The sequence below is a fragment of the Vigna angularis genome, chromosome 3 (assembly GCF_016808095.1).
Source record: "Vigna angularis cultivar LongXiaoDou No.4 chromosome 3, ASM1680809v1, whole genome shotgun sequence".
NCBI classification, from domain to species: Eukaryota; Viridiplantae; Streptophyta; class Magnoliopsida; order Fabales; family Fabaceae; genus Vigna; species Vigna angularis.
In genome coordinates, this window is record NC_068972.1 from 33,836,010 (window position 1) to 33,889,499 (window position 53,490).

The following is a 53,490-nucleotide window of genomic DNA, read 5'->3' on the forward strand; positions in this document are numbered from 1 at the left end:
TACTTTATACCCCGACTCGTCCGGACTAGAATGATAGTCGAGCTATGGCGGGTCTTGCACTCGTGGTGGCTTATGAAACTTGGGCTCCCCCACCCTACCACACTCACGAGGTTAATCTGTTATCACTCACCTTGGATCATACTGGAAGCACCCAAGACTAGGACCTCCTACTACTCCTCACCACATGGTTCAATCTTCTCTACATGAGAAGAAAGACCATTGGAGTTTTAGGATGACCCCCAAGACTAAGCTCCTACTTTCATTCTAAACACTACTAGGGCACCACCATGTATCCTCTCCTTGAGGATCATGGAATTACGTCCATGAACCATACTGTCACTTTGAAACTTAACCCAAGACATGAATAACCAGATACCATCATATTATCACATACCTCATACATTCACCTTCTTCCCACAATAATCACATCATGTTCAGACGCATAAATTCAAATCAACATCATAAAATACATTCATTACATAAATCATACAAGATAAATATATTTCAAACAAAATAACAATATTAAAATATTAATATAAATGGTCATCAGAGAAGAATCAAATGTTTGACAATCATTAAAATAATCTTAATACATAAAAATTCTTGGGGAAACAAGAAGTTGAATCTGGCAGAGCCGGTTAGACAACTTCTAATTCTTCCAAGAAGATGCAATAAAAATTAAATAGAACAATAAAAGTTCTGGGGAAACAAGAAGTTGAATCTGGCATTACCGGTTAGACAACTTCTCATCCTTCCAGGAATACAATGTAATTAAATAATAAGAATAATAACAGGTTTGGGGAAATAAGAAGTTGAATCTGGCAGAGCCGGTTAGACAACTTCTAATCCTTCCAAAAATAAAAACGAATAAGGAAAACAATATACAGTATGGGGAAACAAGAAGTTGAATCTGGCAGAGCCGGTTAGACAACTTCTAATCCATCCAAAAATAAAAACGAATAAGGAAAACAATATAAAGTATGGGGAAACAATAAGTTGAATCTGGCAGAGCCGGTTAGACAACTTCTAATCCATCCAAAAATAAAAACGAATAAGGAAAACAATATAAAGTATGGGGAAACAAGAAGTTGAATCTGGTAGAGCCGGTTAGACAACTTCTAATCCATCCAAAAATACAGAAATAAACAATTAATAGCATACATATGGCATAACATAATCAACATCACATTTAAAACTATCACACTTGAATCTAAACACAGAAGCATTTCTCATCCAAAAATTTAAAATCATACAGAAACAAAATACTTCACATTCAAGATTTAAGATCAACCAAAAGCAACATATACAAGACTCAAAATAATACCAAACAAAATGTAACTCCCCTTACCTCTATTCCAGACTTAATTTCCTTCTCTGAAACCGTTCTCCGAAAACTTCCAGAATTCCCCATTTGCAACTAAAAATTTCTCCAACTCTCTTCTTTCAAAAAATTTTCTATAATTTTGGTGTAAGTTTCAGCCTTCCATCCCTTGCTATTTATAGCCCAAAAAAATTACTATTCATTTTTACTATTCATTTTTTTACTATTTATTTTTACTATTCATTTACTATTACAAAAATATTATTTTAATTCAAATTCTATCTGATCCACTTTGCACCAACGTGGCTTACTTATCACTTTGGCACTATTCATTTTTTTTTACTATTCACTATTTACTATTCACTATTCACTTTTTACTATTTAATTTTCTTAAAAAAAATCCTAAATAAGTTATCAAAAATTTGAACCTCTCATTCTAGAATTACTATAATTTTATATCCAAAATTTACATTTTTCTATCCATTAAAATTATTATTACTAATAAAATGCTAAAATTTACTATTATAAATATTTTTCATGAGTCTTACAGTAAACAAATATCAAGTTCTCAATCGCAACTCACAGATGTAGCGGACCAGCCATTCGCTCACCATAAGAGTGAACTGCTCACTACTTCTAGAGTCTTACAGACGGAGTTTACTTTCTACTACTCTCTCGAAGAAACTTATGGGCGAAGTTCACTAGTTGTACCACCACACAAAGTTTACCAGTCATTCATTCATTCCTTTGGATCTAAAGCCCCTCTTGCTCACTAAGAGTTTTATGGACGAAGTTCACTCCCCACCTTATTCCTAGGTAGAGTCCTCAAGTTTCACTTTCATAGCTCTCTCAAATAGTCTTACGGCGAAGTCCCCTACTTTTTGTTAAGTCTCCACACACAAACATATATTTTTGTTTCCAAACAAGCACATATTAATATATCATTACAATCATACTAAATAACATTTACTCTAATATTTATAATCATAATATATCTTTTTAATTATTATATATTTTACTAGTTTTACTATAACTTAAATTAGGAGTGTTTATGGATTGGGTTAAGTAGGATTTAAGAAAGTTGGTTATGTAACTCACAAAGAGAAATGTTGACTTTGAGTTTTTATATATTTTTTATGTTAAACTCAAGTTAATTCAATCCACTATTGCACTAGTAAAAAAATTGCTTTCTAACTCGCCTTATAGGCTTCGGTTTAGAAAAAACTGAAGTCTATCAAAACGCGATGACATTTTTGTAGTTTAGGCGAACTTATACGCCTCGGTTCAAGGAAACCCGAAACATATAAGTAATATTACATCGGTTCATAGCAAAACCGATGCCTAAAAGTTGCCTGACACGTCTGAATTTTGAAATCTGCAGAGAGCCTATGGTTTCGGTTCTTTAACAACCGGTGCAAACCCATGTTTATGCCTCGGTTTAGGCGGGAACCGAGGCGTATAGCTATTTCATTTTTTTTAGGACTATATGCCTCGGTGGAGAGTGAACGGGTTCAAAAAAAATTACCCTAGATATGATGTTTCATTTCCCATTTCCCTACGTTTCAATTTCCCTCATCCCCTCCCTCCTCTCCTGCAACCCCTCCCATTCTCCACTCCCCTCTCCCTCAACTCCATCATTCTCTCACCAGATGGCTTCTCCCTCTGCATCCCCAGGACGGTGCACATGGCCATGACGAGGAGAGATCTCGCGATGGTGCGGCGAGGCAAGACGGCTCGCGACGGTGTGGCGAGGCGAGACGGCTCGCGACGGTGCGACGAGGCGAGACGGCTCGCGAAGGCGCGGCGAGGCGAGACGGCTCGCGACAGCGCGGCGAGGCGAGACGGCTCGCGACAGCGCGGCGAGGCGAGACGGCTCGCGACAGCGCGGCGAGGCGAGACGGCTCGCGACAGCGCGGCGAGGCGAGACGGCTCGCGACAGCGCAGCGAGGCGAGACGGCTCGCGACAGCGCGGCGAGACGAGACGGCTTGCGACGGCGCGGCGAGGCGAGACGAGACGAGACGGCTCGCGAAGGCGCGGCGAGGCGAGACGGCTCGCGACAGCGCGGCGAGGCGAGACGGCTCGCGACAGCGCGGCGAGGCGAGACGGCTCGCGACAGCGCGGCGAGGCGAGACGGCTCGCGACAGCGCGGCGAGACGAGACGGCTTGCGACGGCGCGGCGAGGGAATTGTGCTAAAATTAGTCAGGGAATTGTGCTTAATTGTCCAGTATTTTCCCGTTTTTCATAATTGTGCTTAATTTGACCGGTAATTCTTATTTTGATTAATTTGAATTATCTATGGTTAATTATTTACGTTATTAATTCTAGGAAAATTATTGGGTAATAATTTGTCATATTTAGAGGGCATTATGGTCATTTTACTTTTTGAAAGGGGTGCTTCATTATTGGAAAAGGGTGACATCTAGCAAAGTAAAAAATGCTTGAAGCATGCAAGGTGCACACGTGAAAGGGCAGCAATTTGACGTCCACCATGTGAAGGAGAAGAGGTGTCACGGTCTTTGGCTTGGATTCACGCATCCGGTAGACACAGGTCTCGCTATCTTCACGTCCAGCAGCGTACAAGAAGGTTGGTCCAGCAAAAGCATCATCCATAAACAGCAGCGTCCCAACAGGCTTTGGAGCAGCTCGTTTTTTTTGCCAAAAACAAGACGCTGCAGCTGCTGATTTCACGTAGAGTTGGAAATTGTATGTGCATGGAACGAGAAGGGGAGCTTCAAGGGCACGGTCCAGCCTTCACTGGACACGCTGGCAGCAAGGAGGTGCAGCAGCGGGCTTCGTCCTCCCAGCTACCTTCACGCGTCCAGAACGGCAGCTCACGGTCCAGCAGCAGACGTCTACATTCCAGCAACTTGATAAGCAGCGTCCAGCAAGCAAAAGAGTTGGGACGTGATTGGAACAACCACCTTGAGCGAAGCAACGTTGGGAAGAGGCAGCTGGTCCAACAGAAGAAGCATCCAGCTGGCTGGAAACGGAGGGCTTCAAGCATACAGCAGCTCACATCATCATTCAGCAAGCTTCACGATGGGCAGAGGCACTCACGATCTTCACGTCCAAGAGCAGAAGCATCTTGATCCAGCAGCTTGGAGAGGAACTCTCAGCAGCGTCGAATGAAATGGAAGCAAGCCCACGGCTGCTATAGTAAAGAAGCAGCACGGTGGTGGTGTGGAGTTCTTCTTTCATTTGGTGAACACAATGATGATGCTGGAAGGAGACAAGCCTTTGTGGGATTATTTTATTCATTGGCAATGAAGTGGTGAAGAGAAATGGAGGGCCTTTTCACGTTGTTGGAACGTCCACAAGAAAAGAATTGATTGATGAAGAAAGTTGCTAAAAGACAAAACTAAGAAGTGGTGCTGGATGGCAAAGTCAAGTTAGTGCCCATGATTTGTTATTATTTCTATTAAGAATGGTGCACTTGGACGGCTGGAAGAAGCTCTCACATAGAGACAAAGAAGTGAATAATTATTTTTGCATTGAAGTGGTGTGCACACGTGAAAGAAGGGGGGACTTAGCACTTACTGCCAACAATAAAAGGAGTCGGTGTAGTGTAGAGTAGAGGGGGCCGTGAGGGGCTGTTGCAGGGAATAAGTCCAGAACTGGACAATAGCAGCTGGACAGTAGGGGCTGGAACGGACAAGGGCTGGACAGTAGAAGAGGAGCACAGCACACAGAGAGAATGGAGGTTTATGGTTGAATTCATCTTCCTTGCTGTAATGTTGAATTTCTAATCTAGTTTTACTCTTCTTTTGTTGTAATAAACTCTTCTACAATTTTAATCCAATACACTAATTTAATTTCCTGTTGTTAAATTTCCAGAACTGTTTTACTGTTTCTATTTACTGCTGTAATTTTATTTCTGCTGTACTTGAATTCCTGTATCCAGTTTTCTACAATTAAATCTTTGTTGTTGTTTTTATTTCTTTTGCATGTTGATTATTTTACTGTAATTTTATTTTCTCTGTATTTTACTACAGTAATTTTGATTCTGTTTTTACTGTAATTATGTGTTGCTGTAATTTCATTTTTTAAAATTTACTGTTTTCTGTATTTACTGTTTTCTGTATTTTATGTTTTTCTGTATTTTCGTTTTTACTGTTCCAGATTTATTTTCACTGTTTTATGTTACTGTATTTTCATTTTTACTGTATCAATTTCGTTTTTACTGTTTTAAATTTGTTTTACTGTTTTAAATTCGTTTTTACCATTTTAGTTTTATTTTTTACGGTATGTTTTTACTGATGCTTTTATTTTTGCGTTTAATGTTTTACGTTTTGTTCACGTTTAATGTTCCCGCGTTTATTTTATTTTGATGTTTTTTACCATTGGATTTTTACTGTCGTTAAAATTTATTTCAACGTTTTTAATTCAGTCGTGTTTAATTTTCATCGCAACCAAAAACTTTCAAAACACCCCCACTTCGTGTTTGATCCAAAACTGAACCACATTTGGTCCTTGAGAGACGACCTAGGAGTCACATCCTAGCTATACTGCATTCTTATATGCAATCAAATTTGTATGCGGTGCGACCCGCGTATCAGCGAGAGTCCGCAACGGTGCGGCGAGACAGCTCGTGACGGCGGCTGCGATGGCGGAAACCCTTTTCTGCGTTTTTTAGTTTTTGATTTGTGGTTTTCGGTTCTGTTTCTTTGTAGGTGGATGGCGAAATGGATCTCTGATTTTTGGTTTTTGGTTTGGATCTTTGATTTTGGTTTTTGGTTTGGATCTCCCGCCTGCTCTCTCTACTTCCTATTTCCCCCTTCTTAGACATCTGAGTTTGTTTGTCAAAGTAATTTTGTCCAAAGACATGGATGAAAAAAATTGCAGAAAGAGAAAGAAGTTTAACCACAAAGAGAGTAAACAAACATAACAACACTGATCTCGGTTGAAAATTAAAAAATTAAAAAATTCTACTGCATCGGTTGTCTGTGAACCGAGTCAGAATCTGAATCCTTTTGATTCGGTTCAGGACCGAGCCAAAAAATCTATTCTTTTTACCTTGTCTGAATATGCACCGGTCGCAGAACCGGTGTCTATAAGTGAAAATAACTGAGGCGGTATACCTTGATTGCACTAGTGTTGGTTAAAATGAAATGAGTTAATAAGGTAAATATGTTTAAAAATTCTCTTTTTTTTTGTTAAACATTGTTATAAAAATTAATTGAAGGATTTAAGCATGACAAATCTGTCTAAATTAGTTTAAAACATGAATATATATATATATATATATATATATATATATATATATATATATATATATATATATATATATATATATATATATATATATATATATATATATATATATATATATATATATATAACAGTTTGTCCATAACGCACATATCATCTCATTGGATCTTGAATAATCACATTAAACCAATCGCTGAATTTATATAAGAGTGAATTAGCTTGAATTGAGTAAAATTTGACCTAATTACAAATTAAACTCAATTAAATCTTATTAGAATAAAGTTTATCTATCAAGTTAAGTTATCGAATAACCCGATCCAATAAACACTCATAATCTAAAGTCGTCCCATGATTTAATGATTCACCATTTGATCTAATAAAATTAAAGTTTATAGATAAACATGTTCAAAAGTAAAATATTATGATTAGGGTTTTAAGACCATTAAATTGGCTTCTGAGCCAAAACTTAAATTACTAGTTTATCATTGCCGAAAGAGACCGTTGTTAAATGAGGTGCTAGTTTTCAAAGGCGCTCCTTTCATTTAATAGAAGACTTTAAAAAGCACCAATCGTACCTAACAAACGTGATCTTTTTAAAGGGTAAGTCAACTTATGAATCATGTACTTTTTTCTGAAGATACATTTCTTTCCTGTGCTTTAAAAGCCCAACCATATTCCGTGTAGGGTATGAAGATATGAATGCAGGGAACAATCAAAAACCCATTACAATGATAAGATTATATATACTACACACTATGGTTAAAAATTAAAATAGAAGATACAAGACACAACAACAAATACCATATGAATCGATGGAAATATTGATTATATATATATATATATATATATATATATATATATATATATATATATATATATATATATATATATATATATATATATATATATATATATATATATGGGTTTGCTAATGCGCGTATGCCTGTTTTTCAGTTGGTACATTTTAGCAATGTGTACCAGGTTTTAGTAGACAAAAATACTCTTATATATCATGGATTCTAAGTTTTAAGGTTAAGGGTATTTTAATAATTTTCATTCTCTTTTATCCAATTTTCACCAGCATAAAGGAATTGGTAATTGACCTGAAGAAAATCAGAAATACTCGCTGTTAAACAATTTCTTACAAAAAATGATTTTATAATGAGTTTTCATTTTATAATTTTTGTCTTATCTAATTTTATCTAATTTTCACAAGCATAATGACATCAAAGGAATTGGTAATTGGCCTTGAAAAAATCAGAAACATTCGTTGTTAAACAAGTTCTTACAAAAAATGATTTTATAATGAGTTTTCATTTTATAATTTTTGTCGTATATAATTTTATCTAATTTTCACAAGCATAATGACATCCGAAGGAATTGGTAATGAAATTAGAGAGGTTAGTGAAGATGGTGAAATTGAAGAGATCTTGAATGAACCTTTGACTGAAAGTGAATATGTCAATGACTCAACTCTTTACAAAGACAAATTGTTTAACGGCAAGTGTTTCTAATTTTTTCAATTGGGACTACAGTAGAGATGACAGAGAAAAGGTTGAAGTGAGAGAGATGAAAAAGAGAGGGTTGAGAGGAATGAAAGAGGTGAGTAAGGGTTTGGGGGGTTTCTTTTTTTTTTTTTTAGTTTTGAGAATGAAAATTATTAAAATACCCTTAACCTTAAGGCCTTGTTCTTTTGAGTGGATTTAAGGGAGTGGATTTGAGAGAATTTGAAGATAAATTTTTTTAATTTGTCACATCAATACAATTTTATACTAATTCTCACAAATTTTATTTCCAAATTCACTCTCATTTGACTCCAAATTCACTCAAATAAACGACAAAAAAAAATTATCTTCAAATCCTCTCAAATCTCCACAAATCCACTCCTTCAAATCCATTCAAAAGAACAAGGCCTAAAACTTAGAATCCATGATATATAAGGGTATTTTTGTCTACTAAAACTCGGTACACATTACTAAAATGTACCAACTGAAAAATAGGCGTACGCGCATTAGCAAACCCTATAGGGGAAATGATTTGCTTATATACGAAAATCATGAGCAAATTATGTTTGTCATTTTTAAAGTTTTGTAAATGAACGCAACTATACTATTTTTTTTTTCTGTCCTATACTTATCACTATTAATTTTTGAAAATATTATATTAACTTCTTTAAGTGTTTGAAAAACGTTATGATCATATTGTTGAAATGTATGTTTTCTTTTATTATTATTTTCATGTTCCAGTTCTCATATTAGGGTTTAAGGTAAGTGTTTTGTTTTTCTTTGTATCTTATAAATACATTTGCAAAGAGTGTAATAATTATAAAGAGTGGGAAGATTCGGGAGAGTCAAGATGATGCACAACTCTAAATGTAAGAGTTGGAAAAATAAAGTTTAGGAATTTTTTTCTGAATGGTGTATTTTATTCTATTACAATAACACTTGATGTAAATAGTGTGATTTTTGTTATCTATAAAATTTGAAAAAGTTTAATAAATGATGAATTTTTTTTATGTGAATTGTGGTTAGAAGTATATACGTTTTTTTTTACACTGAAATTTTAGGGTCTTACAATTCCCTTCAAGACTAGTGTTTTTCCTTTCCTTCAAAGCTAGGGTTATTTCCCTCCTCAAATATTTGGAATGGCTTCCCCTTTCCATGCTACATTGACTATTACCATGTTAAAGCTTAATTGGAAAAATTATTTATCCTGACTCACTTTTATGGAGTTATAGTTTCTAGGTTAAGGATACCATGATCATTTAGATATCTCTACTATTTCGAAGGAAGACAAACCTTAGTGACATAAATTGGATAGTTATGTGTTGTTTTATGGCAATCAGTTGAATAAAACGTTTTAGAAATTTTCAGACCATTTAAGACATGTTCTTCCTTTTGGAAAAGGATGCAAGATACTTTTGCTAATCACATTCAATGTTTCTTTGGTGCAACTCAAAGAGTATCCTCTCTCACACAAACCAATCATGAAAATTGTCTCACACGTAGCAAAGGCTCGTACTATAGTAGAAGAATTAAAGATATTTTTTATGGTTGACTCATTGGAGGATATCAATAAAAAACTTATATGTTATACATGGTTCTAATTTTGAAAAGCCTACACTAAGATTTTGATCATATTTGGGACAAATTTTAGTTGGTGGTCAAATCCCTTTAATGGACAACTTAGTCACTAGACTTCTTTATGTGCCTATCCTGTTGAAAGATGAAAATTTAACTGATATTATTGAAAACATCAACAATGCTAACACCCGAGGAAAAGGAGGTCAAGCAACCAAGCAGGATGTGGTGGCCGAAGTGGGCATCCTTAATGCTCATATAGTAAAATAATGGGTTATATCCAAGAAAAATATTATTCCTTGCATTATTTTCCAAAAAAAGGCTACTCATATGTTTAAATATGATAATTTAGAATCTACAATTTCTTATGAAGAGCACCAAGAATTTTTTAGGTACAAGTTTGGAAAATCTATCAATCTTGATCAATCCTCTTCAATTTCAGATGCGTCGACTGCATGCATTTTTTAATCTATGGAAGATCATAGTCTATAGATCCTTGATTTAGGTGCCTCAGACCATGACTCTGTAACATTTCTTCATTTTTCTCCATTTCCTCTCCAAAAATTCCTCATTTCATTATTGTTTCCAATGGATCATAAGTGGTATCATGGAATTGACAAATTTTCCTTATCTCCATCACTAAATTTAAATTTTATTTTGTACATTACTCATTGTGCTTACAATTTAATCTGAGTCAATTGACTCGTTGTTTAAATTTTTTTGTAACCTTTATTGTTAATTCATTTTCTATACAACAACATTGGTGTATCATCTGATTGGAGAATGACTTGAGTCACGGGGTCTTTATTTCCTAAAGCCAAGTTCCTTAGTATCCTATTTTACAACTTCTGCCTCAAAACTTTTGCATGATTGTTTGGGCCACCCAAGTTTGTCAAGTTGAAGATGATGGTTTCAAGTCTCAAACACATTCAAGCTATAGATTGTGAATCTTGTTGGTTCAGAAAACATGTTAGATCTTTCTTTCCTAAAAAGTTAGAAACACGATGTAATTTTATTTTTCTACTGCTCGTTATGATACATGGGGACCAATTCATGTCACTTATTTTGTAACATTCATTGATGAATTTTCTTGATGTACTTGAGTTTATTAATGAAAGACAATGAACTTTTATCCATATTTATATTTGTCTTTACTGAAATTAATAACTAATTTATAGTTCTAGATTATTTTTTTCAGGTGAGGTGATTCCAATAGTTGTTGACATACATATTGATGTTCTTATACTTCCATTAGTATCCATTCAACAATCACCTTCATTAGAGTTGAAGCTTTTACCTAACATCTAAAGTACGCATTTTTATGTTGGTAATTCTGTCGGTAAATCCGTTAAAAAAATGGACATCAACTTTCCTAATAAATTTGATGAACTATTTATTATAAATTAAATAAAGAAGAAAAATAAGAAGAGAAGAAAAAGGAAACGATCGTGGTGGCGGCAGCGACAATGGTGGAAACAAAACCAACTACAATAGAGAAATTGCTCTACAAATATAAGAAACATGTGAGAGTTTAAACTAAAATCAAATGAAAAAGAAAAAAAAATCAAATTACAATATTTATTATTGAATTTTACTAACAAAATAATTCATCAATAATTACTAACAAATATTTTTCAATAAATAATTATTAATAAATTTACACATCGATAATTAAAAACAAATAATAACCTATAGATTTTTAGTAATTGGTAATTATTGATAAACATTTTTATCCAACGATAAAATTTATCAAGAAATATTTTACTAACAAATTTTCAATTATTGATAAATCATGATACTTTTGTTTTATCACTAAACTTTTGTGATTATCAACTAATTTTCTCTATCAATAATTTTCTTTTATTTCTTTTATAGTGATATAATATCATACTTATATCAGATAAAAGATTTTACACACTAAATAAATAATAAAATGTTACAATAAATTTAAATCAAATAAGAGTGTCCAGTAACAAAAGTCGAATCATTATGTCGATTACATTACTAAATTAAATAATAGTTTTTGACTTGTAAATTTACGCTAAACAATTAAACTAATAGAAAAATTAAATAATAAAAACATAATTAAAATATTAAATATTCAATATATCAAAATAGTTTATCAGAGAATCAATTAAGAAAATAATTAAGTTTATGGAAAAAATAAAAGTTAATTGAAACTAAATTAAATAGACATGGTAGCATAAGTTGATTTAGTGCCAGTGCCACTGGTACTGATGGGATCTTGAAACGATTGTATCACGTGAAGTAAATCTTACTTTATTTGTGTTTGTGTTGGGAAGAGTGTGCTAGATACTGCTTTACAACATTGATGTTTCATTTTTCTACTGATAAAAAATGGTCATGTTATTTAAATGTAGTATATATATTATATTGTTTACTTATTTATGTATTTATTTTCTTCCTAAGTTTCTTTTCTCTGTTATCAATTTCTCTCTCTAAATGGTTCTCTAGTCGTGTACGTGTTTTAATAATGGGTTAACCCACGTGCTTTGTTATCCCTCTTCGGTTTCATAAGTATTTCTAACTATTTTATTGGTGTGTAAGCGGTTGATATTTTTAGTAAAATTTATATTTCTATTACTTTTATGTATGAAATTCAAATTCGATATCTTATTTATAGATGCTAACTGAATATGACTAGTTTATACTAGTGGTGTTTCACTATCAACTATTTTTTTTGTGTGATAAAAGTGACCTAATGGTAATAAATGGCCATTGATCCATTAACCGTTTTCATTTTAAATTCTTAGACGAAGAATTGCTGCTTCTTTGTTTTCCCTTCCACCAAAATTGTACTACATTTTGGGCTTAATTATATTTGTAAAATAATTATTCAATTTTTATTTATCTTCTTCCAACTCTAGTAATTGAATTTTCTCTTATAATATATATATATATATATATATATATATATATATATATATATATATATATATATATATATATAAATATGGTTTTATATTCATTATCAAGTATTAAGTTTTTTGAAAGTATATTCATGATACAATCAAAAATAAATGTATTATCTCGACAAGTAGAAGAATACGTTAATCAATGAGTGGACGAATTATCGCTTTAAAATGATATTATTTGGCCTAAAAAAAATAAGAACTACCTATAAGCACCTAATGGATAAGATATTTAAAGCTCGAATTGACAACAGCATGGAGGTATACATTGATAACATGGTGGCTAAATCTCAGTCGATCGACAACCACGCAAAGGATCTTATAGAAATTTTTTACCATATTTGAAAATACAACATGCGTCTAAACCCAGCCAAGTGCAAGTTCAGTGTGGGGGAGGGGAAGATTCTTGGATTCATGTTGACCAATCAGTTCATAGGAGTCAACCTAGACAAGTGTTCGATAATCCTCAATATGAGAAACACTCATAATCTCCAAGAAGTTCAGAGGCTATTTGATCTACTAACCTCACTCTTCAGATTTCTGCCTCGACTAGTGAAAAGAAAATTTTGATTTTGAATGTCATGAAAATGAAGACGACAACAAATTGGGACAAGTGATGCAGGACTACATTTGACAAAATCAAAGCGATCATTACCAGCCCGCCTATAACCAAACCAGCAGCTAATAAAGAAGTGTAGTTATACATGTCGATGTCAAACGAGGTCATCCACGCCACACTCATGCAAGGAAACCCCAAATAAAGGCTTATATATTTCATTAGTTGGGAGCTACAAGATGTTGAGACCCGGTATAAACTAATTTTACTTCTATTAGTTCATATGTAAGTACTGAACGATATAATTTTTTCTACCACTAGCATTTTTCCTTAAGGAAGGTTTTAGCCAAGGAGGCTTTAATGAGGCAACTGAATTAATAAAATCAAGATTTTCACTACAAGTACTTGTCTCAATTTTTCTTCTCGTATGAAACAACTATCAATGGTCGGATAAGGGAGAGTTCATGCAATGAACCCCTATCGCACCAATTGACCCATTAGTTAAGGTAGAGTTCTAAGAACCCCTCTTGTTGGAGCGTACGCTATTGTTAAGGAAAAGTTCTACACAAATCCCTACCACTCAAAGCATATACAATCGGTTGAGGAAGAGTTCTAAATGCACACCTATCAAACGATCACCATTAAAAATTGTTTAAAGTTCATCTAATGAACCCTTATTGAACGCACTATCGGTTAAGGATGAATTCTAACAAATCTTATCACACTTTTCAATGGATCGGTTAGAGACGAGTTCCAAACAAACCCCTTACAAATCCTTACCGATAAAATTCGTTGAGTAAAGATCACAATAAACGATTCCCTATCACATTAAGGTCAAGCTCATCTTAAATCAATCGAGGCAAACACAAACTAATGAATTAAAAAAGACAACAGTATGAAGTTAAGTAGACTTTATATTACTTTAAAAGAAAGTTGTGCAAAATATGAAGGTCGATCCGATGACGATCAGTTTACAAAAAACCTAGCTTTACCGATTGAGTCGGATCGACCAACAAAATTATTCAAACTACTAAGTAAAAACAACTCTTAACAAAAAGAATGAAAAGATAAATATTAACAATCTAGATGACAACCTTTTCTCGATCGATCGGATGCAAGAGACTTCACCTTTCATAACATCCACAACAACACCTTTGTCATCAGAGGTATTCAGAACGCACATGAGCCTCCCCTTGTGGAAGGCCATTTAATTGTCAATTATGCCCTCGTGTATGAGGATATCATAGAAATAGGTCGCTTAGTCCAAATCATTCTGAAACTGACCTCATGTTGAGCCATGATCTATTGCTCAATTCGTCAAGCTTTACGACTAAGGACTTGTATTTTTTGCCTAAGTCCCTTAAGGCCTTCTGGTCAACCTGTTGAGATAGAAGAAGGTTGTCAACATGTCATTGCAATCGATTAGACTTGGCCACCAAAATCTTTTCTTTCCCAAACAAGGTAGCAACCCTGGTGGCTGAATCATTTTCCTTTTGCATACACTAGGTATGAGCGGACCTGATCTCTTTCAATTGGGTCGTCAGGACCCTATTGCCCTTAAGAATTGTTGCGAGATCCACTTAGGAAGCTACAAAGTCATTCTCCAATCCGATTATCTTTGATCGATTGGTGTTGGGAGACACCCTCTTACATAAAGCAACCACAACAAAATTAAATTCAACTACAGCGGCCAACACATCAGATTCAAAGAGATCCTTAATCAATTCTTTCTCCTCAGAGTTAAGGTGAAAGAAGAATTTATTTCCCATTCGTAAGCTAGTACCAAAAACACCGCTAATAAGAGGGGCTGATGTCTCCCCACCTCGACGGTCGTGCTTAGGAAAACAAGTAGAAGTAAATTGCTTATTGTGCTTCCTCTTGCCCTTCCTCCTTTTAGCTTCATCCTACTAATCAGTAGAAGCAACGAAAACAATGGTAAGGGGAGGAATGTTTAGAATAGGTACAAGGGAGGTTATCGCCCCTGCCATAGTGTTGCATTGGAACTTCTGCTACTTTGGTCGTGGGGACCTTTTGTGCATATGGGTCGATCCCGGAATCAATTGCACTTATCGGGTGCTTGTCCAACAGTTTTTTTGAAGAAGTTAACGTTTCAGGGGTTGGTGTAGGCCATTACAGTTGTAACACCAAAAAAAATTAGCCAAGTTAAAAACCAACAACAAATAAACCGAACATGGAAAGATTATTTACTATAAACATCCCAATAAAGATTGTGACATCGAAAACATTTCAAAAGTTCTTTAGCTGGGAGTTTGGGGGAAGCTGCTCCAAAACTTCAAGAGCATAGCCTTCTTCATGGGTTATCATTGTTGATTCCCAAGGGTTTGATCGAGCGGGATTATGGGTCCATGACAAAGAAAAGTTTGGTTGATGGTTCCCTGAAGAAAAATTTACAACCCTTTACTGTAATAGCAACCTTGAAGAACCTCTTTAAAGCCCTTATAAAAGGTAGCAAAAAGTTGGAAGAGGTTCCTATCAATCTCACTTATTAGAGAAACTCATCCCTTTTGGACAATCGAACAGGTTCAATAGTGGTGGAGGAACAAGGTCGGGTAGGAATTAGGCCTAAAGCCTTGCACAATATCCCGAATGTTTGCATGGCCGCCCATGCATTTGGATAAAGTTGAGTGGGAGCAATGTTCAACTCCTGCAAGACCCCAACTTTGAAGTCTTTGAACGATACATGCACGAATAGGTCAGTAAAGAAGTAGGAGTACACAAAAAAAGAAGTTCAACTTCGAATTCTCTCGACCGTGGATACTCATTCGTTGCCTCAAAACACTTGGAGGTGTACGACATCATCATCAATGTTCTCCCTTAGAATGTACGTCCGACCATTAAGGTCCACTATATCATTACCCCATCGGAAGCGGGTAGCATACTTGTGGAATTCAGGCGCGACCCACTCATATTCGGGAACTTTTGGAAGATTCAACTTGTCCTCCTCAATTACTATATGTGTTGACCAATACATATTGACCTAAATAGTACGAACAATCATCCGAAGAGGGAGAAAATCGATCCATCACAATTAGAATTAGTTAAATATCTATATGATTGTTTGAAGTTTTATTACACATTTATTATAAGGTCAAACCCCTTTAGTAGACCCTATTTATGTTGGGTTTTCCAATTATATCCTCGTTTTATTAGATTCCCCAATTTAGTCCTAAAAAATGAAAATTTGAGTCAATTGAGCCCCTAGCGTTAAATTAACTTAACGGGGTTAAGTTTTTTATGACCTTGAACATTGACGTGGCCAGTTTTTGAAACGTGGCACGTGGAATTTGCAATCTGGCAGAGGTCGTGCAACACGCAACAGGCCACGATGGTTTAGGGGGCATGATGGACACTAGTGTTCAAATCCTGAAGAATCTTCCACCTCCCCTTTAGAAGCGTAATAGTCTCCATCACCACAGACCTTCCCTTCATGAGCATTCCATCGAACAGGTTCTGGGCGGGGGTGCCCATCCCGTTGGGGGAGAACGGGATGAGGAAAAAGGGCAGCAGAGGGAAGCACCAGTCTTTGACCATGCAAGGCCTCACGTGGTGGTCGCGAATGCTAATGACCTTGTCCTAGACGATGTCACCGAAGGTGAGGCGGTGGTAGAAGAGGTTGTCGCGGAAGTGGGTGGCGTCATCGGTGCCACCGGGGGCCTTGACGCAGACGTCATAGAAGATCTTCTTGTGGTCGAAGATGACTTGGAGGAGTAGAGAGGGGTAGCCGTAGCAGCAACGGTAGGGGTTGAGGTTACAATTGTTGTTGGGGGTGGATCGGAGGTGGACGGGAGTGGTGTCGATGGTGTCGCACATATTGGGGAGGGATGTGAGTTCCTCGAAGGCATGGGTGGTCTCGAGGAGGCGACGACGGTGACCAATGAGTATTTTGATGAACTTAGGGTAGAGCTTGGTAGCAAGGAGGCGCGTATGTTGGTGATTTTGGAGATGAGGTAGGGGTCAAGGGAGTAGTGGGCAGCGAGGGTTTTGGTAGAGAGGCCATGGGCGAGGTGGGAGAGGACCATGGCAACGGCGTAGTCAGAGGGTGGGGAGAGATTGGAGAGGGCGATGTGGGGCTTGAGCTTGTCGACGATGGTTGTGAAGACGGGGTAGGAGATGCCATAGAGAGAGCGCCAGGGCGTGTCAAATTCCACGTACAAGGTCTGATAATGCCACATTTCAAAAACTGGCCACGTCAACGTCCCACCTTGTCAAAAACTTAACCTCGTTAAGCCAATTTAACGGGGATCTAATTGAAAAAAATCCAACATAAATAGAATCTACTAAAAGGGTTTAACCTTGTTATAACATTATCTACTTTGAACTTAAACTAACTTTAACGTAAAAAAATATTCTAATAAGTTGATGAATAGATTATCCTAAAAACAACTACATTAAAGTAAAAAAAATATTTAAGTGAAGATTTCAATTGTCATCTTATGAAACAAATATAATTCTAATTTATCATCATGCAACGTAATTGATACAAATAAAATACGCAAATAAATACATTCAAGTAAAATTATCTGCTTGTAATAAGGTGTTGAACATAAGTCAAAATTAAATTGCATTATATATTAATAAGATAATTCATAAATATATAAAACATCACTTAGTTTAAAATACATTGTAAACATTAATCAAAATATTATATATAATAAAATAAAGTATAATGTCATGAGCTTTAAGTAATATCATTCGATCTAAATAACCATTTTGCATATGTTACTTAAATTTATAAAAATTATTGAGCAATTCTATTTAGAGTTTTTTTATCACACAAAATTGAACAACATCTTTTATCACACTAAGTTCAATAGCCAACGTTAAATGTAAAACTTCCCAGAAGGTCACCCATCCCAGAATTACTCCAGGCTAAGCACGCTTAACCATGGAGTTCTTATGAGACAAGCTACCGAAAAGTAAATGCATTTTGGTGATATGAGTAGTCAAATCAATTCCTTTAAGCTATCCTTCAACTGTATAGTCCCATACCTATACAGTCTCCAAATCCCTCTCATTCCGGTGTATGTTCGATTCATCCATGTACCCCTTCCACCCGAAGCTGCCAGGAGCCGCTCCTTGTCTGTGCCCCCTACACCATGCTTCTTGCACCGGCGTCACTCCCCGCCCTCGTCTCCGTGCCCGGGTGTCACATGCCCACCAGCTTCCGCTTGGTTCGTCCTCGAACCACACCGTACTGGGAGAGGCTAGGCTCTGATACCATCTGTAACGTCCCGGCAACTCACAGGGACCATCGACTGCCCCCACAGATCACCACCAGGCTTTCCAGTGTGCTTTGTCCTCACTCGCACACTTTCCGGGAAAACTTCCCAGAAGGTCACCCATCCCAGAATTACTCCAGGCTAAGCCCCCCACAGATCACCACCAGGCTTTCCAATGTGCTTTGTCCTCACTCGCACACTTTCCGGGAAAACTTCCCAGAAGGTCACCCATCCCAGAATTACTCCAGGCTAAGCACGCTTAACCATGGAGTTCTTATGAGACAAGCTACCGAAAAGTAAATGCATTTTGGTGATATGAGTAGTCAAATCAATTCCTTTAAGCTATCCTTCAACTGTATAGTCCCATACCTATACAGTCTCCAAATCCCTCTCATTCCGGTGTATGTTCGATTCATCCATGTACCCCTTCCACCCGAAGCTGCTAGGAGCCGCTCCTTGTCTGTGCCCCCTACACCATGCTTCTTGCACCGGCGTCACTCCCCGCCCTCGTCTCCGTGCCCGGGTGTCACATTAAAAATGACCGGTGATATTTTTGTAAATAAATACAATTATTAAATGTCGTTTAGAATTGTAATTCAACGTAAAATGATATAAAACGTCGAATGCCCCAACATTAGACGTCAAAATTAGTGAATTTAATAAAAATTTGAGTGGGAGATTGAAAATTCATTCATTTTATCTTAGCGCGCGAGACCCTCTTCTCTGCTCAAACTTTTCTCGAACGAAGTTTGACGACCATCACATGTAATATTTCTTTCATTTGATACAAATGCATGTTAATTTACAACTTTAGGTATGATTTTTGTTTGTTTTGATCGATTATTTTCGTGTTGTTGTCCATCATAGGCACATTCTACTTTCTCTCTCACATGTGGCAACACTTTATTCCGATGAACCCAGGTTAGTTTTCGTTTTCGTTTTGAAGAACTTATTTGTTGAACTTGTTTTTTGTTATTTTTTGTTGAACTTGTTTGTTGTTATTGTTTGGGTAAACTTGTTTGTTGTTGTTGTTTGATTGGACTTGTTTGTTGTTTGTCATTGTTTGTTGTTGATACTATATTACATGTTCATAGTTCATACTTTATAAAATACCAAAAACTGAAATTTGTTGATTAACGTCGTTTATTGATAAAATTCGACGTTAAATTTAACGTCGAATTTAAAAAATTCGACGTCAATTTAACGTCTCCCGATATGACGTCGTTCTCGAATTCGATGTGAAAGATCTAAAATATTCGACGTTGTATGTTGTTTTTGTACTAGGTTGTTTCTCTACTTTTCTTTCTTCCTGTATATGTATCTCCAAAATTATAAATATAATATTCAATCATTTATTAAATTAATTTTTTTTCTCTTTTCTCTCTTTATTATACACCTCTTTTATTTTTTTAATCGGCTTTCGAAAATTAGTTAAAAATTCAGTAATTTTCAAAAGCTACTTAAAATTTGAAATACGTTTTTTTTTTTAATAAAATTTACAAGCTCTTAACCTATTTTTAAAAATCGGAGTTAAGGAAATACATTTAAGGAATAAACATATTTCAGTATTGGTTTAATGTCTCGGTAGGTCCCTATTTTCGGCGTGAATTTCAAATAGGTCCCTTTTCTTTTCGGCGTCTCAATTGGGTTCTTTTTTGTGTAAAATTGGAGCAATTAGGGGTCTGCCGTCAAATTACACAAACGGCCGTTTAAGTTTGCCTACGTGTTATTAAAAATGATTTTGAATTAATTTTTGTATTAAAAAATGGATTTGTTCTTCAAGGGCAAAAAAGGCAAACTGGGGCAAACCCACTTCAGTAATTGTCTACCCCTCTCCTTCTCACACACAACCAGAGTGGCGGTGGTGCTTCAGGAGGCTGCAGGGAACGAACAACGCCGCCGTGGCACTCAAGTGCCTGATCGCCGTCCACTACATTATCCTACACGGCAGCTTCATCCTCCAGGATCAGCTCTCGGTCTACCCCAACTCCGGTGGCAGAAACTACCTCAACCTCTCCTCCTGGGTCCGCTGGTTCGCACAGCACATCGAGCAGCTTCTCTGCGCCTCCCGTGTCCTGGGATTCTTCCTCGGAACCGCCAGCGACAAAGAGAGTAGAGAAGACAGAGCGTCGAGTCTCTCCAACGCCGACTTGTTGAGCGAGTTTGACTCTCTGGTGGCTCTGGTCGAAGGGCTTTGCAAGAGGCCCGAGCCCAACGGAAACCTCTTGGTGGAGGAGATTATGAAGCTGGCGCGTGGGGATTGAGGCGTGGTGCAGGCTGAGGTGCGCGTGAGGTTGAACGAGTTTAAGGAGAGGTTCGGGGGTTTAAGTTTGGGGAAGCGGTTGAGTTAGTTTGCTATTTGAAGAGGTTGGAACAATGCGAAGAAAAGGTGTTGGCTATGATGGATGAGGCAAGAGAATTGAAATTGTGGGATACGGTGACCCTAGTGAAGGACATGGCTGAGATTCAGGTCTACAGAGAAGAGAGTAAGTTGCGGATTGTTGAAACTATATTTTTTACTTTTACATTAAAGAAAAACTGTTGTTGCATCGCATCATCACCATTCATTAATAAACAAGATCCCAAGGAGTGAATCAGAGAGAGGATGTTCTGCATTTCCGATTCCCCTCTCTACATCGCTAAATGCCTCAGCAAAGACATAACCACCTCAACCATTCCCCTCGGCTTCCGACTTATCGGCGTCAAGGGCTCCCTCTCCTCCTGGGAACTTTCCAGAACCTTCCTCCAGACTCTCTCCGCCGAGGGCGTCGCCCTGGTCCTCTGTAAATTCGTCTCCTTCTCCAACTCTGACGATTCCCGTTTCGACCCCGATTGCGACTTTGCGGTAGAGGTTTTCGACGCCGTCTTGGAGCAGTTGGTGGAGCTGAAGGAGTGGTTTGAGGTTCAGATTCTGTATCATTTATGTTCTGGTGTTCTGTTTTGGTGTTCTGTTCTAGTGTATGAGAAGGAGAAGGGGAATAACAATGAATTATTGAAGTGGGAATGATAGTGAGTTTTCCCAGTATGCCCTTTCCCTACAGCTGATTTAACCTCATACTTTTTAATATAAAACTCTTTTTTAATTCCACCTCTGATTACTGAAAACACTGCTCATGCCATGTAACGAACAATTAAACGACCGTTTGTCCAATTTGACGGTAGGTCTTTAATTGCTTCAATTTTACAAAAATGAGGACCCAATTGAGACGGCAAAAAGAAAGAGGACTTAAATGAGATTCTAGACTAAAATAAGGACCTACAGAGACATTAAACCTTCAGTATTCGAAAAACGTTTATTTCTGAAATGTATTTACGTTTAAGAAAAAAATATATTAAATTTAAAATAAAAAAAAACTAAAATAATAAATAATAAATTTTGAAAAAACATAATAAAACAAATGAAACAAAAAAAATTAATAAAATTTAACAAAACTTCAAATAAAAAATAACTAACAAATACAATTGAGATATTTTAAAAAATAAACTAAAATTAAATTAAACAATTATAAACAAATAGCAAAAATCAATATAATTTCAAACAATAAAAAAATTATTTTATTAACAATTATTAAATATTGAAAATTTATTAAAACAAACAAAATATAAAATTAACGATTAAAATTAAATAATAAAACATACAAGTTAAAATAACAATAAAAAAATATTTAAAATTAATTAAAAAGAACAATCTAAAATTATTATTTTTTTGTTATTTTAAATTGTATGTTTTTTTATTTAATTTTAATTGTTAATTTTATGTTTGTTTGTTTTAATAAATTTACAATATTTAATAATAGAATCAGTTTTCTAAAATAACCCTTACAACTCATGGACCAAAACAAGGCAGGTTACAAAATTTGTAAACAAGACTAAAAATATAGGATTGTATTCGAATTAACTCCTAATGAAACTTTTATCAAAACATAAGGAAAAAAACTGTAATTCAAATTTATTTATAAGAACAAATAAGAAAAACTCTAAAAAAAATAGATATACGACAAAAAGAAAAAGAATAGAAGGCTTTTAAAAAAGAGGAACTTATCTTATGTTATAAGAGTGAAAGATTGTAGAAGAATGAAAAGAAAAAAGAGGAAGGAGATGAGAATTTTCACCTTTATTCTTTAAGGTGACTAAAACTTTTGTGAGAGGGTGAGAAAATGAAAGTTGTTCCTATGTTTGAAAATGCTTAGCTTGTAATGGAAAGCTTAGACAAGAATAAAAAGAAAAATCAAATTTTTACCACCCTTTTACATTTGTGTGGCCATATTAGAAAGAAGAATGAGATAATATTTTTCTCATATTTTCTAGAAAAACTCATGTCAAACTGTCATGTCATTGAATAAATAGGTAAAATAAAACTTCCCCTTTTATATAAATCTTAATTCACGTGTTTGTGATGTAATTTTTTTTTCATTTTGTTTCAAAGAATAATGCATTATTAAAGTAATTAATGATATACAGTATGGTCATCCGATCAGCCAAGAATGGAAAAATAACCTATCGATCCATAATAGTATAATTGATCTAAGTATTAATATTAATTAATCATCTTTATTATAATATTATTACGCAAAGTGACTATTAAGAATGTGTCTTTGACAAATACCCTCCCACACGACTGGGATAAGGAGGAAAAAGAACGAACAAGATAACTTAGAGAATGCAGAACCATAAGAAAGCTCATCTAGTCTTCAAAACAATTTTGAGTGCTTTGAGTAAGGGATCTCAGTACATTACCCAAAATAAAGGATAATTAATTGAGCTTTATTTTTAAATTTAATCCAAAATATGTATATATATATTACAAGAAAATCTTAAAATAATAATCAATTTTAAAAACAAAATATAATTGGTCCCTATAATAACCAATTAAATATTATTTTATAAATTAAAATTATTCTCTAAAATAATCACAATTATAAATAAAATAATAATAATTAATTTGTGAATTATATAAATAAGATGTGTAATAATAATAATAAAAAAAGAGAAGAATGTATGAAAGTGGGGAGTGAAAGATAGTGGTTACAGTTGAAATGGGTGGTGGAATTAAAGAGAAATTGTTGTGATGCCATAACCAAAACTTGCTTTTGAACGTGAAAGGTTTTCAGACATTTCAAAGTCATGAGTGTTGGTAAACCTTCATTAATTACCCCAAAACCTTTTAATTTGCATTGTTTGTCATCGAACATTTTTGTCCTTATAAATGAAGGCACAATACTTTTGGAAATGAAAGCGACTTTATACTTTTATGTTAACTCCCAAACACCACTTTTCACCTTCAAACAAAAATCATTCAAGATAACAGCCACATACCACCCACCTCTATTCACGTAACCACATGCCCATTTATCAAACATCACTTTCCTTCCATCAATAATCTCATATTTCATTTATCAATGCATCTTCATTTTTTAATAAGTGTTTTTTGTAGATAAAATTATGATAAAATAAACATGTTATCTCAATAAATATCCTAAGAAATTGGAATATCTCAAGTAAACTCTCATTTTTAAAAGGATTGAAACTTTCATTTCTTTTAGACTTCGACTCAAAACTTTTTTAAAATTAAAGTTTTTAAATTTAGAAACGGATAAAAATTAAAAACAATCAAACAAGTTTACTTCCGAATCATGTGGAGAACCAACTTTTTGGAAGGGAAAAACAACACTAACTTAAACCTTTTAACAGAATCTCTAACTCCTTTTATATATATCAGAATCTTTACTCTTAGCAGCAGGGCCTATAAAAATCATAATACATACAGAGAGAGAAAAAACTACTAAAAAAACTTTAAAAGAGACAAATAAAAAATAACCTAAATAATCGTCATGCATATGTGTGATGGAGGTGGAAGGTGCGTTTGGCTCAGTCTTCCTAAACAAATATCATTAAAGACCACATGACACATCCACATTAATTGTTAAAGAATTATTTTTAAGTTTAAAATTGAATTTGTGTTAAAATAACTTTAGATACTCAAATTATATTCTTAATTTTAAAAATATTTTACTTTTAGAACGAAAACATTCAATCATAAATCAAAATATTCCAAAGTTCACTTTATATGAAAATAAATTGGTCATTACGGGAGACGTTACTTTGTGAAGATAATGGTTGTTGGCAAACGTCAAAGAAAGTGATCACTATGCGATAAGTGGAGTGGGAAGAAAAACGGAAAGTATGAAAAGAAAATAGATTAATGATATATATGTACCAATTGAAAATGAAACTCCTTAATGTATGCATATAGTTTTATATATTATTAAAAAATAAAATTGAAAGAAGCATCATCATAGATGATTTTAATTGCACTGAAAAACACGAAGGCAATAAAAATTACTTCCGTAGTGAAAAACTGTTTACTGTTCAGAAAATCAAAATTCGATGTGGGAGAGTTGTTAGCAAAAGTTCATCCATGTGGTGAAGATAATAAAAAGAATATTTTTATAATAAAAAAGCAGGAAAATAAATTATAAAAAGCAGTAAATAAAATGTTTATACAGCCATCAGTCAGGTCCAGCACCAGTAACCTATTGAGGACCAACCCCAAGACAGACACGTTCGCATCTTTCTCTGAATGTTTAACAATATTTTCCATTCTACACAAGAAATCTACAACAACCGAACAAAAATAACCAAATCTAAAACAAAACCTACCATCGTCATCGTCATCGTCGTTATCTTCATCTTCATCATAATCCCCCATCAGTGGTTGGGGTAGAGGCGTTGGGTTCAACCTTCCTCAACTGAATCCCATGCTTGTGAGTCTCATCATCTTCATAGGCATAGGCAAACCCTCCATGCCGGGTCAGATCCATACCCGCCAGTTCATCCTCCGACGAAATCCTCAAAAGCTTCAACTTTTTAAGCCCCCAGAAGAGTGGCCCCATCGTCGCACTAACCCATCCAACAATCACCAAAATCTGAATCACGTGCGCCCCCAACAAACTCCATCCACCACCCATAAACAACCCGTGCGGCCTCGACTGATCTCCCTGGTAAACCTGCAACACGTACTCCTTCTTAGCGAACAGCGCCGTGAAAAGCACCCCCCACGCGCCACACCCTCCGTGCAACTGCGCCGCCTCTAAAGGATCGTCAAACCTAGCCATCTCCGCCAGTTTGTTACACGCGATCAGAACAAGGGACGCCACAAAACCACACACGATAGCCGCCCACGGCTCCACCACAGAACAACCGGCTGTTATGGCGGCGAACCCTCCCAGCAAACCGTTGCAGACATCGGTGACGTTCCAATGTCCGGATATCAGGCGTTTCCCGAAGAGCGTGGTCAACGCAGCCGTTGACCCCGCTAGAGTTGTGGTAACCGCGGTTCTCCCAACCGCGCTCCATTGACCATACTTGTTCCCCGAGTCATAAGCGACTAAGATTTTGTTGAATGAACCAGGGTTGAAACCGTACCAACCGAACCACAGCATGAAGGTTCCGAGCACGACTAACGAGGCGCTGTGGCCACGTAAGGCCACCGCGCGTCCCGCGTGATCAAATCGGCCGATTCGTGGACCCTCGATAAGGGCGCCCCAGAGTCCTGCCACACCGCCGACCATGTGGACAACGCCGGAGCCGGCGAAGTCGATTACGCCGGTGGATAATAAAAGATCGCTTTTCTTGAACGCGGATGCCCAACCGTCAGGGGACCAGAACCAGTGAGAGACTACCGGATAGACGAAGCCGGTGAGGAAGGAGGAGTAGATTAGGTACGCGACAAACTGGGTTCGCTCGGCGATGGAGCCGCTGGTGATGCCGGCAGCGGCGATGGCGAAGGCCCACTGGTAAAGGAAGTTGCTGTAGTCTAAATTGTCGGAGTGGAGGTCTGTGAGGCCGAAGTAGTGTTTCCCGATGAAGCCGTTGGAAGGGGAGCCCCAGGCGAAGGCAAAGCCGAAGAGGTAGTAGAAGATACCGCCGGCAGCGGCGTCGAGCACGTTGGTGAGCATGATGTTCATGGTGTTCTTGGCGCGGACCGAGCCGGCGCAGAGCATGGCGAAGCCGAGCTGCATGGAGAACACGAGGTAGGCGGAGAAGAGGAGGTAGGTGTTGTCAATGGCGTAGCCTGTGTCCGTGAAATTCCTACTCACGGCGGTGAACTGGTCGCAGATTAGCGTGGCCGCCGCTTGGGCGTTGGTTGTGTTTGGGCCAAAAAGTTGGGCTAGTTGGTCCGCCGAACAAGATTGCTGCGACATGGTTAGGGTTGGCGTTGAAACGCAGCGTTCGGATTGGGGGAGTGGAATGTGAACACCTTGAGATGAAGAGAGTGTCTGTGCGTATAAATAGAGAAAGTTGTTGAAGTCAAATTGTCTGCGCTTCAAAATAAGAGAGTCTTTGTGTGAGAGAGGTGACTTTTCAAAGGTTCAGATTCGCCGAAATTAATAAAAATATTTGGAAAACGGAATCACGGTTTTCTTTCTTTAAGATTTCTTTTGCTTCTCAGCTTTTAATTTTTCTTTTATCACTTCACCTACTTTGTTTTACATAAAAGTATCTGCAGTATCTGTTTTCGTAACTATCGTGTGCACATACTGTACGCGAATCTAAACAATAATAATATTATTATTATTATTATTTTAAGAAGTATCTCCTTTTTAATTATTAGATTAAGAAAATAATGACCAAACTTATGAAATCATTTCTGATTTTAATATAATTTAAAAATTAATCATATACTATAAAAGCGTAAAGTAATTAATGTAAGAAACATTCCAATTTAATAAATAATGATATTATTTATGATAAGAGTTATATATTAAAAAATAGTAGTATTAATGAGGTTTGAAGTTATATATCATCATTCTCAACAAAAATTAAAAAATGGAAACACCCCAACTTTTTATATTATAATTAATATAGAAAGTCTTCGTAGAATAAAACTTATTGTAATATGTTTGCACTTAATATACTTACTATGGAGGGAAAATAGTTCCTTTAATGGTTCTACTCTATTATCATCAAAGAAAGAGTTTCCTCTTGTGGATCTTCACCTTCAAACTCTTACTTTGTCCAAGTTGTGCTTAATTTGTGATCCATATTGTACTAATTATTTTGTTATTTTAGTGCATTTAGTTTTCTTCCAGAATATAATTTCTTTTATTTAAAATTAATTGATTTTCATCACTATAAAATTAGTTTTGCAAAATAAATTACTTTTTATGTTAGTTCTTTTTCCAACTAAAATAATAACTAAGTATGTTAATTATTTAAACACCCACACCTTTTTTATGTTGTCTAGATTTTGTATCAATCATACAAATATTTTTAACCGATACATACATACATATATATATATAAAGAACAAGAACCATTCAAAACTAAGAAAATATACATTTTTGTGTATGTACAAACAAAAATGTATATCTAGAAAATTTCCTAAATATCTAGAAAATTCACCTCCACAATTTTTTCCACGTGTGTTTTGATTAGAGTATTATTTGACCTTTGTTGACATTCGAGCCATAAACTTATAGAAATTATTTTCTTAAAAGTTACTCTAAATGATATATGACTAATAAATATAACCTTTGTTCGACGGTGGATAAGTTCACAAGTGAAGTGTACAAATTTTGGTCACACCGTCATAACAAGAAAAAAAAACGGAAAAGTTTTTTAATCTAACGAAAAAATAGATATTTTTTTCTTAACTATTTATACAACCTATATAGTTTAGCACACACTGGATCCTATATAACTAAATAAAGAAAATAGTTTTAAGTCAGTATATATTTAAATATATTTTATTAAATTTTTATTAAAGTTTTAATTTATTAAATAATTTAAAATTTTATATTTTTAATTAATTGTTTTTTATTTTTTTTCAATTAGTTTTATTTTGTTTTGACATTTTATTTATTTATTGTCACACGTTAAAAAAGTGTGAGATTATATATTTAATATAAAAATAATATTGTGATGATTATAAAATAGTTAAAAAATTATTATTTTATTAAAGTATATTATATGACGAGATCATAATTTTATCAATTATTTTAAATATATTTTTGGTTCTGTATTATTATATAAAACTGTAAATGATAACGTTTTGATTATTATCTTTTAAAAGATATTGATTTTAGTTTTTTAATTTTGAACGATATTAAAATTTTGTTTACGTGACAAACGACATTCTAAGTCAAGTATAACAATTCATAGTTGCTATGTGTTTAATTTATTTTTAGATAATATATACATGAACAAAAATATATTTAACCTTATATATTAACTATATAATCTTATACGTCTTAATATATTATAAATTAATTAATTAATAAGATAAGATAATAATTACATCATCTAATTAAAAATAATTAAAAATACCAAACTTTACTAAAAATTAAAAATATTAATATTTAATAAATTAAAAAATATTAAAAAAATTATGAGAACTTAAAATTTAGTAATAATAAATTGTAACAAAATATTCTCAAAAATAGATTTATTTTATTCTCAACAATAAGTCGATAATGATAAATTGTAGTAGAATTGATCTCTTACTAGATGTTTCAACATTGGTAACAAGTTATGATGTATGAATATGAAATGAGTATTAGATACGAAACGTATTTGATATGTCTATGCACTTATTTTTAAAATAATAAAATACGACATGTGATATATACATATTAAAAATTTATACAAAATTCTTAAAAAAATGATAAACATATAATTACTATTGTGTGAACATAAATTAAAATCAAATGTATTAAAATTTGTCAAAATAAAAAAATTATAAATTGATATTATCACAAAAGTATTATTGTTCAATAAATTATATATTTCATTGATAAATACTAGTAAAATATATTAAAATATCGCATACAGTGTCTGACATAAATACGTAAGACAAATTAAAGTATCAGTTAACAAGAAAATTCTTACAAATTGTGAAATAATTTAAGGTAAATATCATTTTTACAATTTTTTTCTTCAAGTTGAAGTTAATATTTTTGGAGACTATATATATTTTCTTATTAAAAACAGTTCTATTAAAATTGAAAAATAAAATCTAAATAGTTAATGTAATTGTATATATAAAATTAAATTTAAAATTACCAATTAAACAAAAAAAATTGTCAATAAATATAAACCCTCGAAATTGAACTTCGTAGAATTGACAAAGTAAGTCAATGCATGTCATAAAGAATATATTTAACACCTCATATTATTAAATAAACTTTTGTAGTATCTTGTGAACATATTCTAAATTGCTTTGGATTTTTTTGTGGAAAATAAGGGTACTTTGTTTTGTCGCATACAATGCATTTAAGTTGACGAGACATGATGGGAAAACAAAGTTTGAAACTTAGTTTTAACCACATAATGATGTTGTGGCCTTTGTGTTGTGACGTAATAGTTTTAAATTTCATCCACATTTTATTTTATTTTATTCATAAAGGTTGTATATTTTTCTTATTGGTTCCACTAATTTGGGATGATAGAAGGAAAAATGACACTTATGATCCATTTAAATTGGAAATAATGTTTGGTGGTGTGGCATGTTATCTTGAGATAAATGAACGTATGTCCATTAAAAATATCGGATGATTCATATTAATTATATGATAGAAAATCAGAAATTTATTTTTAGTATCTAAAATTTTTCCCATGAAACTATCATCACAAGTAGAATTGTATATAACTCACAAATATATAAAAGAAAATATGAACAAAAAGATGCTGGTTAAAAAAATAAAAAAAAATTAAAATTATGATAACTTGTGATTGAATAGTGATATAAAGAAATTTTTGTATCAAGTTTAATTATATTTTTATTTCCTAAAATTTACTGTAATTTTTATTCTGATTTCTCAAATTTATATATATATATATATATATATATATATATATATATATATATATATATATATATCCAGAAGTTTAGAAAAATACAATTTCAGTATACTAAATTTGAAAGTTAAAAATAATTTTAAAATTTAATGTTTACACATTAAAACCATATATTTTTTAAAAATCTAAGACACAAAATTTTTTACTTATATTTGATCATAGGTTTAAACTCTCGAATGATCTCATATTTGTACGAGAATATCAAGTGGATCCTCGTATTTGTAACGGTCTCAATTGGGTCATAATATTTGTAAAATTAAGTCAATTTTGCCCTGTCCGTTAAACTGTGATGAAGTGTTTATGTTGATGTGCATTGTTTAATTAGGTAGAATTTTATTTAAATTAAAAAATTATGACATGACAAATTAGAGTTTTTCATTCTGCAGAGGGAAGGAAAAGGAGCTGCTGTCACACCTAGTGGAGACGCGAAGGAGATTGATTTTAAGGTGGAATCGATCTCGCGATGGCACTGCTTGCACGGATGCTGGCGGCGAAACTGAACTCGCGTCGGGGTGGCTATCTGTTTACGATAGTCTCTTGCGATGATGGTGAAGTGCGAAGGAACGTTGCGATTTGGTTGGTTTTTGGGGGTTTCTCTGTTTTGATTTTCTGCAGGTCTGTGTGTCAGGTGATGGTGGCGGAAGGGTTCCCCTACTCTGCGAGTTCGGGATTCTTGTTATTGCCATGGAGGAGGCTCGTAGAGATTTGCGAATCGCAACAACCATTTTTGTCGCGATTTTGATTTGGTTTTCTACGTTTTCAAGTTCCTGGTGAAGAAGATGAATGTTGTAGCGAACATTACGGAGTCACTATTAGGGTTTTTGCTGTGTGGTTGCTGTAGGTGATTCTCGTGAAGGAGATTGTGGTGGAAAGGTTCTCTCCTTGCGATTTTTGGATTTTGGAGAATGTCATGGAAGAGGCTTGCGATTTGGCTTGCAGAGATTATGGATGTGTTCATGGAGATTTGCGAATCACAGCGGCCATGGAGGCGTTGTTGGCGTTCTGGTGATGGTCTGATGCGATGGAGAAAATTGGATGGTGGCGTGAGGTCTTGCGCTGTTGATGGCGGCGGTTGCCTGAGGCAATGACGGCAAGGTAGGTGTTGTTTGTGCTGCGAAGAAGATGATGCGTTGAAGCTTTACGACGACGCGGAGGAGGGTTTCTGATGAAGGTTGATGGAGGAGGACGAATTAGGGTTAGGCGACGACCTTGCGACAGCGCGTCATGGACGGTGATGGTGGCAGCATAATTGCGGCACGACGCCAAGGGTTAGGGAATTAGGGTTTTTGTGGAGAGGATGATGATGTGGCAACAAGGGTTATCAAATTCCACGTCATAATCTAAAATTTATTTTCACGTAATAAGATCACACAGACCTGTATCACCACATCAGTAGATTTTGACGAATAACTTAACAGATAGGGCAAAATTGGCTCAATTTTACAAATATTATGACCCAATTGAGGCAGTTGCGAATATGAGAACCCACTTGATATTCTCATAAATAAGGACCATCCTAGGGTTTAAACCTCGATTGTAAAACTTTTATGTAATATGCAATGTTGTCAAATTCAAAGATTGTTTGGAGATCTGGAATGAAATAAAAACTTGATTATAACTTGATTTGTAAAGATAAAGAGGAGATAAAAAAAAGTTATATTTATAAATAATTGTATCATTAAAAACAATATAAATGATAATACTAACTCATTCATAATTTATAAAATGAGTTTATAATCCAACTAAAATAGGTTGATAAATTAGACACGAATAAAACAACTAATAAATTCATAAATATTTAATAATCTTTTCCTATCAAATATACAATCATAGTTCTCTTCCATATAATCTTCATTTTAATTAATGTCCTCACCTTTATGATTTTCATTTTCAATAACTAGAAGAATCTTCAAATCATCCATAGGTGAAGCAACGTCACCTCTACTGACATCTATATTTCCTCCATCTTTAGTTAAAATGTCTCCATTTGAATCATCCCAACTTGAACTTATTTAATTTTCCTAGAGTAAATTAATTATCATATATCACCGATGTTATAGTTTTGTTTTGCTAACATCCTTTTTCTTCTTCAATCTTGAATTAGTCATCACAAACACAACATCCTTCATGGCCTTTTTATCTAAACAAAATCTTTTCTTGATGTGAACCTAAATAATTATAAAAGTAATTAAAACATCATACTAGTCTTTAAAATATAATTATAAAATCAATTTTATAAATAAAAATTCTTACATTTTCAAAACACGTCAAGTACACTCAAATTTGGATGAACTACAAGTCAAACTCAATACTCTAATTGCAAATCATTGTAATTTTAGATGTTCATCACCATATCATTCAAACCATTGTGATGAAATTTTGGTTTTAAGTGCACATTGAGCTATTAAACTGCCAAAAAATCTATACTTGTTTTAGAAATTCTCAATTTGAATCTCAATCTCACAAATGTCTCCACCAACCTATCCAAATAATCATACATATTCCACATTTCATCATAAGTGTACAATATCCTTTATTTAAACCGTTGTTGTTATGGTTATGATGTTGTTGTTGTTATCACAATGGTCTAAATCTATCATCAAGACAAACCAATGACTTTGATACCACTAATTGATTTTTTTTAGGGTTTATTAGGAAATATTGTATATATGTGACATGAGTCCAACCTACATAAAGATTTATACAACTTTTAACCCAAAGCTTTGAGAGATTGAGTTTATGTTGTTTTCCTTCTTATATAGTCTTTACTTTGTTATTTCTATCCAATATGAGTCTTAAACTCACACTTAGATTATTTATAACAAAACTCAATATCATAATGCAACATGATATTGTGGTAATGGCCTGTAGCATGTAATTGTTTATTTCATCTTTTACAAATGGTTTATTAAAGGAGAGTATAACTAAGCAAAATAAAATAAATAAATTAATCTCCAAATACAGAATCTGCATTTCTGAAAAATAATTAAAAAAATCAAATATATTATTATCTTTCACTAACCCATTGATTAAGACTTTCTATTTTCTCTTTGGTAATATCCATTTATTTATAAATAAATATCATGGTTGTTTTTCTTATTTGAGTCCACCATGCGCAACACCTTAATTAGGGAAAGAAAATTGAGTTTTGGATCATGGTAGTTGCATACTGAGTAGTTCTTCTAAATAAGTTTATAAATATTAGATTTGTTCCTCACATAATTTTGTATGCTATTTAATTAATTTTTTTTGCCAAATATAAAAACTTATAAATCAGATTAGCTTATCTTATTTTGTGTACATGAATAAATGAGTTAAAGAAGTTACGGGTGACAAAAATAGCCCCGAAATGGAAGAAGGGTTACTAAGGATCTAGAAATAGGAATCGTTTCTAATTTTTTTTTAATGCACTTTGAAAATTTTAATGTTAAACTTAAACTTTTGAATTACTTTTCACTACACACTTTTGACCTGTAATATTATATTTAGAACATGATAGTAGACACGTTGAGTTATGCATAATTTAAATTAAGATATTATTGAGTTGGTAGGATATTACATAAAAAAATCTTCCTAAAACATTTTATTAACTAGGATTCAATATATTTTTCATTTTTAAACTATTATAAAAAAATATTTTTGATTTTAAATTAAATTATAAAGTATTTAATTTCTAATACAAAAATCATATAAAATATATTTATAATAAAAAATATATGCAGTGTTTTTCATGTAAAAAAAAGACTGAACTATAATACAACCTTTATATACCATTTGTTCGAACAAGTGTTTATTTTCATAAAATATAGAGACAAAATAATTTGTAATTTAATTTAAAATAAAATATATCTTTTTATAATAATTCGAAAATGAAAAATACATTAACTCTATTAACTATATTCATACTCTTTAAAAGGTGTATTATTTCTTACATTGCTAAAAAAATTTGAAAATCATCGTAATATACTAATTTTTGTAATTACAAAATTTCAAATTTCAAGAATTTATTTTTTAATATAATTTTTTATAAGTAGAGATTAAGTTATCCGGTCCAAAAAAACAAACTAAGGATTTGTAAACAAGAAATTTAAATTAATTTATCTAAATAAATATCTTAAAAGATAGATGATTGAAATCCCCATAATTTAAAGGTTTAATCCTTTTCGACATCCCTATTTGTGTAGGAATGTCTCAGATAGGTCCTCGTTTTCTAAAGTGTATCAAAAAGGTCCTTAATTTTGAAAATTGAGATCAATTGAGTCCTTCCCATTAATTTGGCTGGACGTCGTTAAAAAAATTGATGAGTGGGATGCTAAGATAACGAAATGTTACTACGTGGCATTGACGTGGCTTGAACAACCCTATATCCTCCATCACCAAGGCCTCTCAAATTCCCCAGAATCTTGGTGAAACCTTACTCCTACGACTACAACAGGCACCTCATATCATCATTCCAAACAGAATAGCAAATTGCTGATACTATTGATTCCCGTCACCATCGATCCAATGCCTCATATATCCAAACCCTTTTTAACCCAGATCATCAATGCCATCCATAAACAAACAACCACCTTGATCTACAAAATTCAAATAAATTAATTAAATAAGGCCTGCTACTCCAACTCCCTACATAAATCCACCAAATTCACGGGTTTCACAAGATCAATGCTCCTCGTCCAAAAAGGTAAAGAAGAACAAACACAAACCCCCCCACCCCCCTATCGATAAGATCAAAAGAGAACATTGTGTGAGTCCATGAGGGCACTAAATACAATCGTGTTCAAAAGGGGGTAAATTGCTTCCGAAATAAGCTTCCCAAAAGCAAGCACTGTTCACGGAAGCCCCACACAAACATAAAAACACACAAAGTAACACAGTCGAATAAGAAGATATAAACTCTCTCTTTTTGACAAACACAATGCGACCCCTTTCCCTTTCCCTTTTCCACGCCGTAATTGAACTCCAGTGCTAACAACCTCGACCCTTTTCCGGGTTCAAGACCTAGCACTGCAGAATGGGGCGAAAACCGCTGAAAGGAAAGAACTTGAAAGTGACCCAGAAGCCGTGGGAGCCCTAAGAGAAAAGGGTATGAGCCACTGAAGGAGAGGATCGAAGTTGAGACTCTGGAAGACCGACAGAGAATGAGGAAAAGGTGAAGAAAGAAAGGGATATTGGATTTTTTGCAGAAGGAGAAGATAAACTTGGCCGTTCTTTCTCTTTTCGATTTTGTTTTAATTTTTATTCCTCTCAGGGATTGCTTGTGAAAAAGAAAGAGTAAGTTTAAAAGTTTCAAAAAGTCTTGTAAAGGGTGAAGAGACGAGTGAGAGAGTTTTTTGTTGCAGAAGAGGAGAGAGGGATAGAGAATTTGACATTTTTTTAAAGGTTTTTTGTTGAGGAGATTAAGGAAAGAGGTGGAGGGAGGAACAGGGGGAAGAGGCGAGATGGTGGAGATAGACCATGGAATCAAAGGTGAGGAGAGCGACGAGGGCGTGATCGGGGAAGTGGTGGTGGAGGAGGAGGTCCTTCTTAAGGGAGAGTAGTTGGTCGTCGGGGGAGGAAAGATGGATGAGAAAGACGAAGGCGGGGGAGTGGAGGAGGGAAGAGTATTCGACGGTGCTGTAGGTCTACGTGCAAATGAATTTGATCCACGTCGTTAAAATTTGCTTCGTCAGCGTGCCACGACTCAATAAATTTAACGTCGTCTATTGAAATTAACAGCAAGGTTCCAATTGACTCAATTTTACAAAAATAGGGACCTAATTGAGATAAAAATAAATACGAGACCTATTTGAGACAACCCTACACAAATAGGAATGTCCAAAAAGATTAAACCTAATTTAAATTTCTATAATTTCGAATTCCATAAAATTTCCTCTAAAGACAGATATCTGAAGCTGAATTATAGATTTCAATCATAATTTTTAAATTCTGGGTTAGACACCCTAAAGATAAACCTTATTAATATTCACTTACACATGCATAAATCCTGTTAAAATACCTAAATTTTATTGAGAAAACTTTTTAGGTATGGATCGCTAGTGTCCATTTTGAGATATATTTGGGAACATGTACAAAATAATCTTAATATTTTACGAATAAACTTTTATTTTATTAAATGCACGCCAAACTAGTGTATTATTACGAAAATCAGTTTCAATACTGTTTTTACCTTCTCTAAAGAATATAGTAAGAAGACTGAACACCAATAAAATATGATTAAGATCAAAATATCACTTTTTAATTGTTTCTGTCTTATTCTATTTATATATCCATTTAAGTTTTAAAGTCACTTGACATTAGTACAATTGTATTTTCGTTCTGAATACTTTGCAATAATTTGAATTTATTAAATACTGAAAAATAGATTAGAGCATACATGACAAGGCATCTAATTAATTCAGTTGAGAAATTTGTTAACTATCAATTTAACTGTCACCATCATGATTTAAGCGTGGTAAACATAGTTTTTAACAGTGTTTTCAAAAAGCATCTAACTCGACTCGATCCGACTTGACTTATTACGTGTTAGTTATTTTGTGAGTTAATTTAATCAGATTCACTTATTGACGAACTAAAAAAATTTAAACCCGGTCCGACCCATCACGGATTGATTAATTAAACGGGTTGACTTATTGACTCTCTTAATTACAAGTTTTCTTTTTTCAAATCCAAAAATATTACAAAGTTTTTGTAATTGAAATATAAATAAATTTCAATATAAAATATGTTAAACTCTAAAGACAATTCAAAAAAAAAATACTATACAATCCAAATGTAATTCAAAAAGAAGCACAAAAAACAAACAAATAAGTTTCTAATATTGATAATTTTTGTGTCACATATCCATTTATAAGATTAGAGTCTTGAATGGAATGGATAAATCCATAATATTTTGTCATCTTGAAACATCTTTCTCTTTATCTCATCTACAATACAATAAAAAAAATGTTAACTAATAATATTGAAATACAAAGTAATAAATAATTAAATTAAATTTGGTGGATTGGTGGGCCAACCCGACTCACCATGGGTTCAACTTGGGTGAATTGGATCGTGGTGAGTTGGGTTTTAAGTGGATCGAGTTAAAAATTGGCCCGTATAAAAAAATTACATTTTTTCAAACTTAATCTGATCTGAACCCGTGGTGGGCTGGATTGGTCTGCGGGTTCTAACCCTTTTTGATAACATTAGTTTTTAACAAGTTTCTGTAACAAAATGCTAATATGTTTGTTAGGATTAATTTGTTTGATATATTGTAATATATATTGTTAAAACAATATTGTTTGGGAATTACATAAAATATCCACTATATTTTTTTGACATTTGTTTCATATAATGGTTTTTTGTCCTTCTTACACATTTTACAATTTTACCTTGTCTATCTTGTGATTTGACACAACATTTTGTTTAAAAAATTGGTGCTTGTCACGCTTCAATTTCATCCTCCATTATTTTATTCTCCTCTCATCTCATCTTTACCAGACAAACACCACCATGATGAACAGGTCGTTGTCAATAATCTCCTTGCACAACACGACATGATTACAAAAATTGGAACGCTCCCGCGACATAATACTTCACTTCATTTAAGATGAATATTCTCTGTCTTCCTTGACTATGCCTCTAGTAGCTATGTTATTCTTGATCATTAAACTGAATGCATCACCTTAATCAGGAAAAAAAAATCAAAATATTACATTTTGGATGATAAGAAAACAAACAAAAATTGGCCGGATGGGTGGGCCAGTTTTGCCGAACTCGTCGGTTGGACATGCTGGATTCCAAAATTTGAGTATGGTCGTGGCTCTCTGACTGTGACCATGCTTATGAAACTGAAAAATTCAAGAAATTCTAAAGCTTCTTTATAATCTGAAATCTTTAACAACAAGTTCTTTTTGCTTTTTGATTCATAATGATTGTATGAAAGAAATGAAAATATTAGTCACTCTTTTTTTGGTGTTTGAATGAGCATGTATTTTGGATGCATTTGTAATTTTTGTTTTAATTCATTTTTGGATTTTTTTTCTTTCAATTCATTTTTTGGATTATTCCTAATATTAGGGTTTTGGTGCTTGGTATTGACATATACAAATTGCAAAGTTGAGCTGCTTTATGATAATGTTTTAAAATTACAATTAGACACTAGCAAGATGGACATGTAGATGAGATGACCATAATGACCTAGACTGGCCGTGATGGACAAGTTGATGGGATGGTTGAGATGAATCAGGTTGGTTGAGATGAACAAGTTGAATGAATGACAAGGATTGATCGAGCTGTGATGGCCTTTCCAGGATGGACGGACTGGCGAGATTGCCACAATGGACTGGGCTGACAGGATGATTGGGATCAACGAGATGGACAAGTTGACGGGATGAATGGATTGGTAAGGTTAACGATATGACAAGGATAGACAGGATGGATATGCTGATGAAATGGTCAGGATGAACGAACTGATTGGGATGAACAGGATGGAGATGAACGGGCTGATGAGATGGTCAAGATGGTCCAGGCTTACAAGATGGACTAGGCTTTTGGGATGATAGAGAGAGACTTGCTGATGGGGTGGATGGTGGACAGGCTGATGGGATGGACAAGATGAACGAGATAACATGATGAACGAAATGGACAGATTGATGGGATGGTCGAGCTAGCTAGGCTCAAGGGACGAACAAGTTAGGCAAAATGAATAGACATACGTGATAGCTAGGATGGACACACTTGTTGTGATGGTCGAGATGGTCAAGATGAACCGAATTGATGAGATAGATGAGTTGACGGGATGACCAGCTGGCCAGATAAATAGGTTGAAAAAGATGGATAGACTAATGTGATAACAAGAAATAATTAGAATGAATCAAGTTGAAGAGATGACCAACATACACAATAAGTTGACAGGATAACCTGATGGATGTGCTAGTCGAGTTTACGAAATAATAGATTGGAACTCTACTAACAAATGGATGGGATAGATTGAGCTGAAAAGTTGACCGGATTACGTGATGATCAAGTGAGATTGATTGGATGCAACTACAACGCATATGGGTAAATAATTAGCTGATGCTTCATAAAAAAAAATTAGATATCCATCACTGTAACACACCACTTGTTACTGAAAGTCAATTCCACACATAGATAACCCGACCTTTTTTATTTCAAATTTGAATTAGTGACGAGACGATAAAAGTGATTGTCACGCTAGCCCAGGTAACCAAATTAAACTTATTTATACAAATATATGTTCTAAATTTGTTATTAATTATTAAAAAAATAAATTAAAAAAAAGCCGTGCGTACGCACGAAAAGAGACTAATAATCGAATAAAGAAATGCCGAAGATTTATTATTGTGGGTGATGATTTTTTCTTCCGTACATTGATTGTGTACACATTGAAAATTTTATTTTAGTTTACTAATAATCATATTATGGAAAGAGACACACAAAAAAAATGTCAACAAATTAATCATAGTGATAACTATTAAAATATGACATAGCCAATAATGTTCACATTTAAACGTACAATCTTCTGTTGACTGTCATTTATTATTCATTTGGATTCACAAAGTAAACTTCTATCAAAATCATTCATGATTTTTTTCTTAAAATTATTCTAATGTTATTATGTTTATTGTCTTCATTTCTGAACAATTGAAGCTTATCCGTTGATTCGTAGAAAAAAAAACACTGTAATTTTAAATAGGTCAAATTACAAAGTTTATAAACTTTTATAATAACTTAAGGGTTTTTTTTCACATTCTATCATCAAAATTTTCAATTTTCACAAAGTTTACCAATTCATTAGAGTTAACAAGTCATAATAAAATAAAGTAAGTAAAAACAACTTCATTTTCTTATTGGGTTTTGCAAAACAACGTTTTACTTACATTTTATTTTAGTTTTTCTTGATACATCCTTATTTTTGTGAAAAAACAAGCTTAAATGGTGATCAGTAAAAGTTGGAAAAGTTGAAAATTTAATAATGAAATGCGTAAAAGGATTTTAGATAGTAAAATTTATGAAGTCATGATATTAAGTGATAAAATATGTTACTCAAAGCTATTTATTTACAGAGGAAAAATATTTTTGTGGAATTATCTGCTGAATATTTTTAATAATTTATTTATTTATAAGTAGGAAAAGATAGCAATAAACTTAAAAGAGAAGATGATAAAGTTTTTTCTTAAAAGAAATGGAGGAGGTGAAAGGTTCAATGACGAGTTTAATATTTCAAAAAACAATAACACAATGTAGAAATGTTACTCTTTCGTAAAGAACACACCAACTACTTCCTTAACTAATGTTTGAAAAGACTTTTTCAAAAAAGATTAAGAAGAAAAAAATAAAAATAAAAATAAATTTAACCTTTTAATATGTTAAAATTAGGTTATGTACAAATTAAATCATAAAAACTCCTTCATATAATTATTTAAAAAAATATTTTTAAAGTGTATATATATGAATTTTAACTCATGAATTAAATTATAATTTTTCTCAAAAGTAAAAACTCATATAAAAACAATAGTTTTAGAAGTTAAGCATCTATCTTTACTAGCAAATATAAAAGCAGAAACCCTAAAATTGATCTTTCTATATAAAAAAACATTGAAGATCACCCGTCATCTAACTCAATGAATGTGACAACAGTTTATGTTGATTTTATTAGATGACAGCACATAGTTTATGAAATCTTGTTTAAATGTCAACTACTAACAATTAAACAATTAATCCATTATTTTTAAAAAAGTTTAATATAACATGGTTTTCATTTATGAAATAAATTCAATATCTTTTGTAATTTTTTGATAATTTTTTCAGTTTTATTTCACAATTATACCAGTTAAAAATGAGTCAATTTAGTCTTTATTTTTTTTTTGTAAATTTTCGTTACAGTTAAATTCTTTGTTATTCCATAGTATTAAGTTTATTTTGAACTAATCACTTTAAAAAAGAAAAGGGAAGAAGGACTAAAATAAAATAGTTACGAAAATAAAAAAAAGTTAAGTGAAACGGTTTATAAATATTAAAACTAAAATAAAACTTATTATATGAACTAAACTTGCCATTAAACTTTTTCTTTTAATATCAAACATATTCATATTTTGTATTTTTTCTAAAAGTGTCTAACTTTTAATTTCTATATATATATTTTCTTTTATTTTATCTTCTTGTAAAATGATTTTAATATTGATATTCGTAATATGGAGATAACCTTTTGTGTTTATGAAATATGTTTTAAAATATATTAAACTAATATAGAATTATGAGAAATGATATAAAAAAATATACATTAAAAACTAAATTCAATTATTTAAATGATAAAATTAAATAAATACTAAAAAAAAGAAAATATAATTGAAAGTCAATACAAATGTCTAGAAGATCTAAAAGCAACCTAAAGAAAAGTCACAACTGAGAAGTATATGATCAACTTCACCGTTCTTTGACCAAATAATTAAATTCAGTGTATTTAGCGGCAGGGCACAGGTATATGTCACAAATTTGAATAAAAATATATAGAAGCTTTTTAGATGCGAATTGCACCTTTTAAGAGTTTTACTATGTAATTTTTTTATTATCTATATTTTTGTTGCTTATATTTTATAAATTTACAATTTTTTTATTTTTCCTTTTAGTCCTCTAATTTTTCATTACGAATATTTTTCTTCAATTTTCAGTTTTAAAATATCTTATATTATGTTTAGTAACAAATCTTTTTAATCGTTTTAAAAAGTCACAAGTATCATTTGTTTCTTAATCTCATATTGTGATGTTACCTAAATTGAATTGAACATACTTTTAACTAAATTCAAAAAGTTAAAAATTAGATATAGTTAACAATTAAAAGAATAGATTATATATAAGAACGTAATTATGAATTAAAGAATGATTGCAACAAAAGATTATTAGAAGAACAACAACACATAGTAACCTTTGTGTAGATGATCAACAACGTGGGAAATAGTGACATAGATGAATACCAACACGACATAGAGGAGCATCCATGCAAAGGACCAACAACGTGGGGAACAATGACATAGACTAATACTATATGTTGACGAACACTAACGTAAAGGAGTACTAACATAGAGGGGTAGCGATCTAGAGAAGTAGGAGTGTCAAAACGGACTAGTCTGACCTATTTTGGCTTGCCTCGCTTCTAGCCATCCAAAAATGGGTTGGGCTGAGTTGGTCCACCAAGTCAATATGAGTCGAATTCTGCAACCCATCCCATTATATGACGGGTTAGCATACCAGCCTACCATGTTTCAACAAAATTTTTGCCAATTCATGTTTCTATTAGTCAATAATTAAATCAATCACAAGAATTCAACATTGTTTTTGATTAACTTTGCTTGCGATGATTGGCGTTGTCGTCAATAATTGCTCCTCCCAGATTTCAAATTGAGGTGCTTAATAGAAATAAAATGAATCGCTTAAGAGCCAAAATGTCTATTCAATTGAAATCAATTGTGTCCCATCAAATGTATCATTGAGAAAGGCACTGAAAACCTAAAAAATATTGCATCACCTTATTCATTTCATGTGATAAGCATGCTACTCAAAAGGAATGAATGAACAAATGTGATTCAAATATTGATAACACTAATGGATTCTTAATTTTAGCCTAAAATCAAATGAACACAAAATTAGAAAAGAATAATGAAGGGATGCAATCCTAATTTTTTTTCCCCAATCAAATGGCTTTGAGAAGAGAAGAATATTAGAAAAGTAGATAATAGATGTAAACCTAGTTTTTGCCCAAACAAATTGATATGAGAAGAGATGATGCAACCCTAATTTTCCTCCTAAATCAATTGACTCTAAGAAGATATGGAGGTCTAGAAGAGTAGTGATGAAGAAAGAATGACGTGCTTGGGATTCCTGACAAAGAAGTGTGTGTACAAGAGTAGTGTAAAAAGGGAGAGTAGTGTTGTGAAAGTCTAAAAAAATTTTGTAAATGAAAGAATGATGTGTGCATGATTTTTAATATTATGTGAGAAACATTGTGAAATAAAATTAAACATTATGAATAGGTGGACTAACGGGTTGACCCACCTTTCCCCACCTTGTGGCCTGACGGGTTGGTAGGTTGGGTTGATACGGGTTGACAAGTTCAAAATTATAGCTTTTTTGATTAAATTAGAATTTTTTTAAAATAAGGTGGTTTGTGAGTCAACTCACTATAACTCGGTTCAAACTCGCATAACTAGTGAGTTAAGTGAGTTGAACTCGTTTTAACATATAATCAATAAAATTTGTAATTTTCTAATCCAGTTCGACTCAAGCCCATGATGAGTTAGATTGACTTACGAGTTTTTACTCATTTTGATATTAATTTTTTTTTTGAAAAAGACTTATATAATGTAAATATTATATATATATATATATATTTATTTATTTGTCCTTGATTAATATTAATACTACTCTTACTGAAATGTTACATAATTTTCATGTCATCAAAATATTGATTACTTCAAATTGTAATGTTATTTTTTAATTTAAACTACATAGAAAACTAAAACGTAACTCAATCTTAAAACTAAAAAGCACCTAATAATAGGTAAAGGAAATTTAGGATAATAAGACTACATTACATAATCATAGAAGAAAATTAAATAAGTTAGAAGATATAAGTTATGAGTTAGCTAAAGTAACTAGCTTATAAGTTAAAAGTTGTTAGTCAAACTAGCTTATAAACTAGCCTTATAAAACACATTTTAAGTACAAATTTTAAACGATGTTGAAATGTACAAATGTTCAAAAGTTCAAATAGTTTTCTTTGTTAACAACATACTGTAATAAATTTAACCATCGACTTAGGTTGGATAACTGTGCGTGTGTCGAAAATGCCCTTTGATTAAATTATAGAATGACCCTTCTCTATTTCTCCATACACCCATTTGCCTCTTTTCTTTCTTAATCCGTAAGTCACTGCCACAATATACAGCTGAAGAAAAAAAGGACTAGGTTTAGGTTATTTAAATTCCCATGAAATTACTTTTGTACATTTTACATATTTAATGGCGTGCAGTTTGAAATTGGAGGGGTGCAGGAAGTAATTGGCTACACAGAATTGATCTGACAGAATTACGGGCTTTACTATTAACATCCACTGATTACGGTTTACACCTTTCAAATAATTGATATTTTGTAAAACTGAAAAAATAAAATGCTCCTTACAACGTAAACAACTTCTTCCTCCATTTGCACCCATCTTCTTCTTCTATTTTCACCTTTCACTATCTCTGTCCTTCTTCTTCCTCGTCTTTGCCATATTTGTATTTTATTCTAAAATTCAAAATATGTTTTTTATTTTATATTTTGAAATATATAATAAGTAATATTTTTTTATTTTAGAATATAAAATCTGAAATATTATGATTCTGTATTTTGAAACAGATTATATATTCTATAGCTGATAAAGAAAGCGATAAAGTTAGAAATTTCAAGTATATGGCGGTGCACAAATAAAATATGGAGGTGTTGTAAGAAGCTGCTACAAATATCTTTCTTCAACCCAACTTAAAAGTTTTAAACGTAATTATTATATGCAACACATTTTTTTTATCCATGATAAATGTTAGTTGTTAATTTTTGTTAGTGAAAAAGTTAAATCTACCATCTCTCTCATTCTTTTTTTTTTTTTAACTATATTTTTCAAATATTAGTGGAAAGAACTACATTAACAACTTTTCTAACCTTTTCTTTCAACTTTTATCGCAAAATCACTTTTATAACTTCTTTTGTTTTTAGATAGATATATGTTACAATTAGGAGTTATTGTGGAATTTGAAGGTAATGATGTATCTCACATTCTTTATGTGATAGGTTGATTATATCTAACAATTAATATCATTGATTTAAATTTATTTGTGATTGTATAGAATTATGAAATGCCCTCTTTATTATAAGTTACACCTTCATATTTTTCTTCCTCTATCTTCTAACTTTTTCGAAATATTCATTTTGTCCTTTTAGGATAATAACATCTTAAACTTTTTAAAAGTTCTAAACTCTTCTGTGTTATATGTGAATTCTTACTTCGAACGTCGAATTGGAAAGAAAGTATTATTGAAGATTAAGATTTTTTAGGAGATTAAGTGATAAATTAGAAATAACCAAATCAATATTAGAAAAATGAAAAATACAAGAGGAAAATATGAAGGAGTGGAAAGGATTGATTATTCATTTGTTTTGTTATCTGTTTTTGTGGTAAAAGCTGTCAATATAAGAATAAAGATCACAAATAAAGGATTTTCTGAGACGTATAGATCACTGTCCTTAAGGACTTATCCACGGTGTATTCCGCAAGCCCCCAGGATAGAACATGAACTTCTTAGAATTTCTGAGGATATCAGAACTAACAAGGATATCTGTAAAGAGAATAAAATAAACCTAGAATATTTTTAGGAAAAGAAGAAAAGAGAAAGAATGAAACCAAGAGAAGAGAGAATGAGAGAAGAGTGATTTCTAATGATGTGTTTTGGAGTGAATGAAGTGCTCTATTTATAGAGTTGGTGAACCAGTCCCATGATCCAAAAGATCCAAATTATCCAGCAAAATATCTACTAAAAAATGATTTTTTAATACAATAGGAACGTTGCAAATAAAATGAGAATGTTGGTAGCGTGAAGTTTGGGATATATCTCCAAATCAAAACGTTGGAAGCAAAACTTGCAGTCCAAGCTCATAAAAAAATCTTTCGCATTTGATGGCTCAAATCTTCTTTTGCAATATTATATTCAAAAATAATAACAATCCCCCATATATTGCAAAAGATAAGAAACAATGATTGAAAGAGAGAAAAGAAGAAAAAGTCCTAGGTTTTATAAGATGTAATGCATCAGAGTTGGTATAGCAAGCTATATGAACCAATCCTAGATCGAGAAACTTAACATACAATATAGTTGGTATAACAAGCTATATGAACCAAAGATACTTGAGTGTGTTAGAGGTTTATCAATCACAGTACACCCCCACAATCCTTGCTGTTATCGTTGTGATGCACTCACTAGGCCATGCGCGTGCCTGATATTCATGAGTGCTCTAGAGATCATGCCAAAATCTCATGCAAGCGGCCTCACTTGACACTCATATAGGTGATTTCATCAAGTGTATGCTACAAATCATACACCACCCATAAGAGATATGAAGATCATTAAAAACTTTGTTTAATTACAAAGTTGAACCTCTAAATAATGCAGTCTCTAGCACTTTCACACACACACACACACACCATAGGAATGGACATATTTGATTTAAAATCAAATTAGTGCTATCAGAACTAACAAGTGACTTGTTTTTACCCATATGAACCTTATTCATGGGATCTCCAATCACAAAGGTTGGATTACCGTCACTTGTTTGTTTACCAGTGGCTTAAGTCCCATTCCCCTTGATGTTTCTAAGATCATATTTCTTCCCAAGGGTTTTGTTAGAGGATCTGCTAGATTCCGTTTTGACTTCACATAGTCAATGGAAATAGTTCCACTCTTTAACAGCTGCTTCACCAAATTATGTCTCAATTGTATATGTCTATTCTTTCCATTGTAATTCTTGCTTTTAGCTATAGTTATTGTCGATTAGCAATCACAGTGTATTGACACCGATGGGGTTGTTTCATTCCTAATGGAATGTTTGCTAATAAGTTTTTCAACCACTCAGCCTCACTACCAGCCATCTCAAGAGCGACAAACTCAGATTCCATTGTTGATCTTGCAATAATTTTTGTTTGGCTGATCTTCATGTAATTGCACCACCCCCAAGTGTGAATACATAACCACTAGTGGATTTTGTCTCATATGAATAAGAGATCCAGTTAGCATCATTGTACCCTTCTAGTATAGTGAGAAATCCACTATATTCAATGACATAATCCATTGAACCTCTTAAGTATCTCATAAGCCTGGAAAGTGCATCCCAATGTTCTTGATTTGGACATTGAGTGTACCTACTCAGTCTACCTACTACATAAGCAATATCAGGTCTAGAAAAGCTTATCAAGTGCAATAAGTTCCCAATTATCTGGGCATACTGAGGCTGAGATAATTATTCTTCTCTATTTTTCATTAATTTAAAGTTAGCATCATAAATGGTACTCACGGGTTTGAAATCATAATACCCAAACTTCTTTTCATGCCTCAAATCTTCTTTTGCAATATTATATTAAAAAATAATAACATTTTTTTGGTGCATATCAATATTAGAAAAAAAAATTAAGGAGAAATGTTTAGAATTATGAATTGGAGACACAAATTTCTGCTTTGTCTCAACCGTTTATAAAATACGTAGGTCATTTTACTTTGATTGAATACAGAACAAGTAAAATAAGTTTTTGAATCTCTAAAAGTTTTAAAATATTAAGTAAGAGTCCAACAAAATTGTATTAAGTCTGTTCCTTTAAATTTTAACTATATTTTATTTTTTTAGATTCATCTAAAAATTTAGACATTTTTATATATTTATTAATAGGTGAAAAACTGATATCATTAACCACGTAACGTTGTATTAATTACACATTTAATTAAAATAATCTGTAATTATAAATCAACTTACTAAAATCACCATATATTTGTTTTCCATTTATCACTTATTAACAAATTCTAAAATATTCTAAAATTATATACATTTAAATTTTAGAAGAACAAAAATAATATACGTTTATTTTGAAGGATGCATTTATTTTGTTCCAAATTTTACAGAAACACATCTTACTCATGAGGTCATCATAAATATATTAATGATCATATTGATCTATAAGGCAAAATATATCCTACTTCCATTTGGACTTTCATAATACTTTTATCTTGATACAGGCATATTTAGTTATTAATTAACTATTATTTCTTCATCATCTTTAATTCATTGAAATTTATAAGGTTTTTGATGGAGTTTACTAACTAAATTTTTCACTAATATCAAACTACAAAATTTATAAAAAGAGTATCATTATTAGAAAAAAATGTTTTAAAAATCTTTACTTTCGTGTTGAATAAGTTCTTATGATCATTATGGTTCATATGATTGATTTTTAATAAGTTTTCTTACCATTATCAGGTCTTCTTCTCCTCAAGGAAGAACCTCTTCATTAGATGAAAAAGTAAATTCATCATAAATGTCATTGGCCCTTTAAAACCATCACTTTATTAGCTTAATCAAAAGCATAATGGTCCATTTCAAGACATTTAAAGCATTTTATGTCTCTAGTCCTAATATTTTTATAAGATTTTTCATTTTAATGTTTTTCTTTTTTATAAGATTTTTCATTTTAATGTTTTTCTTTTTCTTTTTCTTTAGGACATTCAAACATACTATAGATCTAAAAAGGTAGCCCTCTTTCTTAAAGTGATATGTAGGACCTTCAAACCTTTTAGGTTGAGGTGGTAGGTTAACTTGATTTGTTGTCTGCCCTCACACACACCAAGTTGAACTGGTTTATTTAAATATAGGAAAATAGTTTAATTTTATCCCTAGTCTCCAAGCTAAGGTCACTTTAAAGTTAAGATGATTATTGTGTTAGCCAGTGAAAACTTTTTTGTTATTTCCTTATAGTGTTAGTTATATCATACTGTAAGCAATTCTTTAATTTTCAATTGAATGAAAAACACACACAGGATCTTGAATTTTCATGATACTCACTATTCTCTCATACATAGTGGAAAAGAACTTACCTGGATCCATTGTATAGTTTCTTCCTGTCAATGTTCTCTCTTCTCTTACTCCTCTTTAATGCTTTCTTGATGATATAGAAATTCTGAGGGATGTCACAGTTTCTTTTCTTTTCAGAGAACGTAACCTTTCTTTCTCTCTTTTTAGAAACTTTAACCTGTCAACCGTAGTCCAACCTTTTCCCTCTTTTATGATATTTAATCAACTTTAATAAAATATCAAAATGCCCTTTATTGAAGTGAGAAGAAAGGGATTAATTTTAATAACTCTAAAATAATCCCTATAACTTTAATACATTATATTCTAATAATCATCACATTACAATCTGTACATCAAAGTTATACTTTAAATTACATGAACCAATCTTAAATATTAATATAATTTAACATTCTCCCACTTGGTTCATGTGATGACTTGAAGATCTAAAACTAAACTTTAAGTGCACACCATTCATTAGAATTATCAAGTCGTCATCCTTATATGAATTGAAATGATCGGATCAATGGCGGGCAAAAGTCACGAACGACAAGATTCCTTCCATGTATCACATAATCAAACCAACTCAACATAACTTTAATCAATCTTTTAACTTTCCTGTCTCTAAAAGAGATATAACATGTTACCACAATCAATAATACATGTATATAACTTAATGTGGATAACAATAAAATAAAGAGAAACATAACTTTAATTGAATTCACAAGTGTCATGACAGTACAAGCATATAACTATACATATCCATATAGATAGATAACATCATTATGTTAATATTGACTTATCCATAATGCCCATACTTTCAACATGGCCAATAAAAGTTTTGGGTGGTAGACCTTTAGTTAACGAATCTGCTATCATCAAATCCGTACCAATATGCTCAATTAACACTCTACGTTTCTGCACTTCTTCTTTGACCGACAAGTATTTCAAATCCATGTGTTTAACACCCTTTGAGTCTTGTCATTTTTAGAGAAGAAGATGGCTGCAGAATTATCACAATAAATCCTTATCGGCCTAGCAATATTGTCAATAATGCCAAGCCTTGATACAAAGTTCCGCAACCACAAAGCATGAACCGTGGCCTCAAAGCATGCCACGAATTCAGCTTCCATGGTGGAAGTAGCAATGATTGATTGTTTTGCACTTTTCCAAGAAATTGCTCCTCCAGCTAATAGATAAACATAACCAAATGTGGATTTTCTTGAATCCACACATCCAACATAGTCTGAATCCGAGTAGCCAACCATCTCAAGATGATTTGACTTTCTGTAGGTGAGCGTGTATTCTTTGGTACCTTGTAAATACCTAAGAACTTTCTTTGCAGCTTTCCAGTGATCCATTCCAGGATTACTTTGATATCGGCCTAACATTCCAATAGCAAAAATGATATCTGGCCGAGTACAAGTTTGAGCATACATCAAACTCCCAACTAGTGACGCATAAGGAATAGACTCCATGGCCTTAAGTTCCAAATCATTCTTGGGACATTGCATTTGACTAAACTTGTCTCCTTTTTGAATTGGAACTATTCCAGGAGAACATTTTTCCATTATGAATCTCTCTAACACTTTGTTAATATAGCCTTTTTGAGACAAATTTAACAATCCTTGTGATCTATCACAAAATATTTCTATTCCTATCACATAAGATGCCTCATTCATATCTTTCATTTCAAAGTTGCTAGAGAGAAACTTCTTTACATCATGTAACATACCAACATCATTAGTAGCAAGAAGAATGTCGTCAACATATAGAACCAATATAACAAACTTACTCCCACTGATCTTCATATATATACACCGGTCAACGGTGTTCTCTACAAAACCATATGAAGTTATGATATCATTAAATTTTAGATACCATTGTCGGGAAGCTTGTTTCAGTCCATATATTGATTTCTTCAATTTACACACCAAATTTTCTTTTCCTGTTATTGTGAAACCTTTTGGTTGGTCCATATAAACTTCCTCTTCTAAGTCACCATTCAGAAAAGCGGTCTTTACATCCATTTGATGAAGCTCTAAATCATAATGAGCCACCAAAGCCAAAACAATTCTCAAAGAGTCCTTCTTAGAAACAGTTTAGAAGGTCTCTTTGTAGTCAATGCCTTCCTTTTGAGTGAAACCTTTGGCGACTAATCTAGCTTTATACCTTTAAATATTGCATTTTGAGTCATGTTTAGTCTTAAAGACCCATTTACAACCGACTCTTTTTGAACCCTTAGGCAATTCAACTAGATCCCATACTTTATTGTCATCCATTGATTTCAATTCTTCTTTCATAGCATTCAACCAATTCTCTGAATTATTACTTTCCATGGCTTGTCTGAAAGAGACTGGATCCTCATCAATGCTTAAGTCACATTCATGTTCAACAGAGTAAACCATATAATCATTCGAAATAGTAGGTCTTTTCTCCCTTACAGACCTTCTTAATGCTGCTTCTTGTGGTTCCTCTATCAATTGCTCATTTATGACTTGCTCATTTGTGACTTGCTCATTGTCAATTGGCTCAACATTTATATGTTCATTTTGTGGGATTGGAACATTAACTTGTTGTCTCTGCTTGTTGTGTGACTGTGATACAACAAGAGGGATAACAACTTCAGAAGAGACATTATATGTAGAAACACTATCAATATGCTCTTGAATATCCACTATTCGTGATTCCTCACTCCCACTAAATTGACCATTTTCAATGAACCGAGCATTTCCAGACTCAACTATTCTTGTACTATGGTTAGGGCAATAAAATCTATATCCCTTTGATTTTTCAGGATAACCGATGAAGTAACCACTAATGGTTCTTGCATCAAGCTTCTTTTCATGTGGATTATATAACCTTACCTCTGCCGGACAACCCCAAACATGAAGATGTCTCAAACTGGGTTTCCTTCCAGTCCATAGTTCATAAGGAGTTTTAGAAACTGCTTTGCTAGGAACCCTGTAAACTAGATATACATCAGTCTTTAATGAATACATCCACAAAGATAAAGGAATATTACTATGACTTAACATACTCCTAACCATATCCATAAGAGTACGATTCCGCCTTTCTGCTACACCATTTTGTTGTGGTGTACCGGGCATTGTATACTGTACACATATACCCCGACTTTCAAGAAACTTTGCAAATGGACCTGGACATTGTCCACTCTCATTTACCATAATATTCACCACCTCTATCAGATCTCACCACTTTTACTTTTCTATCTAATTGTCTTTCCACCTCATTTATGAACACCTCAAGAGCATTCACTGATTGAGATTTTTCATGTAATAGATATATATAACAATAACGTGAGAAATCATAAATAAAGGAGAAAAAATATTTTTCACCACTCTAGGATTTAATGTCAAAAGGACCACAAATATCAGTGTGTATTAACTCAAGAAGTTGACTACTTCTTGTGGCGAGATATTTTGATATGTGTTTTGTTTGTTTACCCTTAATACAATCAATACATACATCCAAGTCATCAAAATCCAATTGAGGTAAAATTTCATTTTTAACTAACCTCAACATCCTTTCTTTGGATATGTGACCTAATCTTTTATGCCATAAGAAAGCAGAACATTCTTTTCCTGCATCACAATTTCTATCAACAACATGCTCAACATTAAACAGGGATTCAGAAAAATTAACATCAAGATTTAAACGATATAAACCATCCAATAATGTACCAGAACCATAATAGTACGAAAGTTTATACAAATGAAAAATACCATTTTCAATCTTAAAGTTAAAAACTAAATAATCCAACTTTGCAACAGAAATTAAATTCCTAGCACAACCAGGAACATAGAGACACTTTTCAAGATTCAGACAATAACCAGTGTCTAGAATCAATCTGTAAGTCCCAATTCCTTCTATCCGTGCCTTCATTCTGTTCCCCATATATAAATACTTTTCAGTTTCATTTATGGGTTGGATTGAAAGGAATCCCTGCATAATATTAGAAACATGAGTGGTAGCTCCAGAATCCAACCACCAGGTATTATTAGGCACTTTAATTATATTTGCTTCAAAACTTACAGAAACATAAAAAGTACCTTTCTTTTCGAACCAAGATTTTCTTTTTGGACAATCTTTCTTGAAGTGACCTACTTTCTTGCAAAAGAAACATTTTTGGTCCTTCTGGATATTGCCCTTATTCACTTTCATTGGGGCTTTGTCCTTCTTGTTCTTCTTTCCTGATTTAGCTTTACTGAAGCTAGCACCTTCATGAGTTGTGAGATGGATAAAATGATCTTTCATTTTCTTCAATCTCCCTTCCTCTTGTACCAACATGGCTTTGATTTCTTGAAAGTTCCATTTATCCTTAAGAGTGTTATAGTTCACTTGGAACTGGCCAAATTCAGGAGGAAGAGAGTTCATGATGAACTGTACTAGAAAAGACTCATTCACCTCCATTCCCATAGACTTCAATCTTGCTGCTATATTTGCCATTCCAGTTACATGGTCATGTATGGGCTGTGACCAGTCAAACTTTTTGGTAGTCAGCTCACTCATAAGAGTTCCTACAATAGACTTGTCAATTATGTCTGATTGTGAGTACTCCTTGATCAGTTTCATGAATTCCTTTGTGTTTTCTGTTTTAGGCATAGAAGGCTTTACATTCTCTG

General features: G+C 33.1%; 2 protein-coding genes and 2 pseudogenes across 2 annotated transcripts; 2 read left to right on the forward strand and 2 right to left on the reverse strand.

Annotated features, from left to right (window-relative positions):
- Positions 1–15,891: 15,891 nt before the first annotated feature.
- LOC108324498 (uncharacterized) lies at positions 15,892–17,293 on the reverse strand (annotated as a pseudogene).
- A 2,623-nt stretch (positions 17,294–19,916) lies between these two features.
- LOC108324497 (putative clathrin assembly protein At4g40080) lies at positions 19,917–20,933 on the forward strand (annotated as a pseudogene).
- Positions 20,934–20,945: 12 nt separating this feature from the next.
- LOC128193340 (inositol polyphosphate multikinase beta-like) lies at positions 20,946–21,347 on the forward strand. The gene has a single exon (XM_052874571.1). It carries the CDS (start codon positions 20,946–20,948, stop codon positions 21,345–21,347), a length of 402 nt encoding a protein of 133 aa, XP_052730531.1.
- A 3,417-nt stretch (positions 21,348–24,764) lies between these two features.
- Positions 24,765–26,748, reverse strand: LOC108324956 (ammonium transporter 1 member 1). The gene has a single exon (XM_017557915.2). It carries the CDS (start codon positions 26,542–26,544, stop codon positions 25,036–25,038), a length of 1,509 nt encoding a protein of 502 aa, XP_017413404.1. The 5' UTR covers positions 26,545–26,748; the 3' UTR covers positions 24,765–25,035.
- Between the last annotated feature and the right edge of the window lie 26,742 nt (positions 26,749–53,490).

Excerpts from the sequence above, each read along its gene's own strand:
- LOC108324956 (XM_017557915.2), bottom strand. The coding sequence starts at position 26,544 with ATGTCGCAGCAATCTTGTTCGGCGGACCAACTAGCCCAACTTTTTGGC.
- LOC128193340 (XM_052874571.1), top strand. The coding sequence starts at position 20,946 with ATGTTCTGCATTTCCGATTCCCCTCTCTACATCGCTAAATGCCTCAGC.